General features: G+C 34.9%; 1 long non-coding RNA gene across 1 annotated transcript; it reads right to left on the bottom strand.

Annotated features, from left to right (window-relative positions):
* Positions 1–31,805: 31,805 nt before the first annotated feature.
* Positions 31,806–36,259, bottom strand: LOC107867985. Its single transcript, XR_001673492.2, has 2 exons — positions 35,955–36,259; positions 31,806–31,864 (listed from the first exon to the last, which is right to left on the bottom strand). It is a non-coding gene; the product is annotated as an uncharacterized LOC107867985 (long non-coding RNA).
* Between the last annotated feature and the right edge of the window lie 35,830 nt (positions 36,260–72,089).

Genomic DNA, 72,089 nt, shown 5'->3' with positions numbered 1-72,089 from the left:
AACTACTACACATAGGTATATAGCTTGGACAATCACCACGTATCTAGGTCGCTAAGCATTTATTTAGTTGAACATTAAGAAGGGTCAAGTCCCACTTCTAAATCCCGAGAATGCCAAGATTACTAACACATGTATAGCTTCTACTCGGAATTAGGATAAGTTATCCATACCTCACCATTAGGGCTTACCAATCTTTTCTAGGTCTATAGGGAAAGTCTCTTTAAGAATCCTTCCTAAGTCAACCCAACACCAAGGTCATCTCTTATCTAGGCATTAGATAGGTCAATACACTCCTACGGATAGAGAATTATACCATTCATGTCTACTTAGAACAAATATAGTGTTCTCATACTAGTCATGAGACCACAATTAAGCTAACCAAGGTCCTAGACTAAGGTTCAAATATCATACCTTACAAATCCATGGCCTATAGAAATTAATGAATCCAAAATTCACCATTTAATCAACTATCATCTAAATTCCCCACCCAATCTCACAAGATATCAATGATTATATTACAAACAAGCTCAATCTATACTACGGGTAAGTCTAACCTACCTTGAATCCAAGCAACTCACGAACCAATGAGCTTTTTCTTTCCTTTCTGAGAAGCTTCTCCTTTCACAAGCAATGCCATCAATAATACAATCTAAGCATTACAATAAGAATGACAATACCCATTATAGAACCATTGTGCCATGGGTTTTAAATGGATACCAAAACCCGAATTGGGTTTCACCCTTAGAAAAGAGTTTCCAAGACCAACCCATAGCCTAATTATCTCTAGGGAGTTAAAATCTTCAACTAATTAGAGTCAATCACTCAATTTTAGGGATAAAATTTACCCACAACGATTTAGGGATTTTGAGTTAAGAAACCATGAAATCAATATCAAATTAGAGAAATTTTTACCTTAGATTTGTAGCAAAAGAATGGATTATACAAGTTACTAAGCTCCTAATCAACCCTCAAGACCCATTTTTTAAGTCACCAATCTCCGATGGCTGCTAGGTTTTTAATAAAAATAAAAAATGCCCCAAAATGTACCAAAAAGACTCTTTTGTATGCTTTTAGATAGGCCCGCAAGGTCAAAACTTGTTTTTGACCTTCTAGACTCATTCAAACTCTGTTTTCACAAACGAACTATGTAACGTAACTAAATTCGACATTCCAGATGCATTGGTGAAGTTGGATTTTTATTCAAGGTCATTTAGGCCACTTATGGGTCCCATACCTATATATTTTGATTTTTGTCTTTTTGACTAATGGGTCAAAATGCACTCGAATGCTGTAGGATCTTAACCAAGGGTCTATCTATCCTAAAATCAATATTACATAGCTGCTAGCACAGTTAAAATTTGTATCCCAAATCATTTTACTAAATCGTTTGCTCGGTGGCCATTTGGAATCGACGAAGACTTCAAATTGGAAAAGTTGTTCTAAAATCCAAAAGAACTATTAGGTAATCGAACTATCGGTTCCAGTAAGTCACTAATGACTTAAGACGGCTATGGAGGAGCTCTCTCGGTGAAAATAAGAAAGAACACGGCTAACGACCTGAAGGGTCATTACAAAGCCTCTGTGATGGTAATTATTCAAGTTGTTGTGGAGTGATTCTTGTCATCTGTACCTATTAATCGAGCACTTAAAGAAAAATTATGAGTTAGTAAAAAAGGGTAGGTTGATTTGTGCCTCTGCCTTGTCTTCTTTTCGACGTCATTGTCCGATGATGATCCTCATCTGCATTTTCACTCGAGTAGACTAAAAATAAATAATTTTAAAATATTATTTGCAAATTTTAATCTTTTGAAAGTGATAAGTAAAGCTTGTTAGAAATAAAATAAAATAAAATATTGTTGAATTATTAATTGTGACATGTTTTGAGACAATACAACATCAATAAGAACTTGTTCTCTTGTCAAGAAATATTTGAGTATCACTCAAAAATTTCTATCCCAGTATAGGGTTGTCTTGTTGCAAAGATTGCAAAAAGACTGCTTGTAAGAATTTTTTAGGCTGTCTCAGAAATTCTGTGCCAATTCATAGTCATGCCAATGTCATGTCCTCATAGAATTTTTGAGGTCCTTTAAAAAATTCTGCCCCAATTACAATACTCACAGAGGGGAAATAAGAGAATTGTATTATAATATGACCGAACTCTATCAGAGCTCCTATGTATCCCTTTTAAATTAGAATCAGGTCAGACGTAGTTCCAATTACAATGCAATGGGCATGAAATAAAGGTTAAACATAATATCTTTTAACATCGTTTGCATTGATGGGCTTGGACCAAACTATGCCATCTATTTCTATAAGTATGAGTGCTCCTCCTATCAAGATCTGATGAATCACCTAAGGGCCTTGCTTATTTGGCGAGAATTTTCCCTTTGCCTCATCTTGATGTGGAAAATTTTTCTTCAAAACCAATTGTCCAGGTGTAAAGTGTCTTGGCTTAACCTTTTTGTTGAAATCCTTAACTATTCTATTTTGGTAGAGCTAACCATGACAAACTGCATTTATTCCTCTTTCGGTAATGAGTGCTAGCTGCTCGAATTTGCTTTGTATCCATTCTATGTCGCTTAATTATGCTTCCTGTTTGATTCTCAAATATGGTAATTCGACCTCAATAGGTATCACTACATTACAGCCATAAACTAGAAAATAGGGTCTAGTCCCTATGGATGTTCTGATTGTAGTACGATATCCCAATAATGCAAAGAGTAGCTTCTCATGCCAATGTCAGCTGTTGTCAATCATTTTTCGCAGGGTCCTCTAGATGTTTTTGTTAGCGTCTTCTACTACTCCATTCATTTTTGGCCTATATGTTATGGAATTTCGATGATTGATCTTGTACTTCTCATATGTTATTTTTATCAAATCATTGTTAAGGTAGGAACTATTGTCTGTGATGATAGACTTGGGAATTCCAAACTGGCAGATAATGCAATTTTGAACAAAGTCATACACGACCTTCTTTATAATTGATTTATGAGAAGTGGATTCCACCTATTTAGTGAAGTAATCAATTGCAACTACGATGAATCTATGATCATTGGACACGGCTGGTTCAATGGGACCAATGACATCCACTCCCCAAGACGCAAAGGGCCAAGGTAAGTTGGTGATATGGATCTCATTGGGAGGAACTCTAATCATATCATTATGAGTTTGACATCGATGACATCTTTGCACGTAGCAAATGCAATTAGTTTCCATAGTCAACCAAAAGTACCCTAATCTTAATATTTTTTTACCAACATAAAACCATTCATATGTGGACCACACAACCCAACATATACTTCTTCAATCAGTCTGGATGACTCTCTGGATTTGACACATCTTAGCAACTCAAAATCGAGAGTCCTCCTGTACAGGATTTCCCTACTTAGAAAAAATTGGTTGGCTAACCTTCAAATGGTGTATTTTTGGACACTTGTCATATTCTCGGGATAATCTCCACTTTTTAGTTATATATGTATATCTATATACCATGGTTTTCCATCCAGTTCCTCTTCAACGTGGAAGCAATATGCAGGCTACTCGTGTACGTAGATGGGAATAGAATCAATATAGTTCTTGTCTGGATGTCAGATCATGGAGGACAATGTGGCTAATACATCTGAAAACTCATTCTGGATCCTTGGGACATTTTTGAACTCTATCTTATGGAACTTCTTGTGCATATCTTGCACACACTCTAGGTAAGGTAGGAGATTTTATTCTTAATGGCCTACTCACCTAGTACCTGATGACTCACTAAGTTTGAATCTCCAATCGCTAATATCTCTTGGATATTTAAATCAATAGCCAAGTGAAACCCCAAGATGCAAGCTTTATATTCAACCACATTGTTGGTGCAGGGAAACCTAAGTTTGGCTGACATGGGATAATATTGACTGATTTCTAAGATCACAACAACTTTAATACCCACTCCCTTGAAATTCATGACTCGATCAAAGAATAATATCCAACCATCATATTCTTTGGAGATATCCTCCCCACAAATGCAACCTCTGTTGACATCCCTATAATCCACACAAACTCTAACTTTCCCTCATTCTTGGGGACCGGTAAAACATTATCTAACTAGGTCGGATACTTTATCACTCGAAGGATACCGACTTCAATATGCTTTGAGATTTCCTTTTTGATTTTCAAGATTAGATTGAGTTTATATTTTCTAAGCTTCTGTTTGACAGAGGGATGGGATGGATTAATGGGTCCCATCATGCCAGCATAGGACCAAGAAATAACATCAGAATGCTTTTTCAAGAACTAAATGTATTTCTTTTTTTCATCTTTATTCAAGCAAACACTGACACAGGTTTCTTTTATGTCTTCAGAACCATCTATGTTTACTATTTCTAATTCTACGAGGTATACCTTGGGTTTATCTTCAAAGTCTTTAGCCTTACTAGCAAATTCCTCAACGATTTCATCATCCTCCACATCTTCTACTTTACTTATATTATATTGTATAGTCTCTTTGTATGTTACTGTCTCATATTAAACATTTTTAAAGGTGATTCTGCCATAATAAAAAAGGAATAAAAAAGAAAACAATCAATAATCCAAAGAGGGGACATTTATTAATGGTGCTAAAATTTCTTCAATCATAGTGTTTAAATACAAGAAAGCTAAAATTGCAAACTATCTCGAACATCGGGTTTATTTATTTCAAAAGAAAATAAAATGCTAAAAGTATCACACAATCTGTCAAGTCTACCCAAGTGTTCGGCGAGGCCTGGATGAAGTGGCAGTCTAGTTGCTGATTGTTATTTCTATCCATGGATTTGAATGGGGGCTCCTTCTTCCACACTGATAATGACATAACAACCTTCTTCCTTTATTTAAAAAGAAACTTCAAGCTCTCCAAAATTTCTTCTTCACTATGGCCCATAGAAACAACAGAGTGGAAAGTCTCATGTAGTGTAGGTAACGGATTGGGTAGAGGGTGATAGTAACCTTTCTGAGGTGGCCTCCATTCAAGGTACTTTGCTGTAGGACACTTATATCCCAAGCCAAATGTGGTCATCTTGGGATGTAGTTGTATGGGCTCGATGATCCCTTGCATCCTTCACTTAAGACCTTTACCCTATTCATAACCAGTTTTAAGTATTATCTTTTCACCTGTATTCCCCAGGTTTTTCCTTCAAGAACCATATCCACTTCCATGTCTTTAATCTCAATGTTGCCTTTAGGAGCGAGGGCGGTGTCCTCTGTTATGAAGAGATCTTTTACTATTTCTAATATACCATCTTCCTCGTTCTCACCATCATCACAAAACCCTATAGAGTAGAATATTTAGTACAATGATAGTGCAGAGTCAAGAATTTTCCCGTCTTTGATCGTCTGATCATGAGCTACATAGCCCAACCCAAAATTATCCTTCTTCTCAATGAAATCTAAGGGATCAATTATACCTTATAATCTAGCATCGACGCCTTTATCTTCTTCATATCCCAGCCAATGTATGTAACTTAGAGCATCCAATAGCTTTTGTGGTTGCAAATAGCTCAACATGTATTGTTTGATATTACCAATTAGTTCCAAAGTGTCAAGACCGTCTTTTTCTCTCTCACCCAGCATCACCACTTCTTGATATCCATATTCAAACTAGAGACATTGGTGCAGTGTGGAAAGGACTGCACTACCCATGTCAATCCATGGCTGCCCAAGTATTAGGTTATAAGAGCTGGGGATATCCATTACCTAAAAGGTTATGGGAAAAGTAGCAGGGCCCATTTGTCATGTATAACGTAATGTCCCCTATAGTACCTCGCTAGAGCCATAAAATGAACTTAATATCCTTAATCAAGGCTACATCCTATCTACATCAACTTCCAATTGCATTAGGGTAACTAAAGGACAGATGTTCACCCCAGAACCAGGATCAATTAATACCTGGGGTATTATTTTATCCCCATACTGTACTATGACATGCAACTCCCTACTGTACAATCTTCCTTCAATTCTCTCAACTAACTCAAGAGTGTGAAACGTCTTTCCATTAAGACTATTATTTTCTTCAATAACATATATGGTATGATCTTGTCCTCATGTATAACTACTTTTTTTGTGCTCGTATTCAAACTTAAGGCACTGAGAAAGTGTATAGGGGACAACGCTAGTTGTGTGAATCCATCGCCACTCAAGCAAAAAGTTATGAGAGGCAGGAATATCCATCACCTAGAAGATTATGGGGAAAGTGACTGAACCTATCACCATGTCTAGCGTGATCTCCTTAATAGTGTTTCTTTAGGAGTTGTCGAATGCTTTCACATTCATTTTCTAGGTCTGTATTTTAGCTAGATCCACCTCTAACCTGATCAAAGTATTCAAAGGACAGATTTTTAATCCTGAGCCTAGATCAATCAAAACTTGGGATATTTTTCTTTTCTTATACTACAGCATAACATGCAAAGCTCGGTTATGTAATCTACCCTCGAGTGGCAACTCATCATCATGGAAGGATATTTTGTAGGCTTCAAACACTTTCCCCACCATGTGGGTCATCTCTTTACCTGTTATAGTAGCTGGTACATAGGCTTCACTCAAAATCCTCATCAGAGCCTTTTTATGATTTTCAGAAGTCTGCAATAATGTCAAGATGAATATTTGGGGCAGAGCAAAACATGCATCAAAGGGATGTTCTCTCATCCCAGAATGGTAGGCACAAGAATTATCATATTGATACCATGGAGATTTTGTATCCACTTGCACAACAGGAATAGTTGTAAAGTAGCATGCTTCTTTGAGTCATTTATATAATTGAGCTATGGGTTCGGCTAAAGGTGTATAATGTTTCTTTTTGAAATTAGATTTGGCTTTGGGAGAAGACTTAACATTAGGAAAATGAGCAGGTCGGGGTGTTTAGACATGAATTGGTTGGGGTGTTTGGATATGGGTTGGTTGTGCATTGTATACAGAATAGGAAGGGTTTACAAATTATGGGTGCATTTGATATGGAGTAGGTGCTTGGTATAGTGAGGTTTAATATGGTATTAGGGTTTGTAGTAGGTAGGGAAATATCAGATACAGTGTTGGAGTATTTGGGTAGGGTGAAGGAGGTAGGGCAAGGGTTGGATAGCTTCAAACGCACTCCGAAGGCTGGGCTGCCATCACTGCCCCTACCTCTTTCTTCATTTTGTTTTTCGTAGTTCCTCCAATTTAGGTAGTTTTGTTAGTAGTTTGTTTAGGCTCAAAATTGATAATGCTACCCTTGTTGAGACAATCTTCGAATATTTATCCTATCTTGATACAAGTGATGAAATCCCTTAGAGCTTAGGGCGAGGTGTTCTAACATAACACCCTAGGCTTTTGGGACGTTTATTTCTTAGTAAAGGGATAAACTATTAGACTCTAGGAATAAGAGTGATTGTATACACGGTCCCCTCAAATGGACAACTTGAGAGTGGGAAAGATCGTGGTTGTCGACGCACCTCTGATCAACCAATCCACAAGGCTTTTCCTAAAGGGTATTTAGGAAAGAACTTTCGGTGAAACCACACAGCCGTTCATAAAAGAAAAAAAGGAGGTTCCAAGTGAAGGATAGTATGAATGAAATGACAGTTTATGGAAAGCAGTAACACATAGCACATAGAAAAATACAATAACATGCTTAGCAATATAAAAATAAATGAATATTAAAACACATAGCCAACAAAAAGGAGAAGAAGGGAGGGGATAAGCATGAAGAAATAAAAACACATAAAAAGGAGGAGGAGAAGGGACTAATATGTAAAAATAAATCATGATATAAACAATAAAAGGAAGGGATAAGGTAATTACGGAAAAATAAAATAAAGAAAGTAATAGAATCCCACATAAAACACAAATTCATTATAGTTAGCACCTAAGTATCCCTGGCAGAGTCGTCATTCTGTCGCGCCCTATTTTTCTTGAGAAAAACGAGATTTGATATGACAACTCTTTTTTAGGATTGATTAAGAGTGAAGAGTCGCCACCTAATAAATTTAAGGTGTGTTAGGGCACCATTCTAGACTAATGATGAATTGTTTTATTAGTATACATCACCAGAAGTTCAAGTAATAGTTCAAATTACCTCAAAAGGAAGGTGTTAGGCTCCTTTCGAGGTCCACAAATATGGTTCCCAATCAAATTCATACTGTACGTGGGGGTTCAAGGTGATAAAACAAAGGTCACTTATTTTTATTAACTTAAATGTTACTAAGTGGTGAAATATGAATAAATAGGACATGTAATTTAATTATTTTAGCTATAAATTACCTAGGTGATAAAATCAATAAAAACATACAAATGAGACAAGCGAGGCGAGAGAAGGGACATAATTTTAAACAAAATATTTATATTAGATTAGAGAGCCTAAACTACCCCAATATAAACATATAGAGTAAAGAAAGATAAAACAAAAAATAATTCGCGAGATTAGAGAAAGAATTATTTTGTTTTAATTTGAATCAGCACCCAGAATATTCATCATTACCAGGCCTATAAGCTAGCAGCCGGGTTATTACCGGGTGACAATGTCGTATGTCACCTTGTCAAAACATATTGGGTCACCATCATTTCCAAATGTATACCAATCCCCCACCTAGGCTAGTAGTTAAGCTTAGAGGTGCTCTAAAATAAAGGATAAAACTAGGATTTCCTAGAATGCATACCCGTCCCAACTAATCGTCCAAGAGGCATTGAACTTTTCTACTTTGAATTTGGGTCTAGATAAATAAACTTAGGCTTCCTAGTTTGACTCAAAACATGTAAAACACATAGGAAAACATTTAGCATATAATAATCTCAAACAGGCCTCTTGTTTAAATAAGGAGTTGGTTAAATGATTAACTAAATCATTAATTACTTATTTTTATAACCTATAGGCATGATATCTAGAAGTTTCGAACAACTAATTCATACGCTAGAAATTAGTTAAATCCTATAGGCATGGTGCTAAGTGATAAATAGTTGGCCTATATGATTAAAGGATTAATTGTACCAAAACGTTAAGCGATGATATGTTAAAGTTAAGTACATTAGAATAACTGACATGGTGAAATTGGTGATAGGCAAAGAAACATGTGATACTATTAAGTGAAGGCATGTTAATGTGCTAAAAATACTTAAAGAAATAAGAATGTACCAACCATAAAAGAAAAGTAATAAAATAAAAAAAGTTCAATATGCTGAAACAAACAGTTTAGTATGTTAAAAGCTATTTTTTAAAAAGCTGAATTGCTAAAGATTATTTAAGAGTTGAAACTGGTTTATTAAGAGTCTGTAGAAAATTATCAAAACAGATATTTTAGAAAAAAATGATCGTTAAAAAAAGAAAATGATTGGTATTACTGTAGAAGGTTGTTGTTTTGGCAGAAATAGATTTGTATCATTATAAAAATCATCATTTAACCATAAACTAATTTTTGTCATTGTAGGAAATTATCATTTTAAATAAAAACATATTTATGTCATTGTAGGAAATTGTCATATAACCATAAACTAATTTGTAAAAATTGTGTGACTATTATTTAAAATTTAATTGCCTCGAAAAATATTCTGAAAACTAACTTACATATATTTAACGCGCGTTACAAGTTAATTTACATACTCAAAGCTTATTTTAATTAATGATTAATCCTAAAACATTCTCTCTTGATGCCCAAATAAATTTATTTTTCAACCTAAATTATGTTTTCCTAAATGATTCATGTAGCACATAAACCCTGCCCCTATGTTGTCTCATAATTTATTATTACATCAATAATGTTTGTACAATAATGTTACAGACCCATGAAAATAAAAATAAAAATATGAGACTAATGAGATAGAGATAAACACCCATCCCAAACTCCCGACGATTCTTTCGATCCCAAAAAACACTTAATGTTACTTGTCAGATACGAACAAAAGAGCAGGAAAAGTACAAAATAAAACTCAAATCTACCAACACATGATCTTAAATAGAGGGACAAAGAAACAAAGGCACAACAAGCAAGAACAAAATAATTATTTCAAGTTAGTTCCTATAGGCAGGCTTTCTATGCTTTGCTATCACACACATAAGAAAAAGAAATACATAGATTAGGGACTAACCAGGTAGGGTGCAAAGCAATGATAGAACCAAATGCTTCTTCGAAATTCGAAAGTATCAAAAAGCGTAAAAAGTAAATTATTATTATTATTTTTATATATAGAATAGCCAAAAGTTGTATGTGAGCCGTAATAGCAAATGAAAGATGGATGGAAAAAGGTGTCCGTTAAAGAGAAAAGAAGAGGTTTATATAGTGAAGGGATGGTGATGTAATCAAAAGAATAAAAGGAAAGAAACAATTTTATTCATTAAATAGATAGCAGAATTATTTTAAGAATAAACAAAACTGATTTTTTACCTAAACAAAAGATCTATTCAAATTAACGAGGGAAAAGATATTCAAAACAGCTAATTAGGAGAATGAAAGGAAAAAGAGTATTCATTGATGGAATCTTCTTCCCTTTAAAAACACGGTTGAATCTAGGATTTAGCAATTAAGGATTAAAAAAAGGTAATCATTAAGCCTAAGAAGGCTGTCAAAATTTACCATAGAAGGAAATTAAATAATACATTAACCACATAATATCTAATTCGTTCAAATCAAGACATACCATAATTATGGATGTAAAAAAATCAATCTTATACCCATATAAATGGAATAGACATGTTGTAATTTTACAATCATGTGAGTAATTCAATTAGGCCAATGAATTTAATAAATCAATGGGTGACTTATTCCAAAATTCAATGCAGGCAAACGAGTATTAAAAAATGTCATGAACTTTAGATGCTCGGAAATATCATAGTCACACATCAATTCAGCAGGAAGGATTTAGAATTAGTCCTAAATTTAAAGAAATCTAGGGTTAAGAAGTTCACCGAAATTGGACTTCTAAACACATAAACACGCATAAAATTGGAAAATTCAATTCAAAATTAATAGTCAAATTTCATCAATTTTGAATCTAATAAAATCAATCATAAGAGAGAAAAAATGAAATGGAGGAATTTTAAACTAGGTAACAAACCGAAGACCGATTCTCATGAATCCATCGTAAATTGCGATACATTCAGGAAAAAATTGGATAGTGGTACGGAGAAAATAGGGTATAGACAGCTCGCTGGTGGATCCGGCTTTGCTCTTCAGCTGTATTCATGGTTGATGTGGTTGGCGGTGACTGGTATTGTAGTGCCTCACCGGTCATCACTCCCGGTGAAGCAAGGCAACAACGAATAGGGTGGCGGTGGTGGTGTTGAATGGAGGCTTCGCCGACCCAAACATAGTGAAGTGGCGAAAGATAGAGGCGGTGGTTGGACTAATTTGGTGGCTAGTTCATTAAAGAACTGCGGCGGCGGCGGCTGGTGTTGGATTCCGTCAATGGGGGGCTTGCTGGAATAGCGGTTGTTTTGCTTCCACTGGTGAAGGAAAAAGGAGAACGGAGAGGGGTACAGAAGAAAGGGGCGGCTTCAGAGTGCCAAAGTCACCGACCGACTGGCTATTATTTTCGACAATGACAATCTCTGATTGAGAGAGAGAACCAAGAGAAAGAAAGAGTTGTGGCTCTTTTGAGAAAAATGAGGGTTAGGGTTTGTGTTTTGGTTTAAAAGGAAAGAGAATGTTGATATGATCTTAGTCGTTAGATCCGTTTCGATCAGCAACTAACATCAAAATAATTTTAAAAATGGATTTAAATTTGAATTTCAATTTGAAATCCAAATTGATATCGTTTGGGTTAAAATTGACATTAATTGAGAGTAAAAATGGCTAAAAATTAAACACATAAAAAATGGTAGAATTAGGTTGCTATTTTAATAATAATAATAATAATAATAATAATAATAATAATAACAACAACAACAACATCATCATTATTCTCAATTAGTCAGAAATAAATTATGTAAATAAAATTAACAACACGTAGTATATTATTTTAAAATTGACTACAATAATAATTTGAAATAAATTAGACACCCATGAATTATGAATCAAAAATTTTGAATTACTAAAATTATAATAAAAAGAATGATAATACCAAAGATAATAATAATAATAATAATAACAACTACAAAAACTACAACAACAACAACAACAACAACAACAACAATAATAATAATAATAATAATAGACAGTATGTTTGTATATTACGAGTGTGCATATTTACAAAAATAATTTAATAAATATTAAATGAAATATTATATTATGCATACCATAAAAAAATATTAAAAATAAACCGTTTACTTCAAAATCATGAATGCAAAACGTTAATAGTTATTTGATATAAAAAATAATGCGTGAAAATATCGATACTCAGAACTATTTTTTGAAAAAATAGTGGCCTAGGGGAAGTATTGAGAGGTTAGAATTTGGTGTCAATAGAAGATCCTATTAATAGGTTTTTACACAGAAGCTGCAAGACAACACAAACTTTTAAAAGACAAGAGTAGGATGAGGACGAGGATGAGGAATTGATGACACAAAAAAGATCTTAAGAGAGCGGGCTGTAAATGCTTTTGTAGTATGGATGTATGATGTGGGTCTCCCTTTTAATTCTGTCAATTATGAATCATTTGCTAACTTCATAGAGGCGGTATGACAATATTAGTTGGGAATGCAGTCACCCACCTATGCTAAAGTTAAGTTACTCAACCAAAGAAAGAAGTGAAGAAAGTAGATTAACTAGTTGAGAAGCATAAAGTTCAATAACAAAAGTATGGTTGTTCCATTATAATGGAGAAATAGACATATATAATGAAAAGATACTCATTAATATTTGGATGAATTATTTGATAGGCAACATCTTTCTTAGTTCTATCGATGCTAGCAATGAGGCTACCACTGACACTAAAATGTACTACTTTTTTTGAGAATAAAATTAAGAAAATTGGACCCAAAATACATTGATAATGCTAGTGAGAATGTGAAACTGAGGGAGCTGATGAAGGTTGTGTACCCATATATCTACTGGACTCCATGTGCTGCCAATTGCATCAATTTGATATTTGAGGACATATTCAAGATTAACTCATATGCTTCAGGTAATACTTAACATCTCTCCTTTTATCTAGTTAATACTAAATTATAAATACTTATTAAGCTAATAATTACTATAATATGTCTTTAATAGTTTTTAATAAGGCCACCAAATTAGTTTCTTACATGAGTCAAAGGTTGTTGATGTTGAATTTGATGAAAAAATTCACCAATGAAAGAAATTTGGTGAAATCGTCCAAGACAAGATTCGCAATAACCTTTTTGACTTTGGTGGTAATGTACAAACAAAGGAATAACTTGAGAAGTTGATCACCATCTCTAATGAATGGACTTCCAGTAAATTTACAAATAAAGCTTTGGGAAAATAAGTTTCTGTTATTCTTTATTCTACATACTTTTGAAATGATGTTTCCAAAGCTCTAAAAGTTTGTGGTCCTTTGGTCTCATTATTTCACTTGGTAGATGGAGAAAAAAGACCCCTAATGGGATATATGCTTAAAGCAATGAATAAGGGAAAGGAAATTATTCAACGAAATATTGGTGAAGTTAAGAGAAATTATGAGAAAGTCCTTGAAATAATTGATACAAGGTGGACTGACCAGCTCAAATGACCTTTGCATTAAGTAGGTTATGTTTTGAGTCTGGGGTTGTATTTTTGATCCACTATGGATGAAGGAAAATTACTTAAGTGTGGGAAAGTTACTATACTTGTGTTGAGACAATGTTCCTTGATCTTTCTACACAAGATTTATTAGTTGTTGAGCTTGCTAAGTACAAGAGTGCAGATGAATTGTTTACTTCTGGTCAAGCTGTTAGAACCAGAGATACAAGGTCATCGGGTTAGTGAATGGTTTAGTGGCCTTTATTATAGATTAAGTGCTTTACTTAAGTTGTTAACTTCCTTATACTTATTAACCTTCATTTTTTTCTACAGTTGAGTGGTGGCCACTATTTGGCAGCGACATTTCATATTTGCAAAAGTTTACCATGAGAGTATTAAGTTTAACATGTAGCGCATCGAATGAGAGCGAAACTGAAGTGGGTTTGAATATGAAAATGATTTATTATATTCTACTTTCTATATTAAAACGATTATTACTAGTATTTAATTAGTAATTCCTTTATTATGTACAGATTCATTCGACGAAGAGAAATAGGCTTGAGCTATCGCGTCTCAATGATCTAGTGTACGTTAAATACAATAGAACATTTACACTTCATTATAATATTCGTGATACCACTAATCCAATTCTCATGGATAATATTAATTATACTAATTAAAGGTTACTTGGTGGCCCCAAATATCAAGAAGATGAACTAGTATACGAGTAAGGTGATCTTAATTGGGCTTCTGTTGCTACGAAAGCTGGAGATAATAATAATGTTTATGATCTTAGGAGAAAGTCTTCAAGTTCAACATCAAGGTAAAGGTTACTTGACAAGGGAAAATCTATAAGTTCAAGTCAGACTCAGACCCTAGTTGATGAAGAATCCGTGATACGACCCGACCGGGACACTTGTCGTAATGGGCATCCCAAGTCCAACCAAGACCGGAGACCACCCCCAATACCCAACCAAAGAGTCTGGCATATACCCTGAGTCAGATGAATTCCGAATATATAATAAGATAGTTTTATTACATAATCCAAGACTCTAGGATAGGTCAATATCTGTGACCACCCAAATGATTCCAACCATCTGATACCTAACCGATAACCAATACCAACCAATCCACAATCCAAACCATAACCATATGAGTTCCATAATAATTATATATAGTCCCAAAATAAAAGAGGATAAAATAATGAGAAATTTAGTCCTACGGTATCAGACCCAATACCAATGCTAATACCAAGGCTGACACCAATACAGATCCTGTCCATGCCAACCCATAATATTTTCACAAAAGAAGGGGCGACTCAGTACTGCCAGAGGCATAAAGACAAATTTCAATGACGGACCTTAATTTATCTTGTTATTAATACAAAAAAGATTTTGCCGTATTATATTTTTCATTCGAAGTCTACTTTTTACAGTAAAGTGTCAGATGTTTCTCTAACTTTCTCGTAAGCTCCTTTAAGATTATATCACAGATTAAATTTCTTTTCGACCTTTTTGAGTTATAAACAATCAGAGTCATATTTTCTAGTTGACGTATTTTATTTTCTAATAAATTTTTAGAAATAAAATATATATTGCGTAGTAAAACATCTAAACAAACAACTTTTAGATGAAAATAATACATAAAATTTGAAATAACAGTACTTGATGCAATAAGTTGATAAATTGATTTGAGAATAATATTTGGTACTTTAATGTACTTCTTGCAATACTTGGTGCCCAACAAAACATAAAAATAGTAATTTTTTAGTCAACATACTAAAAATAGATTGGGTATTTATTCCATACGTTACTTATTGATTTAGGGCCTATCTTTTCAGTTAATTTGTTGAGCATTTTCTTTTAATTATAAAAAGTATTCAAATTACTTTATTTTTTTTAAAAAATATTTATTGATGTAAAAGGGCCCCCAAGAATGAGGGTCCTAAAGCCAAGGCTTTAGAGCTTTACACAAAAGTCACCCCTGCACAAAAGCCTCTAACCAAAAGAATTCCAAAATTCGGTTGGGACATGCCTCCCAATCATAGCCAAAACCAATATCCATAAATAAACCAAAGTATGAAATAACATCCATGAAATGCATCCTTTTAAAAATATGAAATAACATCCATGAAATGAATCCTTCCGAAAAGATGGAAGCTCATCACTTCAATCCAATAGCTGATCCCAAAGCCCGATCGCTAAGCAGGAGGAGTAGAACGGTCGGTTCCTGCATCTCGTAGGGATACAGCAGCCCAAAGATGTGTTTGCGGGTGAACGCTAGAATGAACTCAGGATAAGGGTAAAATATATCATTTAACAAAACCAAGTAAATCATCCATATGCATACAAACCATACATATATAAATATATAACCATGTCGGGAAAAAGAACCGGGTTTAGCATGCATTTAAAACCATTAACCTGGGTATGTGTAGCATAACCGTCCTTAACCACCCACGGGCTATATGGGTCAAGTCTATCCCCCTAAAGAGGCCCTGATGCGTGTAGTCACAAGAATTAGAGATACCATTAGAGTAGGGTATTCCCAAGTACCCTTACCCTCCATGATACAGATGTACAGTGTACTTAGAGGATTCCCATGTACCTCATAGTATCATATAAGGTCGCTATGACCTACCCCTCATGTCGGTAAATATGAGTTTCCAGTGCTCGATCATTGAACTTCCACCTTCACCGTTACCTATCACACCCTACCATTATTGCCCAATTAAAATCATTTACAACCAACTAAACCATTGTTATTAACCGAGATACATTGCGGTATCGTCATACCGACTATAAATAGCAAGAATTGTTCTTAGCCAAATATTTTTGAGATCAAGGGATTCCTATGTACCCAGATCACATTATCTAATTAACTTGGGAGTCTCATTACCCCACAAGTGTTTCATTATTATGATTACTTGGGGGATTCCATTATACCCTACAAGAATGATTGTTAAACCCAAAACTATTCCATTTTGACCATTCCAAACCATTTAGGATTCCATTACCAAGTTTAAACTATGCAGAAGTTTCATTAAAATCCAACATTCTAGTGAAAACATTCTCATATGCATTTAACTAAACATAATGGAAGCATAGAATTTGCAAAACCAAAGAAAATTACCAAATAACCATTCCCATGCAACCAATTATCCAAAACCACCATTAAAGCATGTAAAACCATAATTAAAACATGGTAAAACCATAACCAAGCATATATAACCAAAACCCCCCAAATTATATTTGAAAACCCAAAACCATACATTAATCAAACCATGAAGATATTGTATAAAACCATGCCTTTATTTGGAACTAACAATGAGGAAAAAGAACATGCCTTAAACCAAGAAGATGATGGAGAGAAATCACCAACACAAGCCCCAACTTAAGCCTACTCTTTCTTCAAGATACGAAACGAGCAGCCGAAAACGGCTGTCCCTATTGTATTTTAGATGGAGTCATCTACAATTAATCCATAAGATTAAACCCTAGCTTTTTTTTCTCCAAAGACTTAGAGAGGATTAAAGAGTATTTTTCTAAGTGTTAAAGAATAGAATAATAAGGAAAATAACTCCCCAAGTGAGTTAAAAGTCGTGGGGCCTTATTAGGTTAAGTGGGGAAATGTCCAGATTCCCTCACTTAAACTACAAAAAATTTCTTTCATAGGGTACAATTGACCCATATGAATCGTACCTCCTCCCCTGTACGAGTGGTACCCACTACTTGTATCCAAGGTTTTCCCTTGAACCCAACACTGTCTAAGGTATGACTCACCCTAAACCATGTCATATTTATGCATACGACTGGTACCCATGATCCGTACCCCTGGCAGAATAGAATCTAAGGAGGATTGAACACTACCCTAGCTTACGACTTATGGTGAGCCACTCGTCCTCAGATCCAACTTAGTCTAAGATTAAGTGAAGGAAAGACCTAAACCAAATGACCCATGTACACCGAAACGACTCATACCACCCAAGTTGTATCGATTCTAGAAACCAAATCCAACCCACCAACCAATACTGGTCAACATACGACTAACCCCTACCACTGGTATCCCAGTGTATGAGTTATTTCCCCCAGTCGTATCGTGTTTAGAGACTAGAAATCCAAAAAGATTTATAAGGTCCAAAAACCTAAGGTATGTCAGTCTCCCCCACTAGGAAAATTCGTCCCCGAAAGGCGGACAAGCTAGGGTAACTACAAGTACGATTTATTTACATTATCAAATATAAATCCGACCTTTAACCAAATTAGAAAACACAGATGCAAAGATATTAATCTCTCTTTTAACAAAGTTTGAAAACAAAAGTATGTTGAAGAACATAACCTTTCGAATGAATCCCAGGAGAAGAAAACAAATGCGGATACTTGGACCTCATATCCTCTTCCGTTTCCCATGTAGCCTCTTTCACCTTGTGGATCTGCCATAAAACCTTAACTGAGGCCACATCCTTGGTCTATAACCAGCGAACCTGCCTCTCCAAGATCTTAGTCTAGACCTTTTCATAAGATAGGGAATCCAAGATACCCAAGCCCTCCAAAGGAACCACCGAAGAAGGATCACCAAGACACTTCCTCAATATAGAAACATGAAATACCGAAAAAATAAAGCTTAAACCAAAAGGAAACTCCATTTCATAAGCCACATTTGAACTCTCCGCAAAATTGCATAAGGATCGATAAACCGGGGACTGAGCTTCCCTTTCTTACTAAATCACATTACTCCCTTCATGGGAGATACCTTTAGGAACACCTTATCCCAACCTCAAACTCCAAGTCTCTACGTCTCCCATTTGCATAGGAATTTTGGTGAATTTGGGCAACCTTAAGCCTATCCCAAATCACCTTTACCTTTACATAGCTTGATAAACCAAGTTCGAACAAAACAGATCCACCTCACCAAGCTCGAACCAACCAATAGAAGATCTACACATCCTACCATAAAATGCCTCAAAAGAAGCCATTCCAATACTAGAATGGTAACTATTGTTCTAAGAAAACTCTACCAAAGGTAGATGCTCAACTCAATTGCCACCACAGTCAATCACACATGCCTAAAGCAAATCCTTCAATGTTTGTATAGTTCTTTTCGCTTGCCCATCCATTTAAGGATGAAAAGCAGTACTCAAAATCACTCTAGTACCAAATCCCTTCTTAAAAGACCGCCAAAATTGATATAAAAACTGTGTACCATGATCAGAGATAAGGTAGTCCTCTATCGAAAAGGTAGTCCTCACTGGAAAGAAGTAACCAGACTCTGTCATCCTATCCATGATGAATCGAATTAAATCAAATTAGTTTTGAGACTGAGGAAAACCAGTAGTAAAATATATGTTGATCACTTCTCATTTCCATTCGGGCAAATCAATTTCTTGATATAACCTGTCAGGCCTCATGTGCTCAACTCTGACTTTTTGGCAACCTTTGTAATTGGCTAAAAAATTAGCTACATCCCTTTTCATACCATTCCACCAATATATCTCCTTGAGATCATGATACATTTTTGTCGAACTGGGATAAAAAATATAGCGCAACTCATGCGCCTCAACCGAAACCCTTTGTCACGAACCGTCAACATAAGGAACCCACAACCTTCCTTGGTACTGTAAAGTACCATCACCACTAATCTCGAATACCATTAAATTTTGCCCATCAACATCACTCTTGAGTTATATCAAGATAGGATCTAGGATTTGCTTCTCCTTGATCTCTTCACCAAGAGTCGATCTAACCACTTCTTAAACCATTTACCCACCATCCTTGGAGTTCAAGAGATGGACTCTAAGATTGGCCAAACGGTGAATATCCTTCACCAATTCCCGCTTTTCTTTCTCCACATGAGCCAAATTTCCCATGGACAACCTGCTAAGAGCATCAGCAACCATATTAGCTTTACCTGGGTGGTAGTGAAGACTCATATCATAATTCTTGAGAAGCTCCAACCGTCTTATTTGCCTGAGATTTAGCTCCTTCTGGGTGAACACATACTGTTGACTCTTATGATTAGAAAATATGTCCACGTGCACTCCATACAAATAATGTTTTCAGATTTTGAAAGCAAAAACCACGGCCAATAAATCCAAATCATAAGTAGGATAATTCCTCTCATCCACCTTTAACTACCTAGAAGCATAGTCAGTCACCTTCCCATGCTACATCAAAACACAACCAAGTTTCACCCAGGATGCATCACAATAAACTACAAATCCCTCATTGCCTTCAGGCAATGTAAAAACTGGAGCCAAAGTCAACTTGTACGTAAACTTCTCAAAACTCCCTACAGACGTTTCTGACTAAGAAAACTTTACCTTTTTCTAAGTTAACTTAGTCAAAGGAGCAGCTATCATCGAAAAGATTTCCACAAACCATCTATAATACCCAGCCAAACCCAAGAAGCTATGTCGGTTAGAGTCGTGGTTCTAGGCCACTTATTAACTATGTCCACCTTTTGAGAATCACCATGATCCCATCACTAGAAATAACATGACCAAGAAAATTCATAACGTTTAACCAAAACTCACACTTGGAGAATATCGCATACAACTGTTACTCTTTCAAGGTGTGCAATACCACAGAGAGGTAATTGGCATAATCCATCTAACTTTTAGAATACACCTAGATGTCATCAATGAACACAATGACAAAGAGATCCAAGAACTACCTAAAAACCCTATTCATCGAATCCATAAATATCATCGAGGCATTAGTCAAGCCAAATGACATAACCAAGAACTCAAAGTGCCCATACCGAGTATGAAAAGCCGACTTAGGAATATCCTCCTTCCTAATATTAAGCTGATGATACCCAGACCAAAGATCTATCTTAGAAAAAAACTTGGTACCGTGCAACTGATCAAATAATTCATCTATCCTCGAAAGAGGATACTTGTTCTTGATAGTTACCTTATTCAACTACCGATACTCAATGCACATCTGAAGGGAACCATCCTTCTTGCGCAAAAACAACACCGGTGTATCCCATGGGGATACACTAGGAAGAGTAAACCCCTTATCCAGAAAATCCTTAAGTTGCTCCTTGAGTTCCCTTAACTCAGTCAAAGCCATTCTAGAAGGAGGAATAAGTATTGGATGAGTGTTCAGAACCAAATCAATACCAAACTCAATCTCTCTATTCAGAGGAACACCATGAAGATCATCCAAAAAGACATCAGGAAATTCACTTACCACCAAAATTTAGTGAAAAGAAGGACGTCCAAGTTAGAATCTTTAACCCAGACCAAGTGATAACGACACCTTTTGGAGATTAATCTTTGAGCTCTAAGAAAAGAAATAAATCTCCCCTTTAGAGCTAGGGAACCACCCTCCCACTTTATAATCGGTTCACCAGCGAACCTAAAGACACCTTTATGGGTCTGATAATCTAAGGATCCATAACAAGAGTGTAACCAATCTATCCCCAAAATAATATCAAAATCATATATATCCATCTCAAAGAGATCTACCGAGGTTTGCTTGCTACCAACAGATACCACACACCCCCTATAGACTCTTTTAGCAATAACTGAGTCACCTACTGGGTAGAAACAAAAAAAAGATCTGAAATAACCTCAGGATCATAACCCAAATATATAGCCACATAAGGTGTCACATAGGAAAGAGTGAACCCTGGATCAAGCAGATAATACACATCACAAGAAAAGAGTTGTAACGTACCAGCAATGGTATCAGGTGATGCCTCAGATTCCTATCGAGATGCGAGAGCATACAACCTATTCCGGGTAGTGCCGATACTAGAAGCAGGAGAAGACACCAAAGCCACACCACTAGGCGTAAGAGCAGAAGATAAAGCAATAGGAACTTTGACTGCTCCCGAAGCACCCTAACCAACCTGACAGTTTCTAGGAATATGGCTTGGTTGGCCACATTTAAAATATTTGTCCCTCCCTTCATCAGAAAAGCCCCAATGAAGACAACCACAAAACCGACAAGGAGGACATGAAGAAGCTAACTATGCCTTACTTGCCTGAGATCGGTCACCCTATGCCTGAAAATTATCAACACCTTTCAGACACCTGTCATCTAACTATTTCAGGTAAGGAGCACTAGCAGTAGAGAAGGAACTAGAACTCCCCCACTTCTTCTTCAGCCATTTACTGCCATTCTAACCACCCTGCTGCTGGAGTACCACCCTGTTCAGAGAATATGCTCCTCTTACTCTACCTTTACCCAAACTCTATTTATTTCCTCTTTTCATCCTTCACCTACTGCATATGGAAATCCAACCTCGAAATATCCATATCCTTAATCATCAAAGTAGTCTTGCTTTCATGGATCAAATCTCAATATAGCCCAGAAGTGAACTTTCTCATCCTCGCTCTTATATCATACACCAAGTTAGAGCATATCTTGATAGTTGATAGAACTTCTATGCATATTCCTTGATAGATATTCTTCCCTGCTTAAGATTCACAAAATCTTCCATATCTGCTTCCCTTAGCTCCTAAGGAAAGAAGCAATCCACAAAAGCATTAGAAAAGGCCTCTCATAAGAACAACTCCTCAACATTACCTCTATGTCTATCTCATTCCTCGTACCATTGGTACACAACATCTTTGAACTGATAAGCTGCAAAGTTTACCCCTTCCACATTCATGGCCTGCATTACCCTAAAGTTTTTCTCCATTTTATCCAAGAAATCCTGAGGATCCTTATCTACCTTTACTCCACTAAAAGTAGGAGGATTCATCTTCATAAACTATCCAACCCTTGTGGCCTCAACAAATACAACACCAGATAAATCCCGCTTAACTTGAGCAATAACTAACTGAGAAATAACATGAATTGATTGACAAAATTCTGCATTAGTCTCCTTACCTTAAGGAGGACGAGTAGCAATCAGAGAAACTCTAAAAAATCAGGAATAGGACCCTGATATCAAGTGCAAACTCCTGGTGTAGGGGGTACCCCATCAACATCATCCCCAGATAGGACAGAAGAATTTTCTTATGTTCTAAATCGTCAAGGCATGATTTTAAAAGCGAGCAAATAAGGATTAGAGAAAATTCCAAGACTTAGACTACAAGCTTGAAAATAGAATACCAATAAAGTAAAATATTCCTAAATGCCTTGTAGCCTCTCTCTTATGAGTGTGGCATACTACACACTCCTAAAAAAGACTCTACTAGATACGGTTTTGTGGACTCCCAATTGACCATGAGCCTAAAGCTAGATACCAAATTGACACGACCCAATCGAGGGCTTTATCGTAGTGGGTATCCCAAGTCCAACCATGACCGGGGACCACCCAAAATACGTAACCCAACCATTCAGTGCATACCCTGAGTCGGATAAATTTTGAGTATATAATAAGATAGTGTTATTACATAATCTAAGACTCTGGGATAGGTCTATATCTGTGACCACCCAAATGACTTCAACCATCCGATACCCAACGGAACCAATACCAACCAATCCATAATCCAAACCATAACCATATAAGTTCCATAATAATTATATATAGTCCAAAAATAAAACAGGATAGAACAGTGAGAAATTTAGTCCTACGGTATCATCCCCAATACCAAGGCTGACAATAAAACCAATCCCGGTCATGCGAACCCATAATAGTTCCACAAAAGCCTCTAACTAAAAGAATACTAAAATTTAGTAGGGATATGCCCCCAACCATAATCAAAACCAATATCCATAAATAAGCCAAAGTATGAAATAACATCCATAAAATAGAGCCTTCTAAAAAGATGGAAGCTTACCACTTTAATCCAACAGTAGATCCTGAAGTTCGATCGCTAAGCAGGAGGAGTAGCACGGCCGATTCCTGCATCGCGTAGCAATACAACCACCTGAAGACGGGTGATAACACTCAACTTACACATCAATTTAAGTGCAAAGCGGTCTTAATTAATATATTGACCCAAGTTTAGAGTCGGAGTCGAATCCACAAGGAACAATATGAGTGGCCACTAAATTAGTTTGGAATGATAGATACTAGCTAAATTTCAAACCAATAGTACAAAAAAATTAAAATGGGGGGTTTGAAAGATATCAAACTTAATATTTCTTTGGGGGATTTTCTAGTATTAATTAGGGACTACAAATAATTAGAGTCTAGGCAATTAGTCATGGATATTGGGATTATGCTTTCCTAGGGGCGACATAAGCATGAACATGTGATAGCTTGATGTAAATTCTTAGTGTTGGTGATATGGTAGGCTAGGTTAGAAATTTCAGAGGCTAGTTTGTCAACAAAACCTCAAGAGTGTCACACATTGACCCTTTCAAGTACCTAATGAGTGCTTCAATCAAAACCACCTAATACCTCAATTACATACCCCTAGTTCTTGGATGGTGCCCTAAGTATAGTCAACTTCACAATCACCCTTATGTCTAAGATAGTGAAAATTAGTCAATCATGCTCATATATTACCTATTATTACCTTGGTTACATCCCTCTTTCTAGGATGATGTAGGTTCCTAAAGTTCACCCAAACCCCTCTTTCAAGGATGGTTTGAGCTTTCAAGATATTGAGATTTTCATCCATCAAACCCTTTTGGGTATTTGGGGCTTTCACCCATAAATTCCAATCAATTTACTCAAGAAATAGTAGAATCCAACATCACAAACTAGTAAATGCACAAACAAATCGCATCCCACATATATTTACACTCTATTCTAGCATAATACCAAGAGGAAAAACTAGCTGCTCATAAGATAAATAAGTAAATATTTCATCTAAAATCCCCATTTATTTGATTTGAGAAAATCCAAGTGAATGTTACTTCAAACTATAAGATCCAACAAATATTCAATAGGAGTTCACTAATTCTTCACTTAGAAGTGACTCCAAAATATTCTTTACACAAAATTTATACAATATTGTCTTCTCCAAAAATGGAGACTACAAACCCTAGAACAATGTCTAAAATTTAGGAAAGATAGAAAATAATATGTGATTAGGGTTTGAGTTTTCCTTTTGTCTAATTTGGGATCATCCACGTACATTTATATTTCTGCCCTTAGGCTGTATTTTTTGCTAGGACGCGATCGCATAGGCTCGGTCGCAACCGTGGCTACCACAACTGCAGTTAGAGCCGCACATTCATGATTGGTTGATATTCTTAACTGACCGCGATCGTGGCCCTCATATCGCGATTGCGGTAACTGAGTTTGTGTCTGCTCCAGGTCTTCAGCTGTACTTCTTTGCTTCCTTTTAATCTTTTTTAGCTCTAATTCATATTTTTCTATCTCATCAATAAAGTACCTACAAACTGTGGATATTAGTGCACTCAATCACAAGTTATGTATCATTTATTCATTCAAAACATGGTAATATGCATGAATGTTAAGTGCAAATAAGTGGTAAAATCACCACTTATCAACACGCCCAACTTAAAGCTTTGCTTGTCCTCAAGCAACACTATCCCTTATCATGAGACATTAGACTTTTATGCCTAATTTCATGCCTCAAAGATCACAATGACTTCAAGCTTAGTCACTACCATAACAAGCTCATTGCACATGGGCTAAGATATTCTTACTACACCTCTTATCATAAAATGTAATATCTAAGGATGCACAAGACTTTAAAGAGAAACCAATCAACAACAACCAATACTCTAAAAGTGACTTACTTTCTATCAAAACTAAGTTATACTCTATTTGTCTCATTGCTTGGAAGATGAAAAAATCACCTACCTCAACTCGTTCACATGCCTCCTCACAATAAAATAATTCCACACACCAAGATACCAAATATGCAATAAAGAATTTAAGTGTAAGAACTCTCTCCCTAGATACCAAATATGCAATAAAGAATTTAAGTGTAAGAACTCTCTCCCTCACAAAAGAACTCTCTATGTCAACAAGTTTCATACCATAGGCTTGCTCCTATTTTCAATCTCCACTACAAAGAAAGAAAATGGTTGAAGATCTTAAAGGACTTTAAGAGTTTGTAATGTAGGTTCGGGTTAGGGTAGGATATCATTAGGGAACAACATGGCTATACCCTTCCTTGAACATTTACATAACACTATTTAATCTGCCCTTTTAACTATGGGCCACTCCTATTTGATTTTTTTTCTATTCATATGCCTACTTTTTGCTTCTGTTGTTCACCCATTTTCTTCTATTTTTTTTCTAGCAATTTTCATGCTTTCTTTCCTTAGTTGGACCCATTTCTTTTTCTACTCATTTGTTTCAATACTTAGGAACTTAGGCATTACACTTACAACTTTGTGGCCCCACACTCACTTCCATCAATCTCCACCATCCCCAACTTAGGCTTTTAGCCTCAAGTTGCATTTTCAAGTTTAAGGAGGGTATGGTTCAAAAGAGGGATAAAAGAAAGGATTCACGGCTTGTAATATGTGTGCTAAAGAAAGGTCCAAAGGCTCAAAGTGGGTAACTAGGGATTACACTTATTCATGAGTAGGCTTTTTAGGCTAGAGTGGGCTTCCAATGTCACAAAGATGGACTAAGAACATTTCTCCAACCAAATATAATAAAAATTAGCCTTGAAAGACTAATGGGGCAAGTTCTACATAACACAAGTATACAAGAGATGAATGCAAATAGCTTACCACACATGGCATGAAAAATTCATCAAGGAGGCTCAATTGTCCCTTCCGTTAGTGACAAAATTAGAGTATCTACCACTATCAACAAGTCAAATATTTGTGGTGTCATAAAAAGAGAAAGAGTTTTGTTACAAGGTTGCTCACGTCCATGCCCTTGATTTTCAAAAATTTTTCGAAGGAGGGGGTTGTTTGTTTTGCATTTTTACCATGCTCAATTTGCTAACTAATGGATACAACCAAAGGTTTAGCCTCACATTTTGGCTTAATATGAGCAAACCAACCATATGGCTACTCAAATTTTGCCAATGGTGCACAGTGGGATCCAAAATATACAATGCCATAGGTACTCAGACTTCCCTTGCATTAATCACTTAGATGCCATGGGTACTCAGAATTCTCCTGCATATATGGCTTAAAACCCAAACATGACACTTTACCCTTAAGAATGTCATCACTCAATCTATCATAGGGCGAGACTCAGCATGCATCATCATAATCAAAATAAAACTAAAGTAAAAAAGAAAAACTAAAAATAAAAATACATGATACATGATAATCCATGAAAATGTGGGAACTATCAGAGTACCCAAATAACATCCTAAAAACACAAAACAAAACATCATCCAACATAAAAATATCCAGGAACATAGGAAAACTATACAAATCCAGGGGCACCCCCATCTAAAAGGAAAGCAGTGTCATTACTGCATATGCAATAAAACAAGAGTAAAAGGGGTCTCTCCTGAAACTGTATCAGGAGCTGTCCTCTCCCGCTAACTTTTCACCATCACCACCTACATCTCTAACTGACCAATCAGTAGGGGACTCATCATCACTATCTAACCTAGGCGAAGGTAGTCAATCATTGGGTTTGAGCACCTAGAAGATGCCCTTTACCTTTTCCACAGCTTTCTGAAGAATTTAGCTCTCTTCTTATCTCTCTTTACCATGTTCTCGTATAACTCTTTGATGTCCCTGTGTGATACATCCAAGGATGAACAAGCTCTCTCCAAGATGGCAAATATGGCTCCTTTCTTCTTCTGCTCCTCCCGGTATATCTCATAATCTGACTAAGTTATGTATGAATGGAGAGTAGCGGAGGGCTCTATCGGTCCCTGAGAAATATGGAAAATAGCTACCAAACCACTCATAATTAGCGTGAGATGTCATCAAAGGGGTTCGCCAATGAAGGTCTATAAGAGTTTGTGTCCTTTTGGGTCGACTTGCCTAAGTTTACCTTCCTTTTCTTTCTTTGACCAGGGGCACCCTCACCTCAAAATTTGAGTGGGAAAATGCAAGGACTTAGGTGCACCCATGTATCTACAGCATACTCTTCCACCTTTGCTGCCCTCTTGCAAAGCTCAGTGATAAGGAAAAGAAAGACAAAAAGTGTACCTCTCTAGTTCTTGAAGTACCACCATTTTGAGAGAATAATCTCACCCACGTTTAGAGTAATGACAGAGAGAATGCAAGCCACCATCTGCGCTAGCAAATCTATGACAATAGTTATGTGAGTGCACGGTAATACTCGACTGTAGATAATATTCAACTAAAGCCTGTCCTCGATTGTGAATTTATTCATCAAAATATCTCTCTTAGTGGTGACCCAGAGAACTTCTTTTCCTGGACATAATGTGTTTGCCATCCAGGTCCTTGGCTCATATGTTTTTTCTTGGAACTGCCCCATGTCAGCATCGGGGAGCCCATATATCTCATTAATCTTCTCTGCTCTAAATTTCACTTGCTTACCCCAAATCATCATCACTGGGTTTGTGAGAGAAATTATGCTAAGGTTCACATAGAAGTCACATACCCAATGCTCATTACCATAGCAGGGGTCCGGGGAAAAACACATCCACCTGGTAGTAGTGAGTTGGGCATGGAATGTTGGGAGATTCTCCTCTACTTTATCAAGGCAAATACCCTTTTTCGGGAGTAATTTTGTACTTGGTAAATCACTGTAGTAGAGGTTTTGGCATTCGGCGACCATGAACTTGGTATTGTCAAAGTCTCCCATCTTTGTAGACCATCATTTAGCATTATCACACCAAAATCATGCTAGATTAATCAGATAAACTCATGCGGTGGTGTTATAGTAGGTTCTGGGGGTGAGAAATGGGTGTACAGAAATTTTAAAGGCTGTAGATGACTGCCCTTAGGTATGGCAATCGTGGAGCAATGACTGCGATCGTAGTACCTGAGACCATGGTCAACACTTCTGTACATCACTCTAAACACATGATTTTAACTCTAATTTTGTGTTCCAACTAGGCACATAAACATCATGATCAAAGATCCTAGGCCTAGAAAGCATGATTATAACCCTAAACTTAAAGAAATTAACATTAAATTCATTGGAGCATTAAATTGAACACATGGTGTACATGTTAATTTCAACAATTTAAGGACTAAATCTGGGTACTCAAGCTTCCCCATGGGTGTGTACACCATCTACAGTAGCTAACCACCAAAAAACTCATAAACAAGCCTAGAATTCATGTTAAAAATACTATTTCAGGCCTTTACCTAAACTAAAATTTCTAATCATAAAATTACATTGAAAATAAGGGAGTATGAGCCAACATACCAAGTAAATGATGCAAATGATTAGAAGTGAGCACTTGGGGACTCAACATAAAGTCACAATTTGGACAAAATTGAGAGAAATTGACAATGGGTGTGGGGGGAAAATGACAGTCGGGTGGTCATTTAATCTGATGCGATCGCAATTGCGGACACGCGGCCTCTATGATCGTGGAGGTATGGCCCATGGTTGCAAGAATCGAGACCGAAATTTAGGTCTCCTACACTCCCCTGTTCAGTCCAAACATGCCAATTTCATACATTCCCTTTTTTAATTTTAATTAATACTTCTCATAGCGACCCTTTTTCATGGATTATGCATGAACAAATGCAAATTAATAAAATATACTCTATCACACATTAATAAAAGGATACGGTCCAATTTTAGTGGATTGATGGGTTCCAATCGAGTTTTTAGTTTAACGTATTGGCACAGTGCCTCCTTTACTTTCTTTTGTATTTTCACTTAGAAGATTTGAATCTTCGTCCCAACTTTTATTCACTATGCAATAAGTGACAGGGGGACAGAAGATTCAGATCTTCCAAGATGAAACTTGAAAGATGTAAGAAAATTAATAAGGAGCTTCTATCTCACCATTTTGAGGACTTAAACCTTTTACCCAATTTAACATCGATATGTCGGTTTGGTTCCTTGGGTAAAGGTGAGCACATCAATAGGCCACTATTTTCATATCATAGGTTGAGGTCCTTAGACATTGATGGTGGGGCTTCCATGTGATATTTTGGAGTGTCAAATCCCAAAATGTAGGGATGATCCTCCTTCTCCCTATAATCCATTATTTGTCTTGGTGGATGGATCTTCATCACATCCTCGAAGCATTGTTGAAAAGTGGGTTTGAGTGAGGTCTATCCCAAACTTTCATAGTTTTTTTCTCATTAGCATCTTTACCCCGAAATGTGTTAGAGTCATCATAAGAGATTTACTTGTCTTATTCTTTTGACTCTAGTCACATTTCCTTTATTTCGGCATCTTCAACAATATGTTGTTCGGTTGATTGGGAAATCACCAAGGATTCCTTGCTACCAAGATCCTCATCATAGCTTGGTTTATCTTCTTGATTATCCTCATCTTAGGAAATGGTCAAGTTAATGTTATTTGCAAGGCTTGTCTCCTTGCCCATTTTCTCCATCTTGACAATCTCCCTTCCAAATACCTTATTGGATCGGTATATGTCTTGCTATTATCCCCGATTGTAGTTACCTGATCTAACATAGTTTGAAGCATTACTTTAAAAATATTTGACCTGATATGTTTCTCTTCCTTCTTCTCCTCATAAGACCTATCAAACTTATAAGAAGAATTAGCAACTCGATTAGCATAATAAAGGGAGAGGGCATTTGGACAATCACTCCAATGTCCATCTCAGCCTCCACACAAAGAACAATCATACTCCCAATAGAATCGAGATGTTGTTTCATCTCTATTCGGGGAGCATATGTATAATCTCTTGCAAAGTGGGGTCCATCACAATATGGACATGGATCGTCAAGGAAGAACTTCCAACTATCAAAATCATATTTATTGGAAGATGCCATAGAGAAAAGTAAAGCAAAAAAAAAATCTACCTAACACAAAAAACATAAAAAAAATCACAAACAAATATTTAAAAGTTTGAACTCAAGCAAGTCAGCTAAAATTTTAAACCAACTCAGTACGCTAAATTATTCCCCAGTAATGGCGCCATTTTTTATAACACTCAACTTACACGTCAATTTAAGTGCAAAGCAGTCGTCGTCAATATATTTACCCAACTTTGGAGTCGGGGTCGAATCCACAAGGAACAATGTGAGTGGCGACTAAATTAGTTTGAAACGATAGATGATAGCTAAATTTCAAACCAATAGTACAAAAAGTTAAAAATTGGGGTTTTTAAAAGATATCACACTTAATATTTCTTTTTGGGATTTTCTAGTATTAATTAAGGGCTATGAATAATTAGAGTCTAGGCAATTAGGCATGGATCTTGGGAGTATACTTTCCTAGGGGAGACATATGCATAAACGTGTGATAGCTTGATGCAAATTATAAGTGTTGATGATGTGGTAGGCTAGGTTAGAAATCCTGGAGGCTAGTTTGTGAACAAAACCTCTAGGGTGTCACTCATTGACCCTTTCGAGTACCTAAACAGTGCTTCAATCAAAACCACCTAATACCTCAATTAGACACCTCCTATTTCTAGGATGGTACCTTAAGTATAGTCAACTTCACAATCACCCTTATGTCTAAGATAGTGAAAATTAGTCAACCATGCTCATAAAGTGTCTATTATTGCCTTGGGTTCCCACATCCCTCTTTCAAGGATGATGTGGGTTCCTAAAGTTCAACCAAACTCCTCTTTCAAGGATAGTTTGAGTTTTCAAGAGCTTGAGATTTTCATCGATCAAACCCATTTGGGTATTTGGGGCTTTCATCCACAAATCCCAACCAATTTACTCAATCAATAGTAGAATCCAAAATCACGGACTAGTAAATGCACTAACAAATCACATCCCACACATATTAAACCCTATTCTAGCATAATCCCAAGAGGAAAAATTAGCTACTCATAAGATAAATAAGTAAAGATTTCACCCAAAATCTCCATTTATTTGATTTAAGAAAATCCAAGTGAATGTTACTTTAAATTATAAGATCCAACAAATCTTCAATGAGAGTTCACTAATTCTTCACTTGGAATTGACTCCAAAATATTCTTCAACCAAAATTTATACAATATTGTCTACTACAAAAATAGAGGCTACAAACCTTAGAAAAATGTCAAAAAATTAGGAAAGATAGAATATGATATGTAATTAGGGTTTGAGTCTTTATTTTGTTAAATTTTGGATCAGCTACGTGCACATTTTTGCCCTTGGGCTGCATTTTTTTGCAAGGCTGCGATCACACAGGCTTGCGACCACGGCTACCACAACCACCGTTAGAGCCATGCATTCACGGTTGGTTGACCTTCTTGATTGACCGTGATCACGGCCCTCAGACCGCACCTGCGGTAACAGAGGTTGTGTCTGCTCCAGGTCTTCAGCTACACTTATTTATTTCCTTTTGATCTTTTTTTTAGCTCTAATTCGTATCTATCATCTCATCAATAATGTTCCTGTAAAATATGAATATTAGTGCATTCAATAACAAGTTATGTCATATTTATTCATTCAAAACATGGTAATGTGAATGATTGTTGAGTGCAAATGAGTGGTAAAATCACCACTCATCAACAGGTTAATGGGTGAACGCTAGCATGAACTCAGGATAAGGATAAAATAATGTCATTAACAAAACTAAATAAACCATCCATATTCATACAAATCATACATATATAAATATATAACCATGCCGGGAAAGGAAATCAGGTTTAGCATGTATTTAAAACCATTAATCTGGCTATGTGTAGCTTTAACATCCTTAACCACCCACAGGATATATTGGTCCAGTGTAACCCCCTGAACGGGCTTCGATGCGTGTAGTCATGTGAACCGAAGATACCATTAGAGTAGGGGATTTCCAAGTACCCCTACCTTCCATGATACATATGTACAGTTTACTTAGAGGATTTCCATATACCTCATAGTATTATATAAGGTTGCCATGACGTACCCTTTATGTCGGTAAACATGAGTTTCAGTGTTCGTTCATTGAACTCCCACTTTCACAGTCATCTATCACACCCAGCCATTATTACCCAATTAAAACATTTTCCAACCAAACCAAATCATTGTTATTAACCAAGGCTATACATAGCGGTATCATCATACCGACTATAACTTACTAGTATTGTCCTTAGCTAAACTTTTTTGAGATCAAGGGATTCCGATGTACCATAGATCACATTATCCAATTAACTTGGGGGAGTCCCATGTACCCCACAAGTGTTCCATCATTATGATTACTTGGGGAATTCCATTGTACCCCACAAGAATGATTGTTAAACCCAAAACCATTCTATTTTAACCATTCCAAGTTATTTAACCATTTAGGGTTCCATTACCAAGTTTAAACCATGCATAAGTTTCATTAAAATCCAACATTGTAGTGAAAACATTTTCATGGGCATTTTGTCAAATATATTGGGGGCAAAGTATTTCCAAAACCAAAGTCAATTACCAAATAATCATTCCCATGCAATAAATTATCCAAAACCAACATTAAAGCATATAAAAGCATAATTAAAATACGGAAAAACCATAACCAAGCATTTATAACCTAAACCCCCCAAATTATATTTGAAAACTCAAACCATACAATAATCAAACCATGAAAATATTGTATAAAATTATGCCTTTGGTTGGAACTAACAATGAGGGAAGAGAACATAACTTAAACCAAGAAGATGATGGAGAGAAATCACCAACACAAGCCCCAAATTAATTCTTAAGATGAAACCCTAGATTCCTTATCCCAAAAGCCATAGAGAGGATTAGAGAGTGTTTTTCTAAGTGTCAAAGAATAGAATAATAGGGCAAATAGTCTCCCAAGTGAGTTAAAAGTCGTGGGGCCTTATTAGGTTAAGTGGGTAAATATTCATATTTCCCTCACTTAAACTGTATAAATTTCCCATCATAAGGTACGAGTGACCTATACGAATCGTACCCCCCCTTCCCGCGCGTATGAGTGGTACCCACCACTCATACCCAAGGTTTTCCCCTTAAACCTAATACTGTCCAAGGTATGACTCACCCTAAACTATGTCGTATCCATGCATACGACTGGTACTCGTGATTCGTATCCTCTGGCAGAATAGAATCTAAAGAGGTTTGAACACTGCCCACCATACGAGTCCATGGTACAACTAGTACCCTGGCTTATGGCTCATGGTGAGCCACTCATACTCAAATCCAACTTAGTCTACCAAGCCTATGATTAAGTAAAGGAAAGACCCAAACCAAACTATTCGTGTCCACCCATACGACTCGTACCACCCACGTCGTATACATTCCAAAACCAAATCCAACCCACTAACCAACACTGGTCAGCATATGACTAAATCCTACCACTCGTACCCCAGTGTACGAGTCATTTCACCTAGTCGTATCCTGTCCAGAGATAAGAAATCCAAAAAAATTTCTAATGGCCAGAAACCCAGGGTTTTCAATCCGAGGAGGAAGAAATGAGGGGCAATTCAATAAAATGCATGTTACACTTTAAGATTATGTAAATCTTGAATAAGAATAAACTTTAGAGTTTTAGTATTGCTTATTTTATGGATTGTTGAGTCATTCAAGTTCTTGACTTTTAGTATCTACCATTTTATTTTTAGTTTTTGATTTGAAATATTTGCCAATATATTATTGTTATTGATATTTTGATCATTTATATATGCAATTAATTATTTGAATTTATTCATAATTAATTGTCACCGCACTTTCAAAAGGTGATCACCTCGCTCCTTGCCTCACCGCATGGCGAGATAGAGCCTTGTCACCTTCTGTCATCTTTCACCGTTCAAAACACTGGGTTTGTACTTGTGACAACTAAACCTGGGATGTATCTTTGAAATTAATATTTTGTATTTAAATATTTTAGAATTTTCTCTATTCTTCTTCTATTTCTGTTTACTTAATTATTGAGTTGGATTGGGATAGGCTTATCTATACTAGAGAGTGTGAAGGTGCCATCACAGATTCTATTTTGGATCATGACATCTCTATTGTCTACAACTTTAACAAATAGTAACTATAATGTATTTTGATGGTATTAGTTGCATCATATATTCACAGACTTTCTGTAGGTCAAGTGATTGCTAATACCACATATTGAAAGTCCAACAATAATTAAATATTACTTACACAACGCGCTTCTTCTGATGTTGAGAACTTTAACTACTCAAAAGCTCTTCTTTGCTGGTTCTAGTCAAGCAAATGAGTGGTATTTTCATGTTTACAATTCTTCCTTCTTGAACTTGATAGTTTAAAGAAATTCATATAGATAACAACATCAAAAAAATCAAAAGCTAAATTAGTAAAAAAAAAACAATTTCATGGCCTTCTCTGAATATATTATGATGAAACCTTGATATTAACACCATCAGAGAACTATTGACATACATAAAGTCAAGAGAGAATGAAGATGAAGAAGAATTAAGCTAAGATAGATTAAGGCTACACTGACTTAAGTCGGCTGATCTGACGCGTATTAGATAACTGTTTAACAACCTCAACGAATTAGCTAATCAGATAATTATTTTTTCTTAACACCCTTCTTAAGCTGGACGTGTTTAAAACACATCTAACTTATTAACAATAGTAGAATATTTAATTCCTATTGGAGCTTTTGTTAGAACATCTGCCAACTAATAATCAGTATCAATATTGTGTAAGGTGACAAATTCTTCTTGCACTAATTTTTCACAATGTGACAATCAACCTCAATGTGTTGGTTCTCTTATGAATACTAAATTCTTAGTTTTGTGGATTACTGATTGACTGTCACAAAAAACATGAAATGGTAGTGGACGGGGCATGAGTTCTTCAAATAAACTGTTCAACCACACTAATTCTCTGTCACTTTTCTGAGAGCTCTATACTATGCTACTACATATGACAATAAAGTAGTCTCATATTTCTTAGACTTCCAATTGATAAGAGGATTCCCTAAAAGAACTAGATAACAACTCAGTGACTTTATAGAGTTTTGACAGGAAGACCAATTTGAATTACAAAGGGCTTTCACCTTGAAACTGGGCTCCTGGGATAGAAAAATGCCCAAGCTGAATCAAATGTTGAACACTTTAATATTCATTCTCGTGTTAGTGAGGAAGTTCAAATTACCAAGTGGTTTCCTATAAGTAGTAGAATACTGGAGTGCAATACGCTCTTTGGCACCTCAATTTAACTGTGGGATACAGAGGAGATGAGATACTATCTACTAAGATAGTCATGTTCTTTCAAAAAAATCAAGCAAAAACATCCTTTATGAAATAATAAGTCCATCCTCTTTATTCTTTAATTTTCAAATCCAACAAGTAGGGTAACCTACCTAAGCTATTGATCATGAAGGTATTATGTAGAAAATGATTCAATTCTTTAATCTCTCAAATCCGTTCCAGTGAGAATGATATCATCCACATATGCAGCATTATAAACTGTTGAGTCATTTGCCTTCTTATAAATTAAGGAGCAGTCATACATAGAGTGAGATTACCTCTTTAAACACAAGTATTAAGTTGACTAGATATATCGTTGCCTACTAACCTACTTTAAGCCATAGAAGGGTTTGTTCAGCTTGCAAACCAGCTTATTGTCCACTGCCATCCCTGGAGGTAGTGCCATATAGCTTCCTCATGTGATTCGTTATAAAGAAAGATATTATTTATATTCAATTATATATAGCCCACCCTTTCTTCACAGCAGTGGCCAACGAGGCTTTTACGTTTGTCATTTTCATAACTGATGAAAATTATTTTTGTAGTCCAATCCAAGTTGTTGAGTATTGCCTTCGGCCACTAACTTGACCTGCTGAAACACGAAAGAATTGATATCTTAGATTAATTTGCAATGATCCCATCAGTATGATGCTTTATTTTATACGCCTACTTCCATCTATGTCCTATTTTTTAGTAGGTAAAGAAACTAAATTTGGACTCCAATATTAACCATGAAATCTTGATGTCTACACCATAGAGAATTACGGAATTATGCAAAGTCAAGGTATAATGAAGATGAAGTAAAATTGGATAAGACTTCATTCAGTTCAGTATATAAGGCAATATAAGATACAATAAAAATATTTGCTCTAAGCTAAGATAGACAAAAGTTATATCGTCTTGAGTCAGTGAAGTTGTACAAAAATTGGCACCTACTAACTAACTGTCAAAAAACTTCAACTAACTAGCTAATAGACTTCTCAGATAATTAATATATCTTTAACATAATACATATTGCATAGTGATATTGAAACATGATGCACAGTGATGTTGAAATTATCTTTGATCATTGTTATCCACCTATGCTATAGTACTACTCCAAAGAGGTTCTCATATTCTAAAATTATTGTCTATACAATTAAGTCTCATGGGATAAAGAATAATGTGTTTCTTCTTTTTGTTGGACAAACGCACAACTAGGATACTCGATTTACCCAATACCATTAGACCTCCACCAGACTGTCTTGAGAATTTAATAAAATTATGGTACAAATTAGTGGTTGAGATAGCATAACTAAAGGGTTGTGGGGTAGGTTGCTCCTCGACTTAGGAAACTGTTCCTAGAGTCACACACGCAACGAGAAATAGGAGGTAAATGTAGTAAGTAGTGCAGGAGTACAAAAAGTAAAGACAGGTTTTTTACATGGAAACTCCTTGCTCAAGAGAGAAAAACCACGACCTGCCTCCAGGATTTCAGTTCCATTATATTCAAGCAACCCCTTGAATACAAACTCCTAGGATGGCCTCCTAATCCTCTGTTTCTTAGCAATAACTCTATCAAGGAAACTAAGCAGTAACTCTACTGCTTCCACCTCCAGCTACCTCTAACTAGACTCCTCAAGCTAACTCTAGCTTGACTCAATCACCTAACTCTAGACGATTACAACAAGAGATGCTACATCACACCTACCATAATAATAAGCAACGTAGGTAGACTTTTAAGTACACATTTACAAAGATTCAACTATAACAAGGAAGTAAAAATCAACTCAATAAATAATAGGTAGCCTGTTACAGTTTCAGCCTTTGATTTGTAGCGCGGCACTTTAGAAAGATCTTTAATTGTGAGTATATGGAAGTGTTGGTTTTTTTATCGTGGAAGATGAGCATTATATATTGTTACACAAGAAAAAACTAAAAGCAATCTCATTGGTTGAGGCAAAAAGGTGGCAGCAGCTTCTCACCAACTTTTGTAATATGTGTCAGCTGGAAAGTTGACTGTGACAGTGATCAGTGATCCCAACCTGTTCCCTAATACGTAAAAGGCCTTTGTCATCACAACAAGGGCTCTAGGGAGTAGGTCCCAAACTATGAATTTGTCAATCATCAAAAACAAGGACTTAACAATTTCCTTCTTTTTGGTGATGACAAACTCAAACAATCAGATTAGCATACTCAGCATCTTCAATTAACTTCTACACAACACGGCCTACATCTCAGCAACACAACATAACCCACAAGAACACATGTCAGACCAGTTTGCCCATAAGAATGCAGGCATCCTCTACTTTATTTCTCCTATCAATGAGCATTTAAGTCCCTCTTGAATGAGAGAACCTCTATCTTTATTAGCACAACCTATAGACTACATATCTACAACGCCGCTACATATTTCTGCACAACATGTCTTCGTATCTACAAATGCAGTTTGTTTCCCTCTTTTGACATCATCGAAAAGGTTATGTAGTAAACAAGGCATAGATAAGCCATAAATGTTAATTCATGGCCATTGAGGCAATATGAACACGAGCAAGAGAGAAGCACATATAAATAGAAGAAGTGATACCACAAAAGGTCATTCATTCAAGCGTCATATAGTACCACAAACCACTTATAAAAATAATAACCATAAAATATTAAAAAAAAATAATTGTGCAGATATTCACTAGAAACAAGGACAGTTGAGGGAACTAAGGAGATAACTGAGGAGAAGAAAGAGAGAACCAAACTGAATATAACTCCAAGAAGGAACCTGTTGACGAATATTCTTAGTTTTAAATTCCTCGATCATTTCCTGCAGGGTAGAACTTTGCAGCACACACTTTCTGTCTTGATTTTTTTTTCCTTTTCACCTTCTGTCTGCTAAAGCAGCCTTCAACACACTTATTTCTGTATCTCACAAGGCAAGCAATGCAGTTAAAGTCTCAATTTCCTTCTTCAATTGAATTTATTCATCCTTAAAGTCAGACACCAGAGACGTAGATTCTCTATCATTCATCTTGATAAGGTATTCATCTCCCTTATGAGCTGAGATACCAGACATTCCCTTTACTAAGTTAGTATTCACTTTTCTACACTCAATGTTGAAGTAAGCACACACCCTATCCAACCAGAACCCATAGGGTAGCCCATGGTTTTTAGTGTTGACATTGATGAAGGTATTCGTATGCCTAATAACAATGGTAGAGAGGTTAATCTTCTTGTATTTAAACATCATCTCCATTAGAACCAGATCTGCACTAGTCAAAGAGGTCTCCTTATCAGACCTGGGAGGCAGTGTACTTGTCACAAGCTGACACAACCATTTAAAGTCTCTCTTGATAACTCTTTTGTCAGAGTTCTCAGGGTGTGATCCATCAACTGCACCATGCAATTTTAAAAACTCGGCAGACCCCCTCATCAACATAATGCACTTGATCACTGAAGTTAGAACACAAAGGGGGAGAATATCTTTATCCAAACCTATTTTCATACCATTCACCATAGAGGTTAGATACAAACCATTGGCATAAATTTTCATGTTTTGATAAAACATCTTCATCTCCTCCTCATACAGATAGGATGCATCAAATCTGAACAAGTGGTCCAAATTTTAAAATTTTAACATACTGATCAACTCTCTCATTTCTGGAAATGTTGGGTCAAATATTTGTTTCCCTAACACATCCTAATTCTTAAGAGTCTTTTCCTATTCCCTTAACCTTTTGACATACTTGAGTTGCAACCAAATTCTCTGTCAAAACAGTAACACGACCCTTTTTTTTCATTCTTTATAGATCCATCCTTTCTTATTCTCTGGTCTTTGATAACGCTCAACTTACATGTCAATTTAAGTGCAAGGCGATCATCGTTAATATATTTATCCAACTTTGGAATCGAGGTCGAATCCATAAGGAATAATATGAGTGGCGATAAAATTAATTTAAAATGATTGATACAAGTTAAATTCAAATAAATGGTTAAAAAATATAAAATGGGGGAGATAGATTCCTACACTAATATTTCTTTTTGTTTTTTCTAGTATAAATTTGGGGCTACGAGTAATTAGAGTTTTAACAATTAAGCATAGATCTTGGGATTATGCACTACTAAGGGAGTGACATGTGAGTGTTAATCGTCAACATCAATTTTATAAATCAAATATGGGTAGGCTTGGTTATAGATTTTGATGCTAGTCTTTCAAAAAAAACACCAAAATTTCACCCATTGATTCTTTCGAATACCTAATAGGTGTGTTCAACAATTGGTAACCACAACCTCAATCTAGGCAACCCTATTTCTAGGATGATATCCAAGGCATAGTTAACCTCACATTCACCCTTATATCTAAGATAGTGAAAATTTAGAAACTACACACATCAACTCCCAACTAAAATAGCATAGCAATGATAAAACCCATAAATAAGAACTACCAAATAGATGCTAACAATAACAACCTACACACAGTTTAAACCCCTATTCACACATAACCCCAAGAGGGAGATTTAGCTACACATAAGATAAATAAGCATATATACCCATAATCTCCATTGAAATGAATTGTTGAAGAATTAAGCGAATGTTACTTCAAACTTGGCTCTCCCACAATGTCCACAATGGAAGTGAGCAAATCTTCCACTTAGAAAGTCTCCAATGTATTCTTCACCCAAAATTTATACAATATTTTCTTCTCCAAAAATATGGAGGCTATGAAGTCTAAAGCTAAAACCTAAAAAATTGGGGAAGATGATAATTGTTCCATAATGATAGGGTTTGAGTTATTTTTGTCAAATTTGGAACGGTACGTGCAATTATAATTTTACCCTGGGGCTGAAATCCTCTGCTAGGCCGCGATCGTGCAGGTCTGGCTGCGACCGCGGCTACACAACCATGGTTTACCTCCACGATCTTGATTAATTGACCATCCTTGACTGCCACGACCACGGTCAACGGATCTCGACCATAGTACTTGAGGCCCTTCTATTTCAGGTCTTCAGCTGCACTTTCTTGCTCTCTTTTTTATCATTTTGAGCTCCAATCCACATCTTTCTAACCCTTTAACTCTATGTCTGTAAGAAGTGGATATTAGTATCGCAATTATGTCTCATTTATTCATCCATAACAAGGTAATATACACGAATAATGAATGCGATTGAGTGTTAAACTCACCACTCATTAACACCCCTAACTTAAAGCATTTGCTTGTCCTCAAGCAACACTACCTCTTATCATGAGACACAATCATTTAAGACCAACCTTTATTCCTTAAAGATCACAATAACCTCAACTTTAATCGCAGCCATAAATATCTCATTGCACATAGGCTAAGCTAACTTTACCGCACCCCTCTTTATAAAATACTAAAACCAAGGCTATATAGGACTTCAAAGAGCGACCTAGCAACAAAAACCAATACTCTAGAAGTGACTTCCTTTTGACCACAACTAAGTTATACTCCATTTGCCTCATTGCTAGAAGGTGACAAAATCACCCAACGCAACTTGGTTCACATACTATCCTCACAAGAAAGAGAATTCCTCACATCAAGCTACAAAATATGCAACAAGGAATTTTAAGTGCACAAACTCTCTCTCACACAAAAGAAATCTCAATGTAACAAGTGTTATACCATAGGCTTGCCTCTATTTTCAATCACCACTACAAAGAAAGTAAATGGTTTCGAGATCTCAAAGGACTTTCTAAGCTTGTAATGTAAGTTTGGGTTAGGGTAGGATTTTGTTTAGGAACAACATGGCTACTCCCTTCCTTGAATGTCAACATCACACTTTTCAATCTTTCTTTTTGACTATTAGCCACTCTTCTTTGTTTTATCTCGTTTCTCATGCCTACAAATTTCTTTCTTGGTTTACCACTTTTTTTTCATTTCTTTTTCTTGTAACTTACGCATAATTCTTTCCTTTGTCGACTCTTTCTTCTTTTATTTATTTGTTTTCAACACTTAGGCACATTGGGCATTTAACTAATACTTCGTGGCTCCAAACTTCCTTACATCACTTTCACCACCCCCAACTAAGGTTCTAAGCCTTAGGTTGCATTTTCAAATTCAAGGAGGGTACGGTTCAAAAGAGGGATAAAAAAATGGAACATGGCTTGTAATGAATTTTCCAAAGAAAGGTCTAAAGGCTCAAAGTGGGTACTAGGGATTATAATCATGCACATGAAGGCTTTTTAGGCTAGAGTTGGTTCCAAAATCACAAGGATGGCCTAAGATCATTTCTCCAACCAAATACCATCAACATTAGCTTTGAAAGACTAACGAGGCAAGTTCTAGACAACATAAGTATACAACAGGTGAATGCCAAAAGCTCACCACATATGGCATGCAAAATTTGCCAAGGGGCTCAAATGTCCCTCCCACTAGAGATAAATTTGGAGTATCTAATTTTATTCATAAGTCAAAATTTGTGAAGCCACAAAAAGAGAAAAAGATTTGTTACAAAGTTGCTCACGTCCATGCCCTTAATTTTTAAAAATTTTTGGACGGGGGGGGGGGGGGGGGGGGGGGTGTTTTTTTGGTTGTTTGTTTTACATTAGTAACACACTTAATTTGCTAAACTATGGCTACAACCAAAGCCTTAGTCTCACATTTAGGCTCAAAATGGGCAAGCTAAGCATATGGCTACTCAGAATTTGCCAATGGTGTATAAAGTGACTAAAGTTTTAATAAAATAAAATGCCACGGGTACTCAGACTTCCCTTGCATTCTTTACATTTGTGCTACGGATACTCAGAATTTCCCTGAATCTATGCCTCAAACCCAAACATGATGTTTTATCCTTAAGAATGTCATCACTCAATACATCATAGGAAAAGTTAGTCATGCATCATCGCCTAAAAATACAATTAAAGTAAAAGAAAAAAACTAAAACTAAAAATCACATGATAATCCATAAAATATGGGCACCATCAGAGTACCTAAAAATATGGCATCTCAAAATAAAATAAAAACAATATCCAGAGTGTCATCCAAAACACTACCCAAAGACATCCAATCAGTATAAATATAAAGACAGAGACCCCTAACTAAAAAGCTGGCAGTGCCCCCACTGCCTAGTTAACAAGATAAGAGTAAAGGATACTCCCAGAATCAGCTTCATTATCTCTAGTATACCGTGCATCATCTCCACCGTCATCAGCACCAGACCTCTCAGCAGGGGCTCCATCATCACTCTCGCTCCTCGATGAAGGTAAATGTTTTTCAGGTTTGAGCATCTTAAAGATGTCCTTTACCCCTCTCCACATCTTGGTGAAGAATTTTTCTCTCTTCTTTTCCTGTGACTCCTGGAGGTTCTTGTGTGATATTGCCAAAGCTGAATATGCTTTTTCAATTTTGCAACCCTAGAACCTTGCTTTTTCAACTTCTCCTGATATATTCCATAGTTGAACTGAGCCACATATGAATGGCGAGTAGTGGAGGATTCTCCTGACCCCTGGGGTAGCCCTGGAGCATGCTCTCTGATAGGAGAAAGTCTGTTAAAGAATTTTGAGAAATTCTCTGGGACTCAGTCCATAGAGATACTCCTTTGTAGGAATAGCTTGGACCTTGGGAATTCATTATAACACTGGTTGTGGCTTTTCGGGGACATGGGCCTGATATCATCTGAGTCTCCCATTTTGTAGCTAAGCACGTGTATGGACATACTTTAAACTATTTTTAAAATTTACAAAGCAAAACTTTGTTATATAGCAATAAAAGGGATTGTGGAAATACCATAGGAGATTCAGAGGTGAAAAATATATGGGCAGAAGTTTGGATTTCTGCAGAAAACAGTCCTCAGGTGTAGCAACCACGGAGCATTGACCACGATCGTGCTGATCATGGTTATCAGGAGCGCGACTACGATACCCAAAACCATCATCAACAGTTCTGTCCTACTCAAGATGTGCACAGTTAACACCAACTCTGTCTTCTAACTAAGAACATAATCATCATGATAATATAAAGTAAGCCTAGCTTGTGTGATTTTAGTCCCCTCCCCAAACTTGAAGGAGTTCACCTTGAACTATTTCGGGCATTGAATTAATACATAATATACACATCTGTTTCAACCATGTTAGGTTAAAATATGGGTACTCAAGACTTCCCCAAACGACGTGTAAGCATCCTATAGTTGCTAACCACAACAATAAATACAAACAAGCATAGTTTTGACATTGTAAAAACTAATTTATGCCAGTGTTCAATCTACATGTCCCAGGCCTATAATAAAAATAAAAGAGAGGGAGTTTGAGACTACATACCAGATAAATGATGCAAAAAATTTGAGATAAACTCTTGGATACCTTACACAATGCCACTAGATAAGAGAGTTTTGAGAGAATTTTGAGAATAAATTCATGGAGAAAATGGCAGTTAGATGGTCACTTAAACTGGTATGACTGCGATCGCAGTTGTAGTTCCGTAATTATGGACTCATGGCATCAACGATCGTGTTGACATAGATCGTGGTTATGGTAACCGAGGCTAAAATCTAGGCCTCTGCACTTAGTTGTTCAGGCCAACAGGCCACTTTCCCAACTCTCTTTTACATAGATCATGTTCAAACAAATACAAAAAAAAAAATCTACTCTATTATGAATGAATAAAAGGATATGTGCAGTTTTTGTGGCGTGATGGGTTGCCTCCCATCGAGCGCTTAGTTTAACATCGTAGCATGATGCCTTCACAACTTCCCTTTGTGTCTCCACTTAGAAAATTTGAATATTTATCCCAACTTTCGTTCAACATGCAATGAGTGATAGAGGGATATAAAATTCAAATCTTTCATGATGAAACTTGGAAGCGGTGGTAAAATGGCAAGAAATCTTTGATCTCGCCATTTTGAAGACTTGAATCTTTTACCCAACTTCACATCAAACTTTCAAATTCGCTCTTTGGTTAAAAGTAAGATCATCAATAGGGCATTCCTTTTACTTCAGAAGTTGAGCATCTTGGCCTTTGATGGATGGGGCTCCATGTGCTCCTTCGGAATGACAAACTCTAAAGTATAATAGTCAGACTCACCTCCCCATAATCCTCCATTTGGTCAAAGGGATGGATCCTCATCACATCCTCTATGCCTAATGTTGAAAAGTGGGTTGAACGAGGTCCAAACCTAACTTTGGGTTAGCTTTGTCCAAAGCAGTGTCACCCCAAAATGAACTAGGGTTGTTATAAGAGTTTTGTATTGATTCTTTTTTTGACTCTAGTTTTATTTCTTTTATTTTAGCCTCTCCTTCCTCATATGATTCGAATTGTTCGAAAGTCACTGAGGATTCTTTGCTACCAAGCTTATCATCATAGCTTGGTTTCTCATCTTGACATACTTCTTCCTGGGTAATAGGCATGGAAATGATGGTTTCAAGCTTTTCTTCTTCACCCATAACCTCCTTCTTGACACTTGCCCATTCTTGATGTATGTGTTTTAGGCCCTCCTCCATTGCTTCCAACTGATCCAAAATGTCTTGTAACCTTGGGCCACAGCTATTGGACTTGGTATCTTGATATTCTTTCTTCTCTTTATTATACCTATCAAACTCATAAGAAGGACTAACAACTCGGTTAGTATAATAAGGAGAAGGGGCATGTGGACAATCACTCTAATGTTTGTCTCGACCACTACATAAAGAGCACTTATACTCCCTATAGGATTGAGATAGTGAATCCATCTCTCTCCGAGGAGTATAGCCATATTCTCTCATGAACTGTGGCATGTCATGATATGAATATGGATCGTCAAGATCGGACTTCCAACTACCAACATCATATTTGTTGGAAGATGTCATATAAAAATAAACTAAACTCTACCTACAAAAGAAAATCACAAACAAATATATACAAGCTTGAATTTCAGCGAGTAACTAAAATTTCAAACAAACTTAATGTACCAAATTATTCCCCGGCAACAACGCCATTTTTGATAATGCTCAACTTACACATCAATTTAAGTGCAAGGCGGTCATCATCAATATATTTACCCAACTTTAGAGTCAGGGTCGAATCCAAGAGGAACAATGTGAGTGGCAATCAAATTAATTTGAAATGATAATGCAAGTTAAATTCAAATAAATGCTACAAAAAGATAAAATATAGGAGATAGATTCCTACACTAATATTTTTTTTGGGTTTTTCTAGTATAAATTTGGGGCTACGAATAATTAGAGTTTTAACAATTAAGCACGGATCTTGGGATTATGCATTACTAATGGAGTGACATTTGAGTATTAATCATCAACATCAATTTAGTAAATCAAATATGGGTAGTCTTGGTTATAGATTTTGATGCTAGACTTTCAACAAAACACCAAACTTTCACCCATTGATTCTTTCGAATACCTAATAGGTGTGTTCAACAATTGTTAACCACAACCTCAATCTAGGCTTTCCTATTTCTAGGATGATACCCATGGCATAGTTAACCTCGCATTCACCCTTATGTCTAAGATAGTGAAAATTTAGCAAACTACATATGTAATTGTCTATCATTGCTTTGGTCTTCATATTCCTCTTTCGAGAATGATATGGGTTCCTAAAGTTCATCCAAAATCGTTCTTTTGAAGATGGCCTTGGACTTTCTAGAGCTTGGAGCTTTCACTGATCAAACCCATGTGGGTATTTGAGGCTTCCACCCATCAACTCCCAACCAAAATAGCATAGCAACGATAAAACCCATAAACACGCACTACCAATAGATGCTAACAATAACAACCCATACACAGTTTAAACCTCTATTCACACATAACCCCAAGAGAGAGATTTAGCTACACATAAGATAAATAAGCATAGATATACCCATAATTTCCATTTAAATGAATTGTTGAAGAATTAAGTGAATGTTACTTCAAATTTGGCTCTTCCACAATGTCAATAATGGAAATGAGCAAATCTTCTAATTAGAAAGTCTCCAATGTATTCTTCACCTAAAATTTATACAATATTTTCTTCTCCAAAAATATGGAGGCTATGAAGTCTAAAGCTAAAACCTAAAAAATTAAGGAACATGATAATTTTTCAATAATGATAGGGTTTATGTCTTTTTGTCAAATTTGGATCGGCACATGCAATTACAGTTTTGCCGTTGGGCTGAAATCCTCCACTAGGCCGTGATCGCGTAGGTCTGGCTGCAACTACAGCTACGCGACCACGGTTTACCTCTGCAACTACAATTAATTGACCATCCTTGAATGCCACGACCGCGGTTAGCAGATCGCGATCGCAGTACCTAAGGCCCTTCTATTTTAGGTCTTCAGCTGAACTTTCTTGCTCCCTTTTTTATCTTTTTAATCTCCAATCCACATCTTTCCAACCCTTTAACTCTAGCATGCAAGAAGTAGATATAAGTGCATCTAATTGCAATTATGTCTCATTTATTCATCCATAACAAGGTAATGTGCATCAATAATGAGTGCGATTGAGTGGTAAACTCACCACTCATCACTTTTCCTTAACACCAGTAATATACTTCTCATAATCAGAGTCAAAACCCTCACCCTTATAGTCACTCAAATTTACAAACAAACACTCAGACTACTACCCTTGCCACCATTTAACGTGTTATTAGCATTGTCTTTTGCTTCTTCAATGTCAATATTCCTTTCAACAGCTAAATCAACTTTGACAATATTTTTTTTTCTCTCATACTTCTCTTCCTTTAGTAATTTAAAGACTACCTCTCCTATTACCTGATAAATAGAATTTGGGTGGAAGTAAAGGTTTGGTACTAGGTTTAGTCTAGCCTGAAGCTCCTACCTTTTTATGCATGATTGGAAAAAATTCCTTTTTTTGCAAAAAAAAGTATCGGTGAGTGGCAAAAGAAATAGTATCTCTGAGCAGTTGGGGATCTGATGAGACTTGGTGAGAGAGAGATATTTTATTAAAAATGAAGAGAAATTAATTATGGTTTTGGCATTTACAACATGAGAAAATGGTTGTGATTAAAGTTCATGATTATTCTGAGGATATGTGTCCTAGATGGACGAGATTGATGAGATTAGAAGACATATGACTTTCTTTTGAGTGTGACAGAAAAATTACATGGCACAATCATTAAATATTTAAGCAGTCATTATTTAAGAATGATAAGTGGTACTAACCTAATTAGGAACCTAGTTCCTTTATCAAGGACAAATATTCTAGTGACTTTGTGTTATCTTACAACTCTTTCCTATAGCCTCTTTTCTTTCCATGTGTGTATATCTTCAAAGATATGATACTGAATTAGATATGTATGTTAATGTCCAGCTATGATACCTGGTTACTATTTCATAGCCACCAAGGAGGGTCTTTTAAAAACAGTCACTATTTTTCTGAAGTACCTAGGTTTTGTTTTCTCAGTCCTTTCTCAACCAGTTCCCTATAAATATTCTTAAGGAACAAAAAGTATATATAAGAAACTTTTCCTCCTTCTAGGTCTTGTTTTCAAGAGGTACTCTTTCATTCTATCAGTATATGTCCTGGGCAGCCATCTCTAATAACCCCTGCATTAGTTGTTCCCATTTGCATTGCCCTTCATCACAAATCAGTTACTAGTCTTGGAAATCTATTTCAGTCTGAGTTCTCGATAGGAGGATAGAGGATAAATTAGCTTCTTCTTGGTCCAGCTAGATAATCTTTTTTTCTCCTTTTTTAGAGCTGTAAGTTTGCCCATCTCTCTCTGATTTGTCTCTGTGAAGGAGAATATTTTTCTTGAGTGACCATACTTTTCACATTGTGAGCTTGAGTGAATCCTTACCTCTTGTGTGCCTAAGAGTATATTTAGAACCTTCACCATGACAGTAGAACTCAAAACCACTCCAGCTATTTAGATCTTGACTGGTGAAAGTCGCAAGAGCTTGTGATGAGGAAGTCTATGTGAGTGCCTTTGTAAGTTTGGTTTTTACTCTAGTCAGTTCATTTTCTAGAATGGAATACCTCTCGAGAGATGCAACTATGTTACCTTTAACTTCAGCTAATTCCTCTTCCAACTGAAACTGTCTGCTTCTTCCCTCTACCTTCCCTTTGGACACTAACTTGGTAATATCAATTAGTTGCTTACTCAGGATATCATTTTCACATATGAGATTCTTACAAGTAGCTTGATACTCAGCCACTTGTAGACTTAGTTCAACTAACTCTTCTTCGCACGAGCTTAGATCATCCTTTAGTTTTTCTTTTTTACTTGTGAGTTCTGTAACTTGAACACTCAACTCAATGACTTCTTATTCACACTTCTTGAGGGCTTCCTTTAAATTTCTTTTGCCCTCAGCTATCTCATTTAAAGAGCCAATTAGTGTAGAGGAAAGAACTCTCAGCTTGTTAAGGGATTAATCCTTCAGATTCTCTTTGATATCCAAGAAAGTCGTAGGTCTACTATCATTTTATCTAAGTCTTCCATCAAGGAAAGAAGTGAATCAGATACTTGCACCTTTTCTTTTATTGAAATGCTGGGAAAGTCTTTTCTTTGCTCAGACTTTGTTGATTCACTTGATGAGTCATTCCAGCAAGCTGTAAGCACCTTACAAGCAATATTGTCAGCCTCAGTTTTCCATTTGCACTATTTGGTGACCCTCTGCTTCCCTTTTTTGGACAAATCCTCAGATCTATCCAAAGCTTCGAGTGCAATCCAAGTTGTTTCACTAATTTTTTAGGTGTAAGTAGCTTGTGAAGCCTCTCATTCTCAGGATCCTTCCAAGGTGTTAGCCTTATTATGGAAGACTTGCTCTGATACTAAATGAAGGTTGTGGGGTGGATTGCTCCCCGACTTAGGGAACTGTTTCCAGAGTCACACACGCAACGAGAAATAAAAGGTAAATGCAGTAAGTAGTGCAGGAGTACAATAAGTAAAGACATGAGATTTTTACGTAGAAACTCCTTGCTCAAGGGATAAAAACCACGACTTGACTCCAGGATTTCAACTCCACTATATTCAAGCAACCACTTGAATACAAACTACAAGGATTAGCCTCCTAATCCCTTGTATCCTACCAATAACTCTATTACAAGGAAACAAGGCAGTAACTCTACTGCTTCTACCTCCAGCTACCTCTAACTGGACTCCTCAAGTTAACTCTAGCTTGACTCAATAAACTAACTCTAGATGATTACAACAAGCGAGGGTACACCATACCTACTATAATCATAATCAACATAGGTAGAATTTTTACACAATTACAAAGACTCAACTATAACAAGGAAGTAAAGATCAACTCAATGAACAACAGGTTTTTTATTACAGTTTCAGCCTTTAATTTGCAACGCTGCGATTCTTCAGAAAGATCTTTAATTGTGAGTATATGGAAGTGTTGGTTTTTTTATTGTGAAAGATGAGTATTATATATTGTTACACAGGAAAACCCTAGAAGCAATCTCATTGGTTGAGGGAAAAAGGTGGCAGCAGCTTTTCACCAACTTTTGTACTATGTGTCAGCTGGAAAGTTGACTGTGACAGCGACCAGTGAGCCCAATTTATTCCCTACTATGTAAAATGCCTTAGTCATCATAACAAGGGCTTTGGGAACAGGTCCTAAACTATGAATTTGTCAATCATCAGAACCAAAGACTTAACAATAACTCAAAAATGCTAGTTTATTTGTCATTTGATTTATTTATTTATAAAGTAATGTGTTGGAAAAAGAACTACAATATTGATATGGAACTAAAATTAATAATTATAATAAAATAATCACAAATTCTATTTCGTGGAAATCCACTACCTTAAAAGCGATTTTGCCCAGACTCCGATGTAAATCATTCTAGCCAGTCGCTCCCCAAGGTTCCACAGCTACTTCCAAACCCGAGCACTCATGGATGGAAGTTTGGAGATTACTCAAAACTATTGCCCAAAAGTAGAGAACTTAGGAGGAAGATATTTTTCTTTTATTTTGTTGGTGTATCTTTTGTTCTCAAATAGAGTGGTTTATATAGGTGAGGAACAAAGGATGTTACAATAGTGACCTAATGGTGAATTGAATTAATTAACTCATCAAGAATTATCTTACCAAATGAATTCATCCGTTCAAGGAATGAATTAACTCATCAAGAATTATCTCATCAAATGAATTCATCCGTTCAAGGAGAATTGAAAACACACAGTTACAAAAGAATGAAGAAGTTACATTTTCTCACAATGTATCTTGTAAATGTTTTTGATAACAATGTATTTGGACTTCTCTTTTTGGATAAGCTTAAAGAAGCTTTAAACTTTGAATTTGCATTCTAACCATTTATTAAAAATGCTTTTAATTCCCCACAAATGCAAAGACAAAAGAATAAAAACACTTTTGGGCAAATAAAAGGAACATGTACTTAAGTGTCAATATCTTTCGATTTGAATTGACACGTAGTGATATGAGGCAACAACAAATATCCAAAAATTGAAGTACTCTTGAACTAGATGGACATAAGTTAAGACCCCCATAACACATACCATATCCTTGATTTTAAGCAACCTTCGCGATACTACAAAGTACTTTTATGGTCATGCATACAAAGCTTAGGTCTCATGAGTGCTCTAGAAAGATAATTCAAGTCTTTCATAAAAAGGTGACCAACCTTTTACACTCACGTAGGTGATCCATCAAGTCTATCTAATAGACCATCTTAAGGCTATGGATCATTAAGAGCAAAAATAAACTCAACCTTATAATACACTACCTCACGCCATAGGTATAGGATATTAGCGTTTATTTAAGGCCTATATGGATTCGTTTGACCGCAAATGGGTATCCACCATATTACCTCAATCCATGGGATTTAGCCCCATCCCCCTTGACGATTCAAGGACTATTTTCCTTGTAAGACCCTTGGTCATAGGATCCATCAAATTTCTTTCGTATTTTACATGTTCTAAGTAAATAACACCATGTTTCAACAATTATTTAACTGCACCATGTCTAATGTAAATATGTCTCTTTTTTACCATTATATACACTATTTTTGGCAATCCCGATTACCACCTGTGAGTCACAATGTAAAGAGACTGGTAACATTTGTCTTCCCCATAAAGGCATATCTGTCAAAAGATTTCTCAGCCACTCAGCTTTTTGCCCTACCAACTCGAGAGCAATGAATTTAGATTTCATGGTAGAACGTGCTATACAAGTCTGCTTTGAAGACTTCCACAAAATAGCACCTGTACCCAAAGTAAACACATAGCCACTGGTCGAGCTAACTTCATCATTGCCAGTCACACAGTCTGTATCACAAAAACCTTCTAAAATAATAGGAAATTTATTAAAAGACAAGCACCAATCTATAGTACCTCTCAAGTACCTTAACAAGCGATGAAGAGAATGCCAATGTACACTACTGGGATTATGAGTATATCTAGTCAATCTACTAACAGTATAAGCTATACCAGGCCAAGTATAGTTCATGGTAAACATTACACTCCCAATCATTTTTGCATATTCAGTTTGAGAAACACTAGAATCTTTATTCTATTTCAAGTGTATGCTAGAATCATAAGGAGTTCTCACTGAAACTATATCAAAACAATCAAACCTTTTCAACATCTTTTCAATATAATGATATTGAGACAAAAAGAAACCATTAATAGTTCTTTTGATTTTTATTCCAAAAATCACAATAGCTTCTCCAAGGTCTTTGATTTCAAATTTAGAAAATAAAAATTTCTTAGTCTCATTTACAACATTCACATTAGAGCTAAAGATTAACATGTAATTCACATATAAGTATATAATCACACAGTCTGATCCTATCATTTTAGAATAAACACAAGTATCAGATGAATTAACAACAAAGCCATTATCTATTAATGTGAAATTAAATTTTTCATACCACGGCTTAGGTTACTGCTTAACTCCATATAAGGATTTTCTCAATTTGCATACTTTATCTGTAACGCCCCAAATCTGATACCCAAAACGTCACACTATGCTCATGACCCCGAAGAACCACAAGCTAACCTATGACTGATATCTGTAACTGAGCACTGCATAACATACTGTATAAATACAGAATAAAAAGCTGAAAGGCCATAATATTCAAATATCTAATAAAACACAACATCTGAAAATACGGTATATCAATGCCAAAATAACTGAAATAACTGTCTGAACATACTCTAGTCTGAAAGCCTCTAACACTGTACTATATGAATAAAGAGTTGATGGAACATGTCCCCAACTAACTCTAGCTACTGAAATAAACTAAGTACTGTAGAAGTGAATTAATCAAATCATAACATCCTCGAATGATGAGGACTCACTGCTGACTCTGACTGCTGAAACTGGAATGCTACTAATGGTCTGAGCTCGTACTTCTGAACCTATGGTATAAAACACCATAGTGCAAATGTGTCAGTACGATTGAATATACTGGTATGCTAGTGAGGTAGGCTGAATGCAAAGAGTTCAAATGCATGAACAATACTAACTGACTGTATAACATAAACGCAAGAATATATGCATGAATAAGTAATTATAACTGAATTCATAATAATACTGACTACTGAGTCTGAATACTGATATCATGAGTCACTGATAACTGAAGAAACTGATACTGAGTGACTATATCTAACAGTCTAGATTCCGATGGAACTAGCTGAGTTCCGTATTGTACTGGGTGACTGTATCTGACCGTCTAGATTCTGTAGAACTATCTGAGTTTTATTATTGAGATTGAGACTGAGACTGTCACTGAGTTTTATTATTGAGATTGAGACTGAGACTGTCACTGTGGGAAGTAGTCCTTTAATCGATATACCCCTAATAAGCTATTATAGCTGAGAGTACTACAATATTGATATGGAACTGTAATTAATAATTATAATAAATAGTCACAAATGTTGTGTCGTGGCAAGCCACTGCCTTGAAAGCGATTTCGGCTCGATTTCGGTGCAAATCCTTCTAGCCGATCGCTACCCAAGGTTCCACAGCTACTTCAAAACACGTGCACTCATGACTGGAAGTTTGGAGGTTGCTCAAAACTATTGCCCAAAAGTATAGAACTTAGGAGGAAGATATTTTTCTTTTACTTTGTTGGTGTATCTTTTGTTCTCAAATAGAGCGGTTTATATAGGTGAGGAACAAAGACTATTACAAGAGTGAGTTGATGGTGAATTGAATGAATTAACCCATCAAGAATTATCTCACCAAATAAATTCATCCATTCAAGGAATGAATTAACTCATTAAGAATTATCTCATCAAATGAATTCATCCGTCAAGGAGAATTGAAAAGACACAGTTACAAAAGAATTAAAAAGTTACATTTTCTCACAATGTATCTTGTAAATTTTTTTATAACAATGTACTTCTCTTTTTGGATAAGCTTAAAGAAGCTTTAGACTTTGACTTTGATTCTAACCATTTTAAAAATGTTTTCATAATGTTTGATCATAAAGCAATTTTAATCTTAGAGTTCTCTCATTTTTTATTTTCTTACACTTTTTTCAGGTATATAATTTAACCATCGACTCAATCAATTAGTAAGGTAGAGTAACTTCTACCATTTATACTCAAAATCATATTGAATATATACAACAGAATTATGCGAAAGAGAGTCAAATGAAGAGGAGAGAGATGATTTTATTCATTTGATGAAAAAAATCATTTTAAAAAGAAATTGACTATTTAATATCTTGATAATAATCTTCCAACCAAGCTCCAGAATTCTATCAAAAAAATAATTGATTAACATATACAATTGGTGTATGTGATTGTGTAGGGAAATTACATTTGGAAGACTCTGATAACTTCTTGTCTAGGAAATACATTAAAAGAAATCAAAGCATTATGATATCATCTAAGTTTCTTTGACTCGAAATTTTTATGTTATCCTACTTTTATCGTTAATCCAAGCAAATGAAGTATTGATTTATTTTGATCATGTTTAATTTTATGAACTGTAAATTAAAACCGCCTTTTATATATTACTGTCATTTTGAACCTCAAATTATTTGAAAGTTTTGTCCTTGCTTTGTCTTCTTAAATTCCTTTTTATCAATTTGGTTGAGGTACGATAATAGTCAAATTTCATCACTATAGTATATTAATCTCCATGCAAGAAGATACATACGACAAAGAGATGATAAAATGATTCTCATCATAATTAATTACTTCTAAAAAATACTTTGACCATCCATCATTAGTTAATAACATGTAGAAATCAAACCAAACTTTGAAATTTATAAATTTAAATTTAATTTTATTGAGTTACTAAGTTTTAGAATAATGTATACATATTAAATGAATTCTTAAAAATAAATATAAGAATTGAATCAAAATTAATGAATGCAATCAAATTCATTTACTATATTATAGTATTTAACTATTTATGATATTTTTGAACATGTAGGTTAAAACTCCAGTTTTTCACTTTCATTTAAGGATACAAACCCCAAATTTCTTTTCAGAAGTGTTTATTCTTCCGAAAGAAACATTGATTAAGTTAGTTACGAAATTATAACTTTGAATTTTATTTCAAATTTCATAATTAATATTTAACTAGTATAGGTACCCGTGCGATGTGTGGAATATTTTAAGAAATAAATCATTAAAAATGTTATTTATCAATTCAAAAGAACAAATTAACTTTCATTGTAGCACATTAATATATTTAAATTAATTAATTAAGAAATATTAAATATAGTTTATAATAAATAATTCAAAAAATTACATAGTACAATTAATTTAATTGAACTATGTACTCTTCCTTCGCCGCCACCGTGCCACCCTTCTCCCCTCCCATACTTCACCCCTCTTCAACACTCTAAAACTCTCCTTCCACATAATCCCATTATCTAATCATATGACAAAAAAATAACGAATCATATAATTATCCAAAGATTAACCTATAATTTTCTTTATTGCATTGCTCACTATCTAAAATTAGTCGATTGTTAATATTGACTTTTAATGTTCATTTGATTTGTTGTTTATTGAGATTTTAGTTGTATGATTTTAAAAAATTTAACTGACAAACAAAATCAATAAATACTTTTTTTATATATAAATGTATATTTGCAAGTAAAATCATGAAAAAAATAAATCAATTGCGATAATTAGATGCTTATAAATCTATTTTATAACTTTATTAGGAGAGAGTAGATGTGTAAATGTGACATAGAAATATATTAAGACGAATAAAAATGATATAATAATATTTATGCACATACAAATATATTTGGATTCATTCTTTATATAAATTGTCTGATAAATCTCCTTTGTATCTTTCGATTCTTAATAGTACTTGCTAATTTCTTAAATATTCATTTCACATTTTGGAGAAATTTATGTGCATAAAATTTTTAAAAACTTCAGTTTCCTTAGATAAATCTATGAAAAAATATAAACATAATATTAATCACAAAAAATAATAAAATCACTATAAAATTAGATCAAGTATGAGAACATACCCTTGTAATTATTCAGAGAAATCTAATGAGCCTTATCTTTATTTTTTTCATCCTTAGTAGGTACATTTATTTCAAAAGATAAATATAATGGTAATCATAAATAACAATAAAATAATTCAAAAATAAATTAACCATGAACAATATATATTTATAATTAAATAAAAAAATTTACTGATAATTTCCTATAATCTTTTTATCCATGATAGATTTATCTATAATAAAAATAGTTATAATGTTAATCACAAATAAAAATAAAATAATTTAAAAACTAAGTTAAACATCAACATACTTTGATAGTTATTAAAAGAAGTTTGATGAGCACTATTACCTAAAATCTTTTTATCCATTGTAGAAATTCTCAATAACAAAAAAATATATATTAAAATATAATTTGTAAAGATTCTTATTTTTATATACTGATAATATGGTATTATTTTGAATAAAACGAATAAGAAAGGACATAAATATGACTTTATTAGTATTAAACATAAGAATAAAAATTTTATCATTGCTACACTGAATGTATAAACAAAAATAGTTAAGCACACAAACAATAGAAAACTTGAAAGATTTGAGATAAATAAATATTTGTAAATGATTAATAATAGAGAAAGAAGAAACCTTACACTGGTATATGTGTCACTGAAGGGTATATATATAAAAAAAATATTAGAAAATTCAAAAATTCATAAAAATTAAAATTTATTTCAAATTCAAAATTGAATGTAATAGTAATTTGTTAAAAAGATTTAATTCTAAAATATCATAATTATCTTATAACTTACACATTGAGTTTAAAAATACAATGTCCCAACCAAAGGCCACGTATTTTCTTTAAGGCCAAATAAATATCCAAAAATTTTATTTAAATACTTTATTTTAGGCTAGCACCTCATTAAAAAGGTCTAATAAGCCAATGAACAAATTGAATAGTATAAAATGAAAAAATAAAAGTAAATTAACTCAAAGTGGTTGATATTATCTTTTTCAGATCAAAACTTCTTGTTAGAAAAGATAGAATTATAAAATATCATAATCATATTATGGCTTATACTTTTGAGTCTAAAAATTTCTTCTATCTTAAATTAAAATAAGGTTGATATTGTTGAGAGATGTCCTTATCAATTCAAATTCAAAAATACAGATGTATTTTATTTCTGTTGAAATACACTATCCATTTTGTGTAAAACACATACAAAGTCTTCATACATTTATAGAATATCTTTTTTATTTGCCAAAAGTTATGATCAGCTGGACTAAAAGTGGCATCAACTAAATAATATCACAATCTTTTTAATTGTTGAAAATCCTGATCACTTGGGATAATCACGATATTTTTTTATAATTATTACTAGTAGAACTACTTGGGTTATAATCATGTATTATTTATTATTATTTTTTATTTTTATCTTTCATTTATTTTTTTATCCACCATACTCACTCCTCCTTCTATTATTCTTTATTATTATTATGTTAAAAAGAGAATATATATATATATATATATATATATATATATATATATATATATTATTTTTTATTTTTAATAGATTTTTGATTTAAAAAAATAAGAGTCTATTAGAACTCTTCAATTATGAATTTATATCTATTAAGATAAAGATTTTTATAAAAATAAAATAATGTATTTCAAATTTAAATACTTAATCTTTCAATTCAAAATTTTTACTACATGTTTTTAATTTTGTCTTAAAATTGCCACATGACTTATTCTTGTATTGACACTTGGCTTCTTGTCTTGATTTTAGTTTTGCTTTTATGTATATATAGATCATCTCAATACTATCAATATTGAGGTAGAATAGACACTATCTTTTCAATTTTTCAAAAATAGAGAAGCATTTATTTAAGGTAACTTAAAGTCTTTTTCTTTTGTGCGATAAAGCATTAAAGATATTTGGATGTAGGCTATTATCAACGAACGAATTTTGAAAATGAAATATGAATAACAGAAAAAATTAAAACATGTCAAAAATAAAAATTAAGAATTAGATCTATGCTTAAAATGTCATAATCATGTTCAAGCTTCTCACATTACCAAAAATAATGATATCGTGTCACTAAATTTGTGAGTTGTTGTATACTATGATTAATTATGATGATTTTTAATTTTAATAAATGAATCCATGCCGGATTATGATCAAGAAAATAATCAGGGATTCTTGGCTAAAGAGCAAAAAGAAGAAATATCAAATCCGCTGTAAAAAGAAAAAGAAATGTCTCACTCCTTCAAGAATTAATTACAGCATCTTGCATCAAGGAAAAGGAGTATCAAGTCTTGCACCAAACATTAAAGGCGATGCAAACTTCTAAGGAAATGGGATTTGAGTCGTTAAGGATCAGTAATATGATTCAACCTTATTCTTAGAAATAAGATATTTCACATTCCATTTTCAAGGAATAAATATCTTGGATTTTCTTTTATTTTCAAATTTTTCGAATAGCTAGTAAGTCTATCTTTAGTATTTATAGGATGCAAGATTAAAAAAAATGTATACACTTGTCTCAACCTTTTCTAACTCTTTATTCTACCTTCATTAAGCATTGTATTCTCTTGAAGTTTACTGTGTACTCAAAAAAAGAGGAAAGAAACACACAGTTGGTGAGACTTTATATCAAAGAAAGAAAAGAAAAAGAATGTGACTTAATGTCAAAAAGCTTAACTTAATTCTTGTGATTTTGATTTATCAAAAAGATCTAGTATAATTTCTTGCAGCCTAAGAAAACTCGAGTTAGACATATTAGGAATTTCAACCAGTATAAAATATTTGTTATCAAGTTTACTTTCATAATTTTTGTTTTAGTACGTATATTGCTTTTACTACACTATTTCAGAAGTTGACTAGCTATCAGGGTTAATCGACAAATAAAGCAAAGTAATTCACTTTCTCATCTTACTACTTTCAATTGGTATCAGAGTCTAGATTCATATCTATTTGCTTAACAGCAAAGTAAGAAAAGACTATGACCCAAACAGTTGTTGCAACCCTATTTTAACAAAGAAGATCTCAAACTAGACCTTCTTACTTCAAAGAAATATATTTCTTCATTGGAAGATAAGGAGGGAAAACTACATTAAGTCCTATATGCCAAGGTATGAAAGGTGATCAAGCTTGGTGATCTTTCATTTGTCCCTGCCAATTAAGATAGAATAAATTAGATGATGGTCAAATATCAACTGACAAAACTTTAGCTTTGGAAGACTACACTGATGAAAATAGTTGAAATTATTCAAATTTATTCAAAGGCAAAGAATGTATTATATAAGGTCGTCAGTGGTGAAGAATATGAGAAGATCTCTTATTGTGAAACTGTCAAAGAAATGTGGAAGAAATTTGAAGTCACATATGAAGGAGCTGAGAAAGTCAAGCGAACTCTTGTCAAACTTCTGGTCTATGAATATGAATAATTTAAAATGAAGGATGGAGAATCCGTTGAAGAAATATTTGCTAAATTTAACAAAATCATTAGTGAACTCAAAGCAGCAAAAAAGACTTATCCTATATCAGATCAAATGACCAGAATTCTCAAAAGTTTTCCTCTTCAATGGCTCTCTAAATTTGTAGCCCTTGAAAGTATAAATCTAAACAAGATAAATTATGATAAAGTTAAGGGAGATCTTATTGCCTTTAAAAAGGCACACCTAAATAAGAAGGATCAAATGTAAGATAAAAAGAAGAAGACTATGGCATTCAAGGGTACAAGTGAAGAAGAAGATGATACTCTCGATGAAGATGAACTTTCTCTTATTATTAGGACCTATTGTTGACAACTATATGATATTCAGAAATCAAAGAAAAGAAAAAGCAAATCACTCAAAAGAAAAGCAACTGTTGAATGCAGAAGGAATAAAGGTAAATATTATAACTGTGGTAAATATGGTCACATTACATATGATTGTCCAAAATCCAGGAGACGACCATATAAAGGAGGTCAAAAAACTTTCAGTGGCTGGAGAGTTGAAGACCGCTATAAAAATAAAAATGACAACATTTGAGATGTTTGCTTCATGACTATTGGAGAATCCAATTAGATAATATATATATATATATATATATATATATATATAATTTAAATTTTATAAGATATTGATTTAAAAAAGTAAGAGTCTATTAGAACTATTCAATTATGAATTTATATCTATTAAGGTAATAATTTTTTTAAAAAAGAAAATTATGTATTTCAAATTTAAATACTTAATCTTTCAATTCAAAATTTTACTACACGTTTTTTAATTTTGTCTTAAAATTTCCACTTGACTTATTCTTGTATTGTCACTTTGCTTCTTGTCTTACTTTTACTTTTGCTTTTATGTATATATAGAACATCTCAATACTATCAATATTGAGGTAGAATAGAGACTATCTTTTCATTTTTTTAAAAATGAAGAAATATTTATTTAAGGTAACTTAAAGTATTTTTCTTTTGTGCGATAAAGCATTAAAGATATTTGGATGTAGGCTATTATCAACGAACGAATTGAAAATGAAATATGAATAACATAAAAAATTAAGAAATATCAAAAATAAAAATTAAGAATTATATCTATGCTTAAAATGTCATAATCATGTTCAAGCTTCTCATATTAAAAAAAATAATGATAGCGTGTCACTAAATTTCTAAGTTGTAGTGTACTATGATTAATTGTGATAATTTTTAATTTTAACAAATGAATCCATGCAAGATTATGATAAAGAAAATAATCAGGGATTCGTGGCTAAAGAGCAAAAGCAAGAAATATCAAATCCGTTGTCAAAAAGGAAAAGAAATATCTCACTCCTTCAAGAATTAATTACAGCATCTTGCATCAAGTTAAAGGAGTTTCAAGACTTGCACCAAACATTAAAGGCAATGCAAACTTCTAAGGAAATGGAATTTGAGTAGTTAAGGATAATTAATATGACTCAACCTTATTCTTGAAAATAGGATATTTCACATTTCATTTCCAAAGAATAAATATCTTGGATTGCCTTTTATTTTCAGATTTTTCGAATGGCTAGTAAGTCTATCTTTAGTATTTATGGGGTTGAAGATTAAGGAAAAGATATACATTTGTCTCAATCTTTTCTAACTCTTTATTCTACTTTCATTAAGCATTGTATTCTCTTGAAGTTTACTGTGTACTCAAAAAGAGAGGAAAGAAACACATAGTCTGTGAGACTTTATATCAAAGAAAGAAAAGAAAAAGAATGTTACTTAATGCCAAAAAGCTTAACTTAATTCTTGTAATTTTGATTTGTCAAAAAGATCTAGTATAAAATTTTTTGCAACCCAAGGGAACTCGAGTAAGACATATTAGGGATTTCTACCAGTATAAAATATTAGTTGTCAAGTTTACTTTCATAATTTTTGTTTTACTATGTATATTGGTTTCACTACACTGTTTCAGAAGTTGACTGACCATCAGGGTTAATCGACTGACAAATAAAACAAAGTAATTCACTTTCTCATCTTACTACTTTCAATTGGTATTAGAGCCTAGATTCATATCTATTTGCTTAACAGCAAAGTATGACCTAAACAGTTATTGCAACCCTATTTTAACAAAGAAGATCTCAAACTAGACGTTCTTTCTTCAAAAAAAAAATATTTCTTCATTGGAAGATAAGGAGGGAAAACTACATTAAGTCCTATAATGCCAAGGTATGAAAGGTGATCAAGCTTGGTGATCTTTCATTTGTCCCTGCCAATTAAGATGGAAATAAATTAGATGATGGTCAAATATCAACTGACAAAACTTTAGCTTTGGAAGACTACATTGAAGAAAATAGTTGAAATTATTCAAATTTATTCAAAGTCAAAGAATGTATTATATAAGTCCATCAGTGATGAAGAATATGGGAAGATCTCTAATTGTGAAACTGTCAAAGAAATTTGAAGTTACATATGAAGGAGCTAAGAAAGTCAAGCAAACTCTTGTCAAACTTCTAGTCTATGAATATGAATAATTTTAAATGAAGGATGGAGAATTCATTGTAGAAACATTTGCTAAATTTAACAAAATCATTGGTGAACTCAAAGCAGGTAAAAAAGGCTTATCCTATATCTGATCAAATGACCAGAATTCTCAAAAGTTTGCCTTTTCAATGGCTCTCTAAAGTTGTGGCCCTTCAAAGTATAAATCTGAACAAGATAACTCATGATAAAGTTAAGAGAGATCTCATTGCCTTTAAAAAGACACCTAAATAAGAAGGATCAAATGCAAGATAAAAAGAAGAAGACTATGGCATTCAAGGGTACAAGTGAAAAAGAAAATGATACTTTCAATGAAAATGAACTTGCTCTTATCACTAAGACTTATTGTTGACAAGTATATGATATTCAGAAATCAAAGAAGAGGAAAATCAAATCACTCAAAAGAAAAGCAACTATTGAATACAAAAGGAATAAAGGTAAATTTTATAACTGTGGTAAATATGATCACATTACATATGATTGTCGAAAATCTAGAAGACGACCGACCATCTAAAGGAGGTCAAAAACCTTTTGGCTGGAGAGATGAAGTCCGCTCTAAAAATAAAAATGACAACATTTGAGATATTTGCTTCATGACTATTGGAGAATCTAATTAGGTAAGAACTAAATCCTATAAGAAGTAGTTAAATTTATGAAACCTTTTGGATCGTGCCATAGTTGATTTAAATAGAGCTCGTGAAGAAACAAGAGCTTTATTAAGGAAAAAAAGACTAGAAATTAAAGTTGAGGTTTGTGAAATGGAAAAAAATTACAAGAAATTGATGAGTTAAAAATCAAACTCAACAATTTTTGAAATGTCTAGTCACAGAATTTTCAAATCAAATCAGTCAACTAACTCATCTAAGCCAGCTAATAGAAAATCTAACAGTGGTAAATCTACATATGATAGTAAATATTATAGTTGTGAAGGATTTCAGTAGTCAACTAACTTAAAAAAATGATCGGCGAGACCACTCATAGCCATAATACCTATCATACTAGTTCAATCAATGGAGAATACTCTCATATTTTTTGTTTATCATTGTGGTAAACCTGGTTACAAGTATTACAATTACAAATTTCCTTATAGAAATATTGACAAGTGAATTTGGAAATTAAAAATTCATTATGCAAATTCAGATTCTAACTCTAGGGGACTCAAAAATGCTTGGGTACCAAAAATTAAGTAATATATTCATTTTACAAGAACACCACTCAAAGTGTAAAGAAAAATGCTATCTCAATAGTGGGTGTTAAAACCACATGACAAAAAATAAAAGCTTATTTAAATCTGTTGCTGACATTGATGGAGGTGATATAAGCTTTGAAGAAAACTCCAAAGTCAAAGTAATCGGTAGTGGTACTGTCTCCATTAATGAATCATGCAATATTACTAATTTTTATCTAGTTAAAAGCTTGAAGTACACTCTGCTGAGTATAAATAAGTCATGTGATGTTGGTTTGAAAAGTTCAGAAAAGATGGGTGTATTATTGAAATGCATGACAATTAGCTTCTTTCTGGAAATAGACATAGAAATATATATGTTCTAAACTCTATCAAAAGTACAGAAGGATACATCTATCTGGCCTCTATGTCTGAATATCCTTGAATTTAGCACAAAAGGCATGGCCATGCAAGTATGAGACTAATTGAAAAACTAGCCAAACATGAGCTAGTAATTGATATTTCAAAGGTTGTCTTTAAGAAGACTCACTTCTGTGATGCTTGTCAACTTGGTAAGCAAAACTAGAAATTTCTTTCCGGTCAAAGATATTGTATCTATTACTAAACCATTGCAACTACTTCATTGAATCTTTTTTGTCTCATTAGTACTACAAGCATTGGTGATAAAAGATATGCATCTGTGATTATTGATGATTATTCTTGATTTAGTTGGATTATGTTTCTCTCTAATAAAGATAATACCTCAAAGAATTTTAAAGTTTTCTGTGAAACGGTTCAAGGAATAAAAACTACTACATTTATGTTACAAGAGATGATCATGAAGGAGAATTTGAGAATAAAGAGTTTGAAACCTTTTGTAACAAACAAGGTAATATTCATAACTTTTATGCTCCACGATCCCCACAATAAAATGGAGTGGTTGAATGCAAGAATAGAACATTTTAATACACGACACGAATAGTGATGTAATGATTCTCCAGGTCATTTTTTGTATTTTCACCATTTAGAGCTTCTCTATAGCTGCCCCAAGTCATTTGACTTGTTGGTACTCATAGTTAGGTTACCGGTCAGTTCTTTTAGTTTTTAGAGTCAATTTTTTATTTTGAAGTCATCGCTGGTTCAAATTGGCTACCGATAAAAACTTTAGTGAAATAATCTCGTATGTCAATTTAAACTATTCCAACAGCTTTGAAATATCAATTTTAGGCTAAAAGGACCCTTGGTCCAGGTTCCGACGCCCCGAACTCATTTAAGGCTATTGATCAAAAGTTAAGAAAAATGACAAGTGGAAGTAAGACTTGTTATCAAAATGACCTCAGATAGAAATTTTGACTGCCCTCTGATACATTGAATTTAATATGGTAGCATAGTGTATTTGTGTATATGAAATTTTGTATGAATTTCGAGGGATTGGACGAGACTTAAAATTTCTCCAAGTCTCAGCTGGTGTTGGTGTATCACTTAAGTGATCTGTAAAACCTCAACAAACATCGCTTAAGCGACAAAGTATGTCACTTAAGTGAATAGCTTAGAAGTAGGGTAAGTATTGTGTATACGATAGTATTGTCGTGTACGCAACACTTGCATAGGTAGACAGATATCACATAAGCGATAGGTGTGACTTAGCATAAGTATCGCTTAAGCAACCAAAAGTTTGTTTAAGAGATACCCGAGCACCTAGGAAGGGTAGAAATACCCCACTTAGCCCGCTTTCCTCCAATATTCATCCATTTACAAGTTATTAGAACCCTAAAAAGTGAGAAAAGTTGGGTAAAAATGTTTGTGGGTGATCTTGGAGCTTGGATAAAGTTTATTTACATGATTTTAGATTGAATTGGAGGTAAGATTCCATTATTTTCATGGTTGATTTTCCCATGCTTTTGCTAAATCCCTAAAATCCTGGTGACTCAAGTTTAGAACTATTTGAGCTCGAAATACACCCATTTTTAGGATAAATTTTTCTTACATAGAGAGGCATTATGTTGGTCTCGAATAGGTGATTCTATCAACGGGCCCCACATGGGATTTTATGTAATTTTTGGACACAAAGAACAATAGTGCAATATGGATATGTTGTTCTTATTTTGATGAGTATATTGTGATTTTGATAGCATGGTATCTTACAGAAGCTTTTCAGAAGGGAGAATCATTGGTTTAACAGATTTTCAGGCTTTCTTCGGCGTCCAGGTAGGCAAGGTTTATCCTCTTCATAGATTAAGCTATTTTTTAGTATAATTATAATACTATGCTAGATTTGGGATGGGATTTAGGTGTTGGTGGTATTATTATCAATGTTTGGGGTTAGTTGTACTATTTAGGCCATCTTAAATCATAATTTAGGCGGAATTGACTTAGTTACTCGTACTTTTGGTAGAATTTTCTATCTTAGGACTAATTAAGGCTTGATTAATATCTAAAAGTAGATACCTTAGCCTAGTCTGAGATACAAGTTTCCTTAATGGACTTTGGGGACTAGAAGTAGGCCTCTTCGATCGGACTAAGGCAAGACATGGGCTATTTTTCGTAGACCTTTATGCACTTGTTTTACTTTTTAAAATGCTTACTTGGGAGTTAATGCTATTTATAGTAAACCTGATAATATAATTATATTGATATGAGCATTGGTTCAAGTCCGATAATTGAATATGATATTGATGAGATGAGCACTGGTTCAAGTCCAGCAACTGAATATGATATTGATGATATGACCACTGATTCAAGTCCGATAATTGACTATGATATTGTTGATATGAGCACTGATTCAAGTCCGATAATTGACTATGATATTGATGATATGAGCATTGGTTCAAGTCTGGAAATTAAGAGTTATTTATGATATAATATGGTACGGATAGACTTTTGCTCATGGCAGGACAGTTGGTAGATTATAGGTATTCGATTATTTGTTTTCCTTAATTGTACCTTCTAGGTTTATGAGGGCCTGCATTAGGTTATTTATTTTTCCGCACTTATTAGCTTATGGGGGCCTATTTAATAGATATAATCGTGTGATCTTTACATTATTTTCTTAGATTTATAAATTTATTAACGCACAGTGGTGTTGGAGTTTATTTCTAGGTTTGCCCTTTTATCTTGACTTAGTTTATTTTATCTTGCATTTTATCGTATTTATATAATAATTTAGCACAGTTGGTCGATAATGCTTACTGAGTACCTATGGTTTTGGTACTCATGCTATACTTCTATACCTTTTTATGTAGATCCGAGTACTAGTTCTTTCTAATGATTTCACACTAGTGTTGTGAATGTATTTCAGAGATTGGGTGAGCTCTTGGAGTCAGAGTTACCCTTTTTTTCTTCTATCTATCAATGTCTAGTCTGTTATTCCTGAGACGGATTATCTTTGACTATTTCAAAACTTGTTGTGTATTTATAGTAGCTCTTGAGCTGAATCTACTAGGTAGTGGTATGGTTATTTATGTTTTATCTATCTTTCAGATTATATTTACTGTCTTGTTTAATTATAAGTCTAAACTTGTTGATTTCCTACCGTTTAGATCATTTCCACCAAAATAGCCCATTATTTGTAGCTCTAAGATACAATCTAGCTTACCTACTAGCGAAAGTATAGTAAGTGTCATCATGACACTTAAATCAGATCGTGACATAATTGGTATCAGAGCCTAGGTTCACCAGTATTGTTGGTATAACAGTAAGTGTCAAGTAGAAGCCCGCCGATCAGAATGATGACATCTGTTTCATATCTTTGAGAGGATATAGGACATTCTTAGAAGTTCTTCACTCTTTTACTCATCTCATGGTAAGAGTCTAAGTTGTTTTATAAAGAATTCCTTTGATTTCACTCTTCACAGATGTCTAGGATGCGTGCTATCGCTACATAAAATAAGGGTCCTAAGATCAAGCCGAGAGATTCTATCATTATTCATTGATGACCTAGAAGTAATAGACAGCCTCAAGATGTATCCCAAGATGGGGTCCAGGATAAGGGTCCTTCCCTAGCCCCTCTTCCTAGTCTTGAGCCAGAGATTCATCCGCCATAGCTAGCGATCATCCAGGGACCAGCCCAAACTTCACAGAGATTTATTTCTTCTTTAGTGCTAAGGGATGCTTTGGTTCAAATTTTGGGGTTAGTTGATGGTGCACCACATGATGGTGTGCAGTCTACAGATTATGTGGCACTAAGGTAGGGGCATAACCTATAACTACGGCTCCTAGAGTTGAGGTCCCTTCTGCACCAGTGGTTGCTCAGCCAGTAGTTACTCAGCTAGTGGTTTCCCAACCTTCTATGTCTGTTGAGGAGCAGAAGATATTGGGTAAGTTCTTGCAATTGACTCCGCCTAGGTTTTCTGGTGCACCGAGCAAGGATACTTATGAGTTTTTGATTGCTTATGAGGATATACTCCATAATTTAGGTCTACTTGAGACCCGTGCTATGGATTACACTAATTTTAACTTGGACTTGGCAGCTAGACATTGGTGGAGAGGTTATCTTGATTCCAGGACAGTTGGATTTTTTTCTTCGTCATGGTCTAAATTCTCTGAGATCTTCTTGGAGAAGTATATGTCTCTCAGTCTTAGGGATCATTAGAGGAAAAAGTTTTTGAGGTTGAAGTAGGGCTCCATAACTGTTGTGGTGTATAAGGCTCATTTTCACAAGTTAGCTAGGTATGCTACTTTAGTTTTGACTATTAAGTGCGAGAGAGTTCATTGCTTTATTTAGGGTTTGAGACTTTCTCTTTGCATGTTTATATAGAGTTTTGTTGTTATAGGTAAGTCTTTTACTGAGGTGTTGAACTAGTCTCAGGTTATGATGGAGATGCATCAGGAGGTCCAAGAAGGTAACAATAAGAGGCCATGGTATCAAGGCAATTTCCATGGGAGCCATAGTGGTTCGCAATTCAGAGGTAGTGGTTCTCAGGGTAGGTACCCTCCACACTAGTCATATTATCCTCAGAGTCATTCTAGTAGATTGGTTCAGGTTGCACTCAAAATTACAAATGAAGGTCGGTCTAGTTTTAGTGATCGTCCTAGCTAGGGTGGCGGCTAGTTTTTGAGGGATTCGTTTTCTAGTTATTCTAGTTGTGGTGGTTATTTTGGGCCAGCTAGATCCTCTTTTTGGTATAGTTCATGGGGCGTATCATGTTTGTGAAGTTTTTGGTCATTCTATGCGAGAGTACTACAGTCGTAGAGCGATTGTTCCTTCAGCTCAGTATGCTTTACCTATTAGGGTAATTTATCCCTCAGTTAGAGGTAGTAAGAATGGTCATAAGGATGGACTCTATGGTGTACATGGATGTTCTCAGGTAGGTAAGACAAGAGATCATTAGGAGCCCAACCAGGTGACGGGCAGTCAGTTGTATGCGATACCTTCTAGACCCAAGGCTGAGTCTTCAGATGTTGTTATAATTGGTACAATTTTGTTGTACCATCAGCTGGATTTTGCTTTGTTAGATCTGTGATCCACTTATTCATATGTATCTGCTTATTATTCCCCGCAGTTAGAGTTATCTTAGGATTCATTATCTATGCCACTATGTGTATCTACTTTCGTCATTATTTTTTAGTAGTGGATTGGGTTTTCAAATCATATGTTGTGACTGTTAGAGATATTGATACTCATGTTGATCTTATTATATTAGACATAGTGGATTTTAATATGATTCTAGGCATGGACTATTTATCCTACTATCATGCGGTCATGGACTATTTCGTCAAGACCATTACCTTGTTATGTCCACTATACCCCCAGTTGTGTGGCAGAGAGCGATTAGCCGTGAGCCGATAGGGATTATTTCTTATATTTGTGCTATAAGGCTTATGCCGAGGGGTTGTGAGTCTTATCTTGCTTATATTCGTGATGTTAGTGTGGAAAATCTCTCACTTGACTTTGTTCTTGTAGTTCATGAGTTTTGTGATGTTTTCCATACCAATCTACCAAGTATTCCTCTTGTACATGATACAGAGTTTGTTATTTATCTTGAGCCTCACCCAACCTATTTTTATAGCACCTTACACTATGGCTCCTGCCAAGCTTAAGGAGCTAAATTCTCAGCATTAGGATATTTTTGGTAAGGGTTTTAGCAGACCGAGTATGTATTCTTAGGGAGCTCCTATGTTGTTCGTGAAGAAGAAGGATGGCTCCATGCTATTGTGTATTGATTATAGGTATCTTAATAAGGTGGCGGTGAAAAATTGGTATCATATGCCTCACATTGATGGTTTGTTTGACTAACTTTAGGGAGAAACGATATTCTCTAAGATTAATTTGAGGTTCGATTACCATCGGTTAAGGATTCGAACTGAGGATATTTCGAAGATAGCCTTTAGAACTCGTTATGGCCATTAAGAGTTCCTAGAGATGTCTTTTGGGTTGACTAACACCCCAACCACATTTATGGATTCGATGAACCAAGGGTTCAGGCTTTATTTAGATTTCTTCATGATTGTTTTCATCAACGATATCATTGTGTAACGAGAAGTAAAGAGAAGCATGGGCAACATTTGAGGATTGTGTTTCAGACTTTGAAAGATCATTTATTTTTTGCCAAATTCTCCAAGTGTGAGTTTTGTCTTGAGTCGGTGGCATTCCTTAGGCATGTGGTGTTTAAGGATGGTATTATGGTAGACCTGGCAAAGATTGAGGCTATTCAGAATTGGGCCAGACCTACATCTCTGATTGAGGTTTGTAGCTTCATTGGTTTGGCCTGTAGCAATTGCCTTGAGTCAGAAGTCAGTGAGTATGGGTAGCTTGGCTTATATTTCAGCTTCTTAGAGGTTGTTGGCATAGGACATTCAGTCCTTAGCCAACTTGTTGGTGTGCCTTAATATTTTACAACCTAGAAGGATTCTTGCTAGTGTTGAGGCAAGGTCTTCGCTATTTGAGCAGATTTGGAGTAATAAGTTTGTGGATAAGAGACTTTACATTATCCGTGAACAGGAGTTGAGTGGTGAGTTTAAGAGGGATACCATAGATTCGGAGGGTATTTTGAGATTTGATAGCCGTAGTTATATTCCGAGGGTTGATGACTTGATTTAGTTGATTTTGAATAAGGTTCAAAGCTCCATATATTCTATTCACTCGAGTACAGCTAAGATGTATAGATACTTGAGACAACAATATTAGTAGAGTAGTATGAAGAGAGATGTGGTGAATGTTGTAGCTCATTATCTATATTGTCGGCAAGTGAAGGTCGAGCATCAGAGACCTGGTGGATTGATTCAGAGGTTGTCCATTCTCAAGTGGAAGTGGGAGCATATTATCATGGACTTTGTTAGTAGTTTACCTCGTATCTCTCGTAATTCCAATGGTATTTAGGTCATTTTGGATCGACTGACCAAGTCAGCATATTTTATTTCTATTTAGATGTCCTTCAATGTTGAGAGGTTGGACAGTATCTATGTTCATGAGATAGTCCATTTACATGGTGCGCCTATATCTATCATTTCAGATTGGGTTTAGTGTTAACTTCTAGCTTTTGGAGAGCTTTTCAGGAGAAGTTAGATACTCAAGTCGATCTTAGTAAAACCTTCCATTCTCAGACTGATGAGCAGGCGAAGCAAACTATTCAGGTTCTCAAAGATATGCTCTTAGATTATGTTATGGATTTTGGAGGTCAGTGGGAGAAACACTTAGCCTTGGGAGAGTTTGCGTATAATAAATGTTATCATTCGAGTATTAAGATGGAGCATTTTGAGACTTTATATAGTAGGAGATGTCATTCTCCAATCGAATGGTTTGAGACTTTTGAGATTAGGCCCTATTGTACCGACTTGCTTCAGCAGTTATTGGATAGAGTCAGGGTGATTCAGGATAGGTTGAGGGCAGCTTGGAGTAGGCAGAAAGATTATACAAATCGTAGACTTTGTGCCTTGAGATTTGGAGTTGGTGATCGAGTATTCCTTCATGTATTACCCATAAAGCGTATGATGAGGTTCTGCAGGAAAGACAAATGCATCCGCATATATATTAAACCTTTTAAGATTCTTCACACAGTTGGTGAGGTGGCTTATGAGTTTGCCTTACCCACATATTTTTCTATTGTCCATCCGGTTTTCTATGTTTTCATTTTGTGGCGATACATTCCTGACCCATCTCATATTCTTCGATAGGACTCAGTCCAGTTGGAAGAGCGGTTGACCTTCATGGAGGATCTTGTGCTCATTTTGGCTAATGATCTCAGGTGATTGCGCACTAGAGATATTCCTATAGTTAAGTTTCAATGGAGGCACCTCCCAGTAGAGGAGGCTACTTGGAAGATCGACAGCGAGATATGGACCCAGTATCCTTACCTGTTTGAGGCTTCAGGTACATCCTAATCCTTTACTTTTACGGATGAAGGTTCTTTTAGTAGTGGATATTGTAATGACCCTCCAAGTTATTTTTTGTATATCCACTAATTTTTTCCATTTAAAATTTCCTTATAGCTATCCCAAGTCATTTATGATTTGATGGAACTAATCATTCGGTTATCAGGCAGTTCATTTAGTTTTTAGAGCGAATTCTTTATTTTGAAGACTTGGCTGGTTCAAATTAGATACTAGACAAAAACCTTTAGTCAAATGACCTCGTATGCCAATTCTGACTGTTCCAACAGCTTTGGAATGTTGATTTCAGGATAGGAGGACCCTTGGTTTGAGTCTCGAGGCTCTCGAATCCATTTTGGACTATTGGCCAAAAGTTGAGAAAAGGGTAAGTGGGTGTGGGACCCACTTTTCATTAAAACGACCTCTGATGAAAATTTTGATTGTGTCATTGAATCTGGAATGTCGAATTTGATAAGGTAGCCTAGTCTTTTTACAAATACAAGATTTTGAATGAATTTCGAAGGGTTGGCGGAGACTCAGCTAATGTTGGTGCATAGCTTAAGCGATGCCTTTGATCACTTAAGTGAGATAGCAAACCCCAGCAAGCATCGCTTAAGTGACAAAGTGTGTCTCTTAATCTAATATCTTAGCAGTGGGGAAAGTATCGCTGACACGATATTATTGTC

This window comes from Capsicum annuum, chromosome 4 (genome assembly GCF_002878395.1).
Source record: "Capsicum annuum cultivar UCD-10X-F1 chromosome 4, UCD10Xv1.1, whole genome shotgun sequence".
NCBI classification, from domain to species: Eukaryota; Viridiplantae; Streptophyta; class Magnoliopsida; order Solanales; family Solanaceae; genus Capsicum; species Capsicum annuum.
Note: the sequence above shows the minus strand (reverse complement) of the source record. Positions and strands in the feature narration are given on the sequence as shown.